The following is a 71171-nucleotide window of genomic DNA, read 5'->3' on the forward strand; positions in this document are numbered from 1 at the left end:
GGTTTAGGCATGTTAAAAATTACGGCAAAACACACGCACGCCGTGCACGTACACAACACACTCATAGATGCATGTGTGCACGCCTAGCCTCATTGCCGCCTTGCTACGCTCTGGTCTTGTTGCCAGCCTCGCCTCTGTGGCCACGCTGCCGATGCCGCTTCTCACCGGGCTGTCCTGCTACCGCTACCGCGTCCTAATCTCATGTTGGTTAGCCACGTCGGGATGTGGGCTACGCGCTAGGTCTTGTCGCCGCTGTGATGTCGCCGTTGGTGATTGTGGCGCATTCCTCACCTCTTGATCCATCTACCCCATCGTACATCTGTGTCGCTTCATAGATGTCGCTTACTGGCCATCGGCCCCAGCTTCTGGGGTGACAAGGCACCTCACTACCGTCCTGACCGCTAGGCAACGTGGTGCGTCCCCCGCTTGGAGTTAGTCATCCATTTTATTTGCGTCGCGTCATGTTGTCGAGTTGTTGTTTGCTCTTTCTTTTCTCTACTTGCCTACCTCTGCTTGTCCCTTCTCTACTGGGTACTGTTGCCGTACTGGACGAGAGCAGTAGGCCATGTGCGCATGCTTTCTCATGGCCTTGCTCAAGAATGGCCTATAGGAAGATTACCGAGTTGCTCCTTGCTGTTCCTCCAACACTGCTTGCCTCCGCCGCTTCCTCTCCCATGCCCCACAGCAATCGCAATGGCCACACCGTCCAGCGCTGGTCCCTCGCGAGCGCGCGCGTGCTCCTATGGCCATGCTGGTCCTATAGTTTCTCCCCCCCCCCCCATGTTGCTGCCGTCCATTGTCTTCTTCGCAACGCCATCGTCGCCACCACTGTGGACGTGTGCACAGGGAGCGGCTGCGCTCTACCGCCCTGGAGACCCCGGCTGTGCGCTATCGCCGCGAGTTCCATGAGGACCTTGCCACTGTGCCATGGCCGCTGGCATATGTGGCCTGGCCATTGCTGGCCACCTCCGGTCGTGGTGCGGGTACAGGAGGGTACGCCCGGCAGCGGGCAAGCCAGGATGCCACTTCCCCACCGCCGTCAGTGACAACCGTCGCCTGCCTGGCTAGCGCCACCGTAGTCGGCGTGTCTGCCACCTTGACTCACTAGGGCAGGCAGCCGGGGGTCGGCTTAGGTCTTGCTGTGGCTAGCCCGAGGTCGTGCGGACTTCCGTGCACCTCACCGACGGGCTTCCCGCCACCGCCATGCTTTCCCTAGCCGAGATTGACCGTCGGCCAGTGCCTCTGCTCCGTGCTCCACTTTTGGGGAGAGAGAGAGCTGGTGAGAAGGGGTGAATAGGAACTAATATAGGGTTCTAGGTGTAAATTACATGACTCATATAAATAGTGCTCTAGATCTCGGGTGGAATAGAGAAAAACGCGGGGTCCTTTCTACAAAATGCGCGCCCTACCTAGGCCACGCCACGTGGGATGGCCTGTTGGGCCGCTCACCCTGCGCCTCTGCGACCGTGGCCTGCTCGGCGCCCTGCCTGGGCCGTTCGCCCCGTGTTGGACCACGCTCGCCCCGCCTGGGCCGTTCGCCCAGCGTTGGGCCGCGCGCGCCGCGCCTAAGCCACTCGTGCCCACACGCGCGCCAACCCCATCTGGGCTGCCTTGGCCGCTGGTCTAGGCCGTGTTGGGCCGTTGGGCCGAGGTCGTTGCCACCGGCCTTTTCGATTTCTAGAGCAATTTCCAATTTAGCTTATAAGGTAAATTTGTAAATTCAAAATAAAATTGTGTGGATGTCCTAAGATAATGAAACTAATTTTGTTAGGCTCCTAAAATCATGATCTATCTATTAGGGTAATTGGTTCATCTAGTTTTAAAATGTTTCCAGGGTTGCTCTAATTATTTTAAAATGTTTAGTGTTGTTAAAACGTGAACTTGTAGGAATTTCCGTGGTAAATCGATGATGGTGTTGACTCTGAAAATTTTACAGTTAATTACTAATATTATTAGCTGCTCACTGTATTTTTATTGCTCCAGAATAATTAGTTTGCTAGATAGATAATGATGCCCTATTTCGAATAAAGATTAAATCAATAGAATGGGATAAACAAACAACTTGGATTTGTATGACTAAAATATTTGTTGGGAAATAATGCCTTATTCGACAATATGGATACGTAGCCTAAATACGGTCGTCGTTAGAACTAGCTTGTTAGCTTGAGTGGCATAAATCATATTTTATGAGTCACGGTTGTAGTTGATTAATTATGTCTCTGCATTACATCCACGCATATCATAATAGGAACGTCGATGGATCATGAAGTCATCTGGATTGTGCAGTCACCGGGAGTTGCTAGAGAAATGGTGCTTTTGGAGATCATGTCGCCATGATGGAAAGCTAACTTCTGATTAAATCTTACCCAGGCAAGCCCCGGTGTATAACCCCTACTTTTCTGCACTTTAAATTATATTTGTGCATTAAGTTTTAAGGAGTTAAATGAAACCCACTTGCGTATATATATATATATATATATATATATATATATATATATATATATCTTTATCCTATGAGTCTTACTAGTATAAAAGGATCATGTAGATTGCTATGCTATAGGACTCTGGTAGAAGTCGAGTGATTGCCTGTCACTCGCGAGAGATAGGGAATATATTACTGTATTATTATCACTTGGAATATATAAATGGTGAAAGGAAAAAATGGAGACTGGGCAGGGATATGGTTTGAGTATTAGTGGGTGTAAGAGGTTGTGTCCTACGGCCAATAGGGCATAGCTTGGTTACACTTTTTTCCTGTCTGTGTTGGTTAAGGACAGGCCATTGCATTGGGTTCTAGGCAGGTCACACACTTATTATCCCGAGCACATACTTGGGTATGGGCGCATGGAAGACTTGTTACTCTCTTGTCATGAGTTCTGGCTCTTTTCGGACCAACTTTCATGGTGGTTTTTGGGTGGAGGTCCTTGCACAGCACTGAGTCCGGGACTCAGGAGCAGGGGCTTGGAGTCTAAGTTTGGACGGGGACCTGGACCCTGTGATAGGAGGGTAGTGGATTGGTCCTGCTTGTGCTTGAGGTACAAGTGGGGTGTGTATTTTGGGGTACCTAGCTAGGCACATTAATTCACGAATCACCGGGCGATCCAGTATGGCTTGTCTACAGTCTAGCAATATAGTAAGAACTGTAAGACGAAAGATGATAAAAATGATTCTGATTGCTTACCACCTGCTTGAAAGTAGCACAGGTGCTTACATAGAATGGCTAGTTAATAAACTAATGTTGACTGCTAATAAAATTGAATATAAGGACGCATGCTTAGTAATGCTTCCTACAGATGCAATAAACCCACAAGCCAGATAGCCTTGCATATCCTTGGAGTCTTTTCTTTTCTCCTATCGGGTAAGTCTTCTTGAGTACAATTGAGTACTCAGGGTTTTATTTTCCTCTGTTGCAGGTGATAGATGGATGCTAGAGCTGACCCTTTTGTGGATTCCTCCTGGTGGGCTCAGAGAGGATTCATTTATGTTGTGATCATAGTTTTTATTTATAACTCTCACTAAATGTTTTTTTTTTTCTAAATGGAGGTTTTATAATCTGTTGTCATATTCTATATATCAATGCTTCATCATGTCATGAATAGATATTTATTTCTGATGTAACTCTGATAACATGATCATATTTCGCTATTATAAACAATAAATATTATACTCTGATGTTGCATGAAAGTGATGTAAGAAATGGTTAAAATGTTATAAGCTTTATTCTCTCATTTGTGATCCTGGTGGAAAAATGTGGATTTTCGGGTTCTCCCTTGGGGTGTGCTCGACGAAACTGCGTAATTTGATGTCCTCCCTTGAGCACTTAGTGTCTAATAGAATACAAGTACTCCTGGGAGGTATTAGACTAGGCGGTTCTGCCACATACTCCGTCTCACCCGACCCTAAGGCCGTGGGCTCCGCCTCGCCCGACCCTTGGGTCTGTACTCTGCCTCGCTCGACCTCTAGGGTAGGACTCCATCTCGCCCAACCCCAAGGCCACGGGCTCCTCCTCGCCCAACCCTTGGGTATGCACTTTGCCTCGCCTTGCCTCTGGGAAAGGACTCTGCCTCGCCCGACCCCAAAGCCATAGGCCCTGCCTCGCCTGACGAAGACCCATACCACCACCAGCCACTCTAGGTCCTAGCGAATGGGCTTTGGTCAAAGCTCTGACACCAGGGAGGTGACCGGCACACCCTGATGTAACCCGTGGCCATGACGGGCCATATCTGGGGATTCACATCAGGAACAGCATTGGGCGTACCGATGCTTTTCTGCCTAACCCTCATACAGGCATTGACAGGCGTGTTAGTTCACCACAAGGTCCGTCAAGATGGAGTGGAGCGCCACGACCGGGAGAGGACGCATGTGCATGGCTCCAGTGATGGACATGGCCATGACGAGGAGCTATCCCTGTTGACGTCTATAGGGTCAGCGGGGCCCACATGAAGGAAAAGGACCCAACGATCCTGAAGGACTTCTTCTCCTTCTCATTCTCCTCTTTTCCCTCGACTGTAACCCATGCCTTCCCTTGGCCTATAAAAGGGAAAGCAGGGCATCCCATGAACGGGACTCGACTCGACTCGACTCGAATCGATCGCATTGAAACACATCACACCAATTCGGACTCGAACCCGAATTGATTAGAACACATAAGCACACAGCCGAGAAGCGACCAAGCTCTCAACACCCATTCGTTCCTCTCATCAGAGACTTGGGACATGTCCCTCTCTTGACAATTTGTAACCCCTACTATGAATTTTTAGTGCTAGTAACATGAGCAACAGCAACAAACTAGATGTAGGGACATTCTGCTCAAACCAGTATAAACCTCATGTCCTCTTAGCACACCATCTGAGCCAGACGCTCAATATTAGAAATTTACTTGTTGGTGGCAACTCGAAACACCAACACTCCTCCTTGCGGGTGAGGTACGGGACAGACAGAGTCATAGCGCGCTCGGTAGTGTCATGGTGGATGAGGATCAAGGATTCAGGGCGAATGGGGCACACGATATCTTATGGTTCTTGGCCATACGCACTACACTAGTGTTTACTAACCATTTCTGTACACTTAGGGGCGGATCCAACATGAGGAGGGGGCTCTAGCCCCCCTACCTCGATGTTACCCATGGAGACCCCCCCAGACCCTAAAGTACACTCTAAATTTTGTAGCTAAGGATAAAGAGGAGGAGAAGATGAGAAAGAGGAGATGGAGGAAGAAGAGGAGGAATATGAGTGGGAAAGGCTCCACTCTCGGAAGATGAGCCCCCTCCCACATGTCCATGACAACTAGTCACATGAGCAGCCACTTGAAAGGGGGCTAAAGATCTTCAAGGCCAACTTCTAATTAGCATGAGGTGCCAATGGTGACAATGGATGGAGCTTAAGGTAATATCGATCACTAGTGTGGCACTCCAAGCCCACACGCTCAGAACGACACTTACGTTTCATTCATTAGTTCGTTGCTGCGCTTGAAGCAGGTGTGTAGGTGAACCAGATCAAGTGATCAACCATAAGACGGTGTAGCCAAGATGAGATAGAAATTGCACAAGCATCAACAGGTTCAATACCAAAACTGTCGTGGTTCATGGCCATATAGGACCTCAAATGGAGACCTGCCAAGTACAGAATGTCGACAGGTGTTGCACCATAACTTTGCCGACAATCAATTCACTCATGCGGCCTCTTCAGTCTCCATCCTCTTCCTTAGAGCACCACAAAGTTCTTATAGATGAGAGGGACCATAGATACGATGCAAAGAATCTATATTGATTAATTAACTAGGAGTATATAGTATATTGAATTACTAATTTGCATCCATGCATATATATATTAACAACAAGTTCTAAGATCAATCGAAACCAAACATACATATATAATTGTTAGATAATCTACTGCTACCTTGTGTGAACACAGCAAGGGAAGGCGGTGCTGAAAGGCCCCCTACTGTGATACTGTAGCGATGCAGGTGCAGGCGTCGCATGGCTCACCTACAGCACTGTAGCCGCATGCAGAGACCAACACAGAGTCAGCACTGTATGTTATCGAGTTACTATTACAGCATATGCGCTGTACTAGGATTAGATGTATAGAGTTGTATAAATAGACTACCATGACAACTCAGTAAAGAGAGTTTAGATTTACCATCTCCCATACAGGGCTTCGGCCAACGCTGGTGTCTTGTATTGTGTGTGTATGCTCTGTTCTCCCTTCTTCTTCTAGCTCTAGCCATAGTGTGTGGGACGGACAATGCTTGTTCGTGGTCGGCATGGCTAGTGGGTGCTCAACAACACTAGCGGGTGCTCGGCAAGACTGGTGAGTGGTTCACTCACCTAAGCCGGTGAACCTATGGGCCAACAAGTGGTATCGGAGCTATACAAGCGTCATCGCCAGACTAACCGCTGGCGATGACGAGCGGTTCAGAGATGGGCAATAGCAGTGGCACTGCTATGGCTGCCCAGCCATGACCAGAGGTCATTGTTCACACGATGCGGGAGGTCAGCAGCACCAGTTGGCCGATGCTGACTCACACCAACTATGGAGAGTGGTCGGTGACCTTGAAGGTCACGCTCAGAGCCCGATGGCTCTAGAATACAGTTGACAAGGGCACCGATAATGAGGAAGATGGCATGTCAGCATTAGAGGCTATCCTCGCTACTATACTAGCAGAGTATAGGGAGCCATTAGGGGCGAAGAGCGTGGCTAAGGAGATGTAGGAGGCTATTGCGGCGATGCACATCGGTTCCGACCATGCAAAGAAGGCGACGGCCCAGCTTCTGAAGCACGAGTACACCAACCTCAAGTTCAAGGATGGTGAAACGTTGGAGGACTTCTCCCTTCATTTATAGACGCTCATCAACAAGCTAAAGAGCCATGGCGTCACCATCGACGAAGAGGAGGCGGTCTCCAAGTACCTCCACTCCGTGCTGGCAAAGTACATACAGATCGCTCTCTCCATATAGATGATGCTAGACTTGTCTACCCTCACCATTGAGGATGTGATAGGCCATCTGCGAGCAGTGGATGAGCGCCTGGAGTCGGTGATAGCAACGAAGGTCAGCGGCAAACTACTGCTGATGGAAGAGGAGTGGGTTGTTCGGAGGAACTCTAGGAAGGCAGCCTCCTTCAGCCGTGGTGGCGATGGCAAGTGCCACGGTAAGGCTTCTTTGGAGAAGAAGAAGCAGGTCGACCCCAACGCCTGCAGGCGCTGTGGGAAGATAGGCCATTGGGCATGGGAGTGCCCAAATCGCAAGCAAGAGAAGAAGACTGAAGCTCATCTGGCGCAAGTTGATGATGAGGATGAGGCCACTATCCTGATGGCGACGTTATGTGCACTGCACGACGTCGAGGCCGAGAAGAAGGAAGAGGCGATGATGTTGGAAGGACCTGGGAAGGCCCTAAAGACTATCAAACTCGACGAACTGCGTGCCCAAGTCCACCTCAGACATGTGGGCGCCGACCAGGAGCAGCGGTGGTATCTAGACTCTAGTGCCAGCAACCACATGATGAGCTCCAAGGCATCCTTCTCCAAGCTCGACGATGATGTTACCGATACGGTGAAGTTTGGTGACGGCTCAAGGGTGGCTATCCAAGGGCGCGGCACCATCATCTTCTAGTGCTAGAATGGGGAGCACCGCACGCTAACAGATGTATATTACATCCCACAGCTGCGTTCCAGCATCATTAACATTGGTCAGCTGGATGAACGTGGTAGCGAGGTACTGATCAAGGACAGGGTCCTTAGGATCAGGGACCGAGAGCAGCGACTTCTTGCCAAGGTGAAGAGATCCCTAAACCAGTTGTACCTGCTTGACCTGAAGGTAGAGTAGCCGGTGTGCCTGGCGGCAAGGAACTCCAAGGAACAGTGGATGTGGCATGCCCGGTTCGGACATCTTAGCTTTGACATGCTTGGTCGGCTAGAGAAGATGGTCCGAGGGCTACCCCACATCAAGCATGGAGGTGAGCTATGTGACAGCTGCCTAGCCAGGAAGTAGAGGAGGCTACCATTCCCAAAGGTAGCCAAGTATCACGTGAAGGACGCTCTCGAGCTCATCCACGATGACCTCTATGGGCCGATCACGCCTGCTACAAATGGTGGTCGGCGATACTTCCTCCTACTCAAGGATGATTGCAGTCGCTACATGTGGCTACAACTCCTAACGAGCAAGGACAAAGCGGTGGTGGCAATCAAGAAGTTCAAGATGCACGCAGAGGCCGAGAGTGGCAAGAAGCTCCGAGTGTTGAGGACTGATCATGGCGGTGAATTCACTTCGGTGGAGTTTGCTGCGTATTGCGTGGATCAGGGTGTGGAGCGACACCACACCGTGCCATACTCGCCACAATAGAATGGCATGGTGGAGCGACGAAACCAGACAGTGGTCGGCATGGCCTAATCCATGATGAAGGCCAAAGGCATGCCGACAAGATTCTGAGGGGAGGCGATGACCATGGCGGTGTTCATCCTCAACCGTGCTCCAACCAAGGCCCTGATGGGCAAGACGCCGTTCGAAGCTTGGTATGGGCATAAGCCGAGCGTGTCCTTCCTTCAGACATTCGGCTGCATCGGCAATGTCAGGAAGATGAAGCCAAACCTCACCAAGCTAGAGGATAGGAGCACACTGATGGTGTTCCTAGGCTACGTAGAGGGTACCAAGGTGTACCAGCTCTACGACCCACGTGGAGACAAGGTTCTTGTCTCACGCGACGTCGTGTTCGACAAGGAGGCAGCTTAGGACAAGAGCAGTCTGAGCACGGGGGAAGCTGGTGGCTTCACCAGCACCTTCGTCGTCGAGCACTTGGTCATCCATGGTGGTGGAGACGCTGGGGAAGAGGTGCCAAGCACTCTAGTGGTAGAGCCGAGCACTCCTAGGGCAGTGCCGAGCACTTCGGGAGGGATGTCGAACACTCCAGGAGGTGTACCACGCACTCCTAGAGGGATGCTGAACACTCCTAGGGCAGTGCTGAGCACTTCGGGAGGGATACCGAACACTCTGGGAGGGATGCCGAGCACGCCAGGAGTGGTGCCGGGAGGTTCTGCAGTGGTGGCGACCACTCCACGATGGGTGTTGAGCACTCCCGTGTGAAAGGTCCTTATGTGGTTTTGGTAATTGAGTGATAACCTAGGTGGACTAATTGTGTTTATGGGAGATACACAGGTGATTAGTCCACAGGTACATATATGTGAGCAACATATGCCATGAAGGTGAAAATGGCTTGGAGATGTTGCAAAGCTCACACATGTGATGATGAAGGAGCTCATTGCACATGAGACATGACATTGAGTCATGTGATCAAGGTAGAGAAGATCAAGACAAGACTTGGCTTGATGGACCAGTTGCAAGTGTGAAGGGCAAGTCGGAGGCTTTGGAGCGATGGACCGCGTGGCGGTGAAGCTTGAGCAAGATTTGGCGCCGATGGACGAAGGCAACGGTGAAAAGCAAGTGAAGTCAAGATTGATGAACCAATATGATCACATGATGATATGAAGTGGATCATATCATTGTTGATCATGTTGGTGCATGTGTTGCATCGACATTGGAGGAGATGGAATGGAATGCGCAAGGCAAAGGTATAACCTAGGGCATTTCATTTCACCAGTCATAGGTGTGTAGAGAAGTTGATGACCGGGTTTAGGATAGATGGTCGTACTATCAAGAGGGGCAAACTTATTTGCATATCGGTCATCTAGTGCCACTCGAGTGATCTAACTTTGCATCGTCACTAGGATCGAGTGGCGTGGCAAGTTGAGTGGCTAATCCTTTGGGAAATGATTGTGAAAATGCTAACACACTTACATATGGTGGTGTACACTTGGTGGTGTTGGCATATTTATAAAGGAGATGAAGTTGGAGTTGATGTGGATCAACTCGGCGATGGAACGGAGGTGAGAAGGGTTTATAACTCCACCGGTGGAGTGTCCGCCCGTAGAGTGCGGACAGTCCAACGGTGCCACCGGCACACTAGATAGAAAAGATAGGGTCTCATAGAGTGCACCGGACGCTGGTCACGTGGTGATCAGACGCTGGGTTCTAGCGTCCGGTCAGTGATGGTAGATAGCGTGCAGGCGTCGGTCATCGACCGAACGTTGGCGCTAGAAGTGACCAAACGCTGACCGCATGCGTCCGGTCAGGGTGACGTATGGTGATGCAGGCAGAGCAGAGAAGCTGGAAGTGACCGGACGCTGGTGATGTGTCCGATCGTGACCAACCGGACGCGTCCGGTCATGTCTGGTACCTTACTGGAAACTACCAGACGCTAGGGTTGCTGCGTCCAGTCAGTTCAAGTTGGAGCATCCGGTCGTCAGATGACCATTGAGATCGGATGAACAACGTTTGAAGAAGGGGACACATGGCATGCATCGCACGACCGGACACTGAGGTCCAGCGTCTGGTCGATCGGACTGGAGCGTCCGATCGTCCCGACTTTTGCCCAGTGAAGGGGAACGGCTCTATTTGTTCGTGGGGTTATAAATAGAAGCCATGGTCGGTCTTGGGCCAGTAGCTAAGCACACTAGAGCCTTGGTGGCTTGTGTAGTAGTGCTTGGGAGCCCTCCATCTCACATATACTTGATAGTGATCATTCGATTGTGTGAGAGAGCGATTCTATTGTGATTGCATCATGAGGTTACATCGAGTGGCACTAGGTGATCGAGTTGCAAGATGATGGTGCTTGTTACTCTTGGAGGTTGCCACCTCCTAGACGGCTTGGTGGTGGTCTCCGTTAAAGCCCGCAAGAAGCTTGTGCGGTGCTCCGGAGAAGAGCTTTGTGAGGGGCATTGTGCTCGTCCCGCGGGAGCCGCGAAGAGCAACTCTAGTTGAGCGTGTCATTGAGCTACCCTTACTTTCGGGGTAGGTTCTTATGGTGCCCGATGTGTGGGCTTGGCGGGTGATGCCAATTAGCCGCCGAACCACCAAGTGAGCGGTCGACACAACGGGGACGTAGCGTGTTGGCAAACACGTGAACCTCAGGAGAAAAATCACCGTGTCAACCTTGTTCTTCCCGTTGGTTTGCATCCTTGTTACATAAGCTTGTAATTATTTTCATATACATTGTGCTTGTGTAGTTGCTCTTGTAATTAGTTAGCTTGTGTAGCTTACTAGTTATCTTCTTGCTTGTGTAGTATAGAAGTAGCTCCCTTGCGTGGCTAATTTAGTTTGTGTAACCTTGTTAGTCACTTTGCTTAGTTTGTGTAGCTAAGTATTTGCGCTCTCTAATTTGGCATTGGTTGCCTTGTTATTGAGCATTGCTAGTGAGCATTAGGTGGCTTTGTGCTTTTGCTTACTAGCATGTGTAGGAGCTCTCTTGTTGCGTAAAGTACTAGTGGCATAGGTTTGTGTGACCTTGCTCCTAGAATTGGTTAGGTGAGCTCTAGCTAGCCCGGCACATTTGTTGCTTAATTAGTATCCTTGGAAGGTGCTAGAGAACATAGATAGAGGGGTGTAGTCTTGGCTAGACCGATAGTTCTAATTCCGCACTTGTTTCGGTTAGCCGACACGATTAATTTTAGAAAGGACTATTCACCCCCCCTCTAGTCCGCCATCTCGACCCTACACTGTGGCAGAGCCAAGACGTCTTGCAGTGGTGCCGACCACTCCAAGACTGAGGTTGGGCACTCCTAGAGTATGGCCAAACACTGCAGGAGTTATGACAAGCTGTCCAGAAGTAGTGCCGAGCACTGCAATCAGGGTGCCAAGTACTCAAGGTGCAATGCCGAGCACTCTGGTGGAACAGGGAACTCCATCAACGCTGATTGAGTTCGCCTCACCTCCAAGTGACATCACTGAGTTCGTGGACGCCTACCATGAAGGTGAGGAGGTGCGATTCCACAGGCTGGACGACATTGTCGATGGCACAGGACCCTCAGGACTGGCTGGTCGGCTACTCAATGACGTAGAGCTGCTACTCGTCAGTGTAGAGGAACCACCCACGTTCGCGCTAGCCGAGCGGGATGAAAACTAGCGACGTGTGATGCTGGAGGAGATGAAGGCGATCAAGAAAAACGAGACATGACTGCTCGTCGATCCACCTCTAGGATGTCGTCCGATCAGCCTGAAGTGAGTGTACAAGGTCAAGCGAGACTAGCTCGGCGCCATTGTCAAGCACAAGGCACGCCTCGTTGCCCGAGGCTTTGCTCAGCATGAGGGCATAGACTTTGAGGAGGTCTTTGCGCCAGTAGCGCGCATGGAGTCGGTTCATTTGCTACTAGCCATGGTAGCAGTAAAGGACTGGCGCGTCCATCACTTGGATGTTAAATCGACCTTCCTCAATGGCAAGCTGGTGGAGACGGTCTTTGTCAGGCAACCTCCAGGCTTTGCCGTCAAGGGAGAGAAGCACAGGGTGCTCCGACTGCGCAAGGCACTCTACGGGCTGTGGCAAGCCCCGCGAGCATGGAATGCCAAGCTTGATGCCACGCTAGGCGACCTTGGGTTTCAACGGTGCGCAACCGAGCACGCGCTCTACACTTGGCGACGGGGGAAGGAGGAGCTCATCATCGGTGTGTATGTGGACGACTTGATTGTCACCGGCGCGCACGGAGGACATCAACGGCTTCAAGCGCGAGATGGCGGCTCGTTTTCGAATGAGCGATCTCGGCGCACTCCCCTACTACCTCGGCATTGAGGTGAGACAGGGGAAGGAGGAACTCATGCTCGGTCAGAGCGCGTATGCCTCCAAGCTGTTGGAGCGGAGCGGCATGGCTGAGTGCAAGCCATGCGTGACTCCGATGGAGGAGCGGCTGAAGCTGACAAAGGCCAGCACCATGGCGAAGGTGGATGCAACACTCTACCAGAGCATCGTCGGTGGTCTGTGCTACCTAGTCCACACGAGGTCGGACATTGCGTTCGCCGTGGGCTACGTCAGTCGCTTCATGGAGGATCACAAAGAGGATCACTAGGCTACGGTAAATAGACTACTGCGCTACGTCAAGGGGACAGTGGATCAAGGGATCATCTTCCCAAAGATCGATGGGAGTAGGCTGCAGCTCACTGTGTTCAGCGATGCAGACATGGCGGGGGACATCGACGGGCGACGGAGCAGCTCTGGCGTGCTCGTCTTCCTCGGATCGGCCCTAATTTCATGGTTGTCGCTGAAACATAAGGTGGTGGCGCTATCTACGTGCGAGGCAGAGTACGTAGCGGCGGCCACAGCGGCGTGCCAAGTTGTGTGGCTGTGCCGGCTGTTGGACGAGCTGACCGGCATGGAAGCTCATCTACCAGCGCTGATGGTGGATAACTAGCCCGTCATCGCCCTCGCGAAGAATCCGGTTCTGCACGATCAGAGCAAACACATCGACGTGAAGTTCCACTTCCTCAGGGACTGTGTCGATGGAGGGCAGATCGTCATCGAGTTCGTCGAAACTGGTCGGTAACTCGCGGACGTCCTCACCAAGCCGCTCGGACGTCTTTGACTCACGGAGCTGAAGGAGATGATCGGCATGGAGGGGGTACAAGGGTTAGCAGTAGGATTAGGAAAAGATTATTAGATAATCTACGACTACCTTGTGTGAACACAGCAAGGGAAGGCGGCGTCGAAAGGCTCCCTGCTGTGATACTGTATCGCTGCAGGTGCAGGCGCCGCACGACTCACCTACAGTACTGTAGCCACATGAAGAGGCCGACGCAGAGTCAGCCCTATATGTTATCTAGTTATTGTTACAGCATGTGCATTGTACTGGGACTAGATGGATAGAGTTGTATAAATAGACTACCATGGAAACTTAGTAAAGAGAGTTCAGATTTACCATCTCCCATACAAGGCTTCGGCCAACGCTGGTGTCTTGTACTGTGTGTGTATGCTCTGTTCTCCCTTCTTCTTCTAGCTCTAGCCGTAGTGTGTGGGACGGACAACGCTTGTTTGTGGTCGGCACGGCTAGTAGCTGCTCGACAACACTAGCGGATGCTCGGCAAGACTGGTGAGTGGTTCACTCACCTGAGCCGGTGATCCTGTGGGCCAACAATAATAATTATGGACCGGACAGTTTGGAAAATGAACTATATATAAAATCTAGAGTTTTACACACAAATACGACATGTCACCAAAACCCTGCTCTCATTGATCATAGCCGCCTAGCACGTAATCGTGCAGACTGCTACCAATGGAGTTTCCCTGCTGGGTCTGGTGGCTGCCGGTCGCGCCATAATCGCAGGCGGACGCGGTCCACGCCGAGAGCTTCTCATCGTCTCCGACGACGGCAGCGCCGTCCGGGCACTGCAGCTCCGGCAACGTTGGAACGTGCCCGTCGTGCGCCAGCCCGCCCACTGATCCGTACTTGCTGTACAGGAAATCGTATAGCTCGTCGTGATGATGATGCGGTCCGAATCCGGCGCCGCCGTAGCCGCCACCAACCATCGGCGCGCCCGAGTTCATCTCTACGCTGGCGGCAGCTTCCTCGGCGGATGGAGAGTAAAACCCTAGCTTGGGCCGCTCGAAAAAGCCTCCTCCTGGCGGCGCCATGTAGGTTTCCCCATCGGCAGAGCTGAGGTGTTGCTTGCCCTCGACAGCTGCGGCGTCACCGGCGCCGGTGGCAAGGCTCTGGTGGTCGACCAGATGCTGATGGTGCTGTTGCACGCTCACGGTTGTGGCCATGGCGTCCGTCGGCAGCGACCCCGGGAGCAGCCTGTTGGCCTGTAGAAGCGCCTCAAGCTTCGGCCACTGCGGCACCGCCGCGACGGCGGCGGCGTTGCTGTTGTCGTTGCCGTCGCCGCTGCAGCCGAACGCGCCGTACATGCCTTGGAGGCGCATGTGGAGCTGGATCCGCTCGAGAGCCGACGCGCTTAGGGCTTGCGTGGACGTCGCGGCGGCGGCGCTGTTGTTATTGACGACGCCGATGGTGCTACACATGTTGCCGCCCCCCGCGGCGAGGTAGGGATCCTGGTTCGCCCTCACGCGCCGCGACGGCGCGCGCTTCCCGAGGAGCTTCTTCTTCAGCTTGGTGTTCCAGTAGTTCTTGATGTCGTTGTCCGTTCGCCCTGGCAACTGCGCTGCAATGATGGACCACCTGAACATGTACTCATATGATCAAATTTTGTTCAGGGAAAAGAGGAAATTAAGTAATAATTGTATGTACAGTAGTATATGGTAGATGTGCCATGTACTTCCTTTTTCTAAAAAAATGTGTGTGCACATGCCGTGCAGTTTGCAACTATTGTGTACTTGATTTTATTAATTACCTGCTTCCAATGCTAATGTAGAGGCTGCAAATGATATGCTCCTCTTCTTCTGTGAAGTCACCATGCTTAATATTTGGCCTCAGATAATTGAGCCATCTCAGCCTGCAGCTTTTCCCGCATCTCTTCAGTCCTGTAACAAATCATATTCATCATACATATATACTTCAGTTAATTAAAATCAGATCAAATTAACAAGTAATCGGTTCATATATATTCAGAAGGCAAAAGGATACAAGGAAAATGACTGGCATATATACCGCAATATGTATTATTAGATGCTACTGATCTAGTACAGGGACAAAACCATAGATGAAAAAGTAGTAGCAATGAAAAACCTAGCTAGATATATACAGAAAACAAATCCTAGCAGGATATAGGAAAGGAGCTGCGCAGATAGACATGATGTAATTATACACAAATAATTGCTGCGCACGTATTAGCTAAGGCCTAGCTTATCGTTTGTTTTGATTTCATGTAATTATCATGTTCACCGTACGTATTTCTTAGTTAAGAAAGGGGAACGAAATGGGCTTGTTCTTTATCACACGTTGATACTCTGTCTAGCTATAGATCTCTCACACCACGACAAACAAATAGATCAGTCGATGATGGAACAAGAGCTAGCAATCAAGCATCTATCCTTTCATTAAATAAAACTTTAAACTGAAAACTGCACAAATATTTTATCGGGAAGACATATCTACACATATATTGGATTGCACTAATCAGACGACATGCATATGATACTAAAGTCTCTTGGGGATTGATTCGGTTTTGAGCTACGGAGAAGGCATGCGCATATAGGATCTCAATCGATACAACAAAGGCAGCAGAGATGTATATATACATCTTTTGAAAAAGTTTGCTTCTCATCTTTCAAACAAAAAGTTTGCTTCGTCTAAATCGGATGAATATGGAGAGGCCATACTATGTAGTATATAGTAGGAATCCTAGGTAGGCATCCATATTCATGCATGGTTGCACCAGCACCACGCCTGACAAATACTAGTCCATAGATAGGCAGTAGCACACGGATCAGAAGGGGAAAAAAACCAAATTAAAGAGGCACCTAACGAATTTCATCAGAAAAACACAAAAGGATCGATGAGATAAGACGCAATAGTACATACCAATCTTCTGCGGCAGCGCGATCCAGTTGCCGCCGGTGCCGTGCTCCTCGATGTAGGCCTTGAGCTTGGCGTCCTCCTCCAGCGACCACGGCCCTTTCTTCACGCTCGCCTTGTCGCAGCACGGCGCCCTCCCCATGTCTGCGGCGGCGGGTTGCGTCGTCAGCTTCTTCTTCAGAGCGAGCGAGGGTAGTAGCTGGATCTCAAGCCAATAACCTCGATCACTAGGTACAGGAGATCGTCGGAGAAAGAAGAGGACTGATGAGTCAGCAGGGAGGCAAGCGAATATGGAGCGAGCCAGGGAGGTGTGTGTAGCTAGGCAGGCAGCAGGTGGTCTAGTGGTATGGCCGATGCCCGATGGAGGCCGGGTGGTGCGAGTCCGGAAGAGGCCAGGAAGGTGGCGCCGAGCTTTATAGCCGCGGGGGAGGGGACGCCGGGCGACCACCGGACACCGCGAGAAAAATACGGGAGTGATCTGATGCCTTTGCCTGGTGATGACTGATGAGACGGTTGGCAGGCTCCACACCACACCACAGTCCAACCATATCATTGTTCCTTCGGTCTGCGCAAGGCAGGATCCATCGCACTAGGCGGCCTAGCTCCCCTCCCATGCACTCGCCAGGATCTTCTGTTCGCCATATCATTGTTACTGAAAGTCAGTTTCAACATTTCTGTCAAAATAGGCTTAATATGAAGATATATTTCATCGTTGATCTAATGCTATTCATTCGGTATTTTATAGATGTTGGTATTCTTTTGGTTGAACTTATAATTTTTTGACTCTTAAAAAAAAAGAGATTAAAATTAGTGTCAGCTGATGCTGATCAGAGTAGTAGCATATTCTCATCTTTACTAGTAGGAGTAATATTCTACTAGTACTATATATGGCTTCGTTTTACTATGCCTCTTAACAACCTCAGCTCACTGATCGACAGCATGTGCACTAGTAGAAATCGATGGATAGATAATTAATCCAATGGCTGATGAATAGTATCCAGCACCGCATCTGATAACTACTGATGGTATGAAAGGAACAAGACGAGCCAAATCATGTACTATACTATACACAGCCTGGATCCGCAGCCGATCCCCGGATTGTTTGGCGTGTGACAAAACCCTTTGAACAGCGCCTGGATGCTGCCTTTTCTTCCCTACTATGGCCTTGTTTAGATCACCTCCAAATTCCAAGTTTTTTCACTCTCTCTCCATCACATCAATTTTTAGCCGCTTGCATGGAGCATTAAATGTAGGTAAAAAAAATAACTAATTGCACAGTTTAGTTGGAAATCACGAGATGAATCTTTTGAACTTAGTTGGTCCACGATTGGACAATATTTACCAAATAAGACGAAAGCGCTACTATTCATCGGGTTGCAATTTTTTGCAAACTAAACAAGGCCTATATCGCTGCCCTGCCTACCTTTTCCACACACACACATACACTAGTAGTTTATCGATCGCCGTGACACCAAATCCGCCATTTACGACGCCGGCCGGTTGAACACTCCATGTTTTTCACTGCGTGCATATATATAATAACTGCATGTGAATGCAGCTCCCCTGAATATGCCGGGATCATATATATTTATTTTTCGAAAGGCGGCAAAAGACTTTGCCGGATTTATATTAGACGAGAAAAAGAGAAAATAAAATTACAAAGAGTTACTTACAGAAAAGACATAAACACATAAACCACAACTTACTTGGCACGTAGGCCACCCACCCAACTGAGAAGAAAGACAAAAAAAAATGAAAACCGGGAAGCACCCAAACCATGTTGGCCCACAGGATTACCGGCTCAGGTGGATCGACCACTCACTAGTCTGGCTGACCACCGGCTCAGGTGAGTCGACCACTCACCAGTCTTGCCGAGCATGACAAATATTGTCCGACCACACACTATAGCTAGAGGTAGAAGAAGTGAGGGAGAACAGAGCATACACACATAGCAGTGACACCAGCGTTGGCCGGAGCCCTGTATAGGAGATGGCAAATCTGAACTATCTGCTATGTGTGTATGCTCTGTTCTCCCTCACTTCTTCTACCTCTAACCATAGTGTGTGGTCGGACAACGTTTGTCGTGTTCGGCAAGACTGGTGAGTGGTCGACTTACCTGAGCCGGTGGTCGGCAAGACTGGTGAGTGGTCGACTCACCTGAGCCGATGATCATGTGGGCCAACAAGTGGTATCAGAGCCGTACAAGCGCCGTTGTCGGACTAACCGCTGGCGATAACGGACGGTTCGGAGATGGGTGACAGCAGTGGCACTGTTGTGGCTGCCCAGCCACGACAGGAGGTCGTTGTTCGCACGGTGCGGGAGGTCAGCGGCACCAGTTGGCCAACACTGACTTGCACCGACTATGGAGAGTGGTCCCCCCACAGCTAGTCCCCGAGCACCATGCATTATGCTGCGACACGCCGTTTGTTCTCCTTCGGCTAATGCGATCCGTCTTCATGTCATCTCCAACTGGTTGAAACATTGACCAATCGAATGTGCCAGTATTCTGATCAGAACAAAGAGCAGTAGACCACGATTATAGCCGAAGATTCTGGTTGTCCGAAGAATGCATGGTGCTCTAAAAAAGAAAAAGATTTCTTTCCTTATCAAGTGTGCCCACTTGTATTTCTGAAAAGAAATGTAAGTGACCCTTGGACAATAGTAATTCTGACCAACAGTTAGAGCGTAGGGGTCGATAAAATAAGCACATTCACCGCAAGGTGAAGTGTGCCCACTTAGTCCCCGAGCCTGGTAGTAGGTGACGTAGGCACGTGGTGCCAGGATCTAAAAAGAATTCCCACTGAAGTTGAGAATCCAATCGTACAAGCAATACGAGATGCACCGGCAGGTGCATCGTACCGATGTAGTCCCCGAGCTTGCTGGAAGGCTAGATATCAGCCTTGTAGCAAGGTCTAAATAAATGCCTCTCAACTGTATGTGAGTACAAATCACATGTAGCCGAGGAGTGCAGTCTCCGAGCAATGTTCGGAAAGTGGTCGGGGCAGTCCTCGAGCATGAGAGTGGTCTGGACAGTCCTCGAGCATGATGGTGGTCTAGACAGTCCCCGAGCACGATGGTGGTCTGGACAGTCCCTGAGCACGATGGTGGTCTGGGCAGTCCCCGAGCACAAGAAGTGCAGCGAAAAACCATATGCCACTTGTACTATTATTTTGTGTATTTATTTATTTATTTTTTCGCTCTGTCAAGTCCAATCTGACACGTCTGGTCAAAAAAGTAGACGGGTATAGCACGTCATACTGCCTTCTTGTCTTTTCAAGCAAACAGTTACGTGGTACCTGTAAGTAGGTGCGTCGGCGTGGGCCCTCTCACACTGACAACGAAGAGGCGCATACACTGGCAACGAAGAGGCGCATATATTGGCATAGATCTCGAGGCTGTGAAAACAACCGTCTGCGGCGCGTGCGCATATCTCCCAAGAATCTCGGGCAGACGAAACGGCATAACTCTTGGGTTAAATATAGTATAGGATAGGCAAGTCACTTTTTACCGCACCCCATTGCCATTCGCAGCCGCAGCCATCTTCTTCCTCTCGCCAACCCTAATACCAATCGATCCTCTGCCAATTCATCGTTCATCAACAAGGCCAGATTCATGGCAAAAAGCGACGCGCAGAAGAAAGCCAGAGTCATGGCGAAGGAGTGGTGGAAATCGAGAAGCAACGAGCAGGCCATTGAAGACCTCGTCACCATGGGGGTACTCCACAACAAGGAGCTCGCAGGATGGCGTGCGTCGGAGGGCGAGGGGTACCCCGATCCATAACCAGGTGAGATCGTGGTGTTCGAGGACTTCTTTAAGCGGGGATTTGGGGTTCCTGTTCATCCTTTTCTTCAGGGGCTCTGTCTTTACTATGAGATTGTGATTTGCAATCTGCATCCCAACTCGATCCTCCTTGTCGCCACTTTCATTCATCTTTGCGAAGCATATGGCGGCTTCCAGCCCCATTTCAATTTTTTCTGTCATCTCTTCTGTCTACGGAAGAAAGGAAGCGGCGGATCGAAGATTACCGGAGGCATGTACCTCAACCTCCGTGATGGCATGAAAGCCCAGTACCTACACTGCCCATGGAACACATCGATTGACGACTGGTACAAGAAATGGTTCTACATCCATGAAGAGCCGAACACGATCATGTTGTGTGACGTGGGGTACATTCCGGAGAAGAGGACAAGCTGGTCAGAGAAGCCCGAGCGCCTAGAACAGATTCTAGAAATATTTGGGATGATCCCATGGAAAAAACTGGACGGTCCGAGCGTGGTCGGGAGCTTCATCAGCCGATGGATCCAACCCTGCTAGAGGAGGGTACACCCTGGCTACGAGTATCAAGGTAGCACGGACCCGACGAGGACGAGGCAAGAGGCGCTTGACAAGAACGAAGTCAGGGCCAGAATTGGAGAGCTATTTAACTTAGCTGATCCAAATTATGTCAGATTGAGCGACATCGAGCACGCTTTCAAGCTCGCCCGACCTCCCCCAAAGGTAACTCATCTTGCATTGTACCCGTAGTCTTATATTGTAGTAGAAACTTACTGTGTTCTCTCCTATTTGTTTCCCAGATTAATGGTTAGGATAGAGCGATAGTGTTTGTGTTGCCACCCCCTGGTGTAGATTGGCCGCAAGGAGCTATGCCAACCACCCAGACCAGCATCGGGATCGAGGACGTCGACTGGGTGGTGCTCGGAGCTAGAGAGGAGGCATCGGCCAAAGCTGCTGGCAAGCGGCCGGCGACCAGCAAGCGTCGTCAGGCGATTTTTACTTTGTCGGACGATGACACAGAGGAGGGAGAGGATGCAGATACCTTTCGACTTGTCCCTCGAAAGAGGAGGAGGTAGCTAGAGTCGATGGAGCAAGGTGGCTCCTCCATACTGGTGGGACCTACATTGCCGACCGCTGCAGCGCGAAGGACAAGCGGCGGAGAGGTGGAGCACCAAGGCCCAGCAACAGTGTTGGCTGTAGAGGGAGACCAGGAGTCACCCGCACAGCACGTGGAGCAAGCACGGTCGAAGAGACGCGCCTTTGCCACATCATTCCACGCCTCCAACATGTAAGTATTTGTAACCTTGATGTAAGCTAGCAATTTGTATTGAATAAGCTTGCCTTCTGAACTTATCTCGGATGTACTAGTTCGGCGTCCACCGAAAGTCTAGACCAGTTAGCCGGAAGTTTTGTGGCTCCACCAATAAGTTCAGAGCAGACTGCCCAGCAGCCGGTCACCGAGGAAGCCACAGCAGGAGATCCGTCGGGACCTCAGCAAGGGAGTAGTCAGACAACAGTCCCCGAGCAGGTGGTCGAGGGACCAACTGAGCCGGATATGAGTGCTCCGAGCACTCGACCTGCTGAGGGCAACACTTCAGCGTCGAGGGTGATGGAGCAGACAAAAGAGCAACAATCGGAGGTGAGAGCACAGCCCACATTCACCGACGCTGAAACCCGCGGGAAGGCTTTGGTGATCGCAGAAGCTGCCGACACCGGACCCGAAGAAGAGCCCGAAGAGGACGAAGTGGAGGAGGTCCTGGGCCACCCGCAGGACAAGCGACAACATGTATATGTGTCGCGTTGGCGAAACGACCAATGGGTTGTTCATGAGGAAATCCCAGAGGTCGGAGAGACCAAAAAAGTTGAACGGGCGGCGAAACGGCTAGTGACAGAGGTCCAGGTAGGCTTTGCTTTACCACCTGATCTTGCTGTCTATTCGAGCTGTCTTACTTAGCTATCTGCACACAGGACTTAATAAAGACCGCAAGGTACCGCAAGAAATGCTTCGACCAGATCAAGGGGATCACTGCAAGCAACAAGGAGCTGACGGCGGAGGTGGAACGCCTGCGCCACCGACTTGAAGCCGCCATCCATGAGAAGGCAGAGCGAGAGTCCCAGAACCAGAACCTGGTCGTCTAGCTCAGTAATAAAGAGCAGGAAAGGACAAGTAAGTAGCCACTTTATCACAACGAATACTGACAAGTGTTGTTGCGTTGTTGGTAGTAATAGCTGTAGTGTAGGCTTAGAAGCCAAAGTGATCCATCTTCGAGAGGAGAACAGTCGTGCTGTCATGGAATGTGATCGCCTGAAAGAGGACAACAGAAAACTGGCGCACGACCAGTCACAGCTCCGGGACCACATGACCAAGATGATAGAGGAACTAAAAAGTAAGTTTTCCAAACCCCTTTGCTCACTTTTGTTGCCCACCTTATTTTGCCGTGGTATGCCGTTTTAATAGCTTTTGCGGTTTGCAGTTTTAAAAGTCAATGCCAAGAAGCATCTGGAGGCCGTGATAAAAGAACGTGACGGCTGGAAGGTGCAGTGCGAAGAGATCACCAAGGATCGGGACACCTGGAAAAACCGGTGCTAGGAGGTGGCAACGGGCATTTTGTCGGTCCTTAACCCCATCGATCCAGCGCTAACAGAGGATGTGCCAAGGACGCCACAGCTGGGATTGATCGATAGATGCCGAAAGGCATGGGGATGGTTCCAGGAGTTTGTGAAGGAGGCGGGTGAGTACACAGGCACACATGTGCTAAGCATGGTACGTGCTCACTACCCCTTGATCGATCTCAAGCGCCTGGAGGCTGGATACCCGAAGGAGGTAGATCCAGACAAGGCTGAGGAGCTATGGATAACCCAACTGGACTTGTCGGCAAAAATAATTGGCGACATTAACCTATGTGGAGGTGGGACAGCACCTGTACAGGGAACACCATCAACAAGTCAGCTGGAAGCGCCATCATTTTTAAGCCAACCGGCGAAGCCTGCGGTCTCGACCAGCCAGGCGTCGGCGGGGCCATCTTCTTCAGCTCGACCAGTGCAGGAGTCCATGAGACTCGAGCACGATGTTAGGCCTAGCGAGCAGCAGGTGCCACGTGCCCCAACCAGCCATTAGTGTAGGCTATAGCTGTAGAAGAAGATGTAGTTGTGTTATTGTAAACTTGGACCTTTTCAGGCAAGCTTGTGTGTTTTGTAGAAAATGTTTTTAAGCTCGAACATCGTACTGATGTAACTAAGTTAGAACATGTTGACGTTCTATTTAGTTGTACCAGTTTAGTTGACATGTCATCCTGAAAGGTTTGTATGGCCCTGGTTTGTCTTGCGGTCGGAGTGTTTGTGCACACATAGAAATGCACAAGTCAAACCAGAGAGCACCTGTCGATCACCCGTAGCGTAGAGAGCGGATCCCATGCATGCATTGAGAGAAACCGGAGACAGGGCCTGCTCCGAAAACCTAAGAAGGAATGGTGGTCGGTTTTAACTGGTTGAGTTAGAATAACAATAGACTTCAAAGTGACACATTAGAGTGGTCGGAGAAATCATAATAGCTTTATTGAATTAAATCGAAAGTACAAGAGGAGTACATATCTTAGTAGTTAAGCATAGAAACGCCTAAGCTTGTCGATGTGCCATGAGTTGGGTATGTCTGTACCATCCAGGTGAGCTAACCTGTAAGACGTTGGTCGTGTAACCTCCTTGATCATGAAGGGCCCTTTCCATGGAGTTGCGAGTTTGTGGACACCAGCCTGATTCGTCTTCCACTTTAGGACCAGGTCCCCAACCACGAAGAACCACTCCTTGACATTCTTGTTGTAGTACCTACGCAAAATAGCAAGGTATTTTGCTATACGTACACAAGAATCGAGCCGCTTCTCTTCTGCACTATTCACTTCTAGCTCCCATACTTCATTGGCCTTGTCTTCATCAAAGTTCTCTACCCGTGCTGATCTGAAGGCTATATCTGCTGGGAGCACTGCCTTAGCACCATAAACCATAAAGTATGGTGATACGCCGGTATTACGACTAGGCTGGGTTCTGAGACCCCAGACCACGGCTGGTAACTCTTTGAGCCATCTTTCGGGAGCTTTATCATTTTCCCTGTATATCCTCTTTTTAAGTGCATCCAAGATCATACCATTTGCCTGCTCGACCTGTCCATTAGCTCTAGGGTGCGCCACCGAGATGTATTTTACTACTATGCTCCTTTCATTGCAGAAGTCCCAAAAGGCGTTCCCGGTGAACTGAGTACCCAGATCAGTGATAATGTTGTTGGGTATGCCAAAGCGGTGGATGACCTGGTCAATGAACGTGACAGCCTTTTCTGAAGATGCCTGTACCAAAGGCATGTACTCTATCCACTTGGAAAATTTATCGATCAGCACAAAGACACATGTAAATTTCCCAGGAGCCGGTTTGAAGGGCCCGATCATATCCAATCCCCAGCATGCGAAGGGCCAAGAGGCTGGTATTGTCTGAATCTCATGTGCTGGTACGTGGATTCTCTTGGCAAAGAACTGATAACCTTCACAATGGCGGACTAGCTTCTCTGCATCGGCTACGGCTGACGGCCAATAGAACCCTGCTCGGAAAGTCTTGCCAACCAGCGTTCTCGAAGCTGTGTGGTTGCCATAGGAGCTAGAGTGGATTTGGTCTAGGAGATGTTCACCATCCTCCTGGGTGATGCACTTCATCAAGATTTCCTCCTTTGCGTTCTTGCGCCACAATTTGCCATCGACGAGCAGATACTGCTTACTGCGACGCATCAGGCGTTCGTTTTCTGTCTGATCGGTATAACCACTACCATCTATCAGATACTTGAAGAAAGGTACTCTCTAGTCAGGCTCCTTAGTGGTCGGAGGTGGTTCGGTGGTGTTTGACGCCAGAACCGTAGCCACCAATAGCTGGTCAGGAGGCTTGTCGACCGCGGGATCTTCCTCTTCGATGGAAGGCGTGAGCAGGTCTTGAACAAATACGCCATGTGGGACTTTGGCTCGGGATGATCCTAACTTTGACAGCGCATCTGCTGCTTGATTTTTGTCCCGGACCACATGTATGTACTTGATGCCATAGAACTTGCCTTCCAGCTTTCTGATCAATTTACAGTATGCATCCATCTTTTTGCTGGTCATATCCTAGTCCTTGTTGAGTTGGTTGATGACCAGAGCCGAGTCTCTGTAGACATAGAGACGTTTGACACTGAGCTCAACCACAATGCGCAGGCCATGTAGACATGCTTCGTACTCGGCGGCGTTATTGGACGCCGGGAAATAAATCCTGAGGACGTACCGGAGCTGCTCCTTGGATGGTGACACAAAAAGGACTCCTGCTCCTGCGCCATTGATATTGAGAGAGCCATCGAAGTACATCTTCCAATACTCGTTGGGCCCCTAAGAGGCATGTGTGCTTAAGTCTATCCACTCGACGATGAAATCGACAAGTGCCTGAGACTTGATTGTAGTATGGCTTGCAAATTCCAAGGAGAAAGGGCATAGCTCCAATGCCCATTTGACGATGCACCCGTTCGCATCCTTGTTGCGAATGATGTCTCCTAGAGGGTACTCAGTCATGACCACCACATGATATCCGTCGAAGTAATGTTTCAACTTTTGGGATGTTATCAGTATGGCGTAGATCAGTTTCTGAATCTATGGGTACCTGGTCTTGGATTCATTGAGTACCTCACTGATGAAATAGATTGGTCGCTATACCTTGTAGACGTGGTTGGGCTTGTCGCGCTCGACCACCATGGCAGTGGAGACCACTCGATTAGTTGCCGCAATGTAAAGCAGGAGGGTTTTGTCTTCTCTAGGAGCAGTGAGGACCGGAGGTGATGTAAGGAATTGTTTCAGCTGTGTGAAGGCAGCGTCTGCTTCCTCCGACCACTCAAACTTCTCGGATGCTTTGAGCAGCTTGAAAAACGGTAGTCCTTTTTCACCAAATCTTGATATGAAATGACTGAGGGCAGCCATGGATCCGGTAAGCTTCTGAACATCCTTCACCTTTTTGGGCAGCTTCATGTCCAAGACAGCTTTGACTTTCTCCAGGTTAGGGCGTATGCCGTCGTGACTAACGATGTTGCCAAGCAGTATACCAGAAGGAACACCAAAGATGCACTTCTTTGGGTTTAATTTCCATTGGAATGTATTAAGAGTTGCAAAGGTGCATTCTAGGTTGTCAACAAGGGTATGTGCTTCCTTGGTTTTGACAACTACATCATCAACATAAGCCTCGATGAGGTCATCTTTTATCTCGTCTTGGAGGCAGGCCTGTATGGCGCGTTGGTAGATAGCCCCAGCGTTCTTAAGCCTGAACGACATGGTCGTGTAGCAGTAGGCACCGAAAGGTGTGATGAAGGATGTCTTGATCTGGTCGTCCTTTTTGAGAGCGATCTGGTGATAACCAAAGTAGCAATCGAGAAAGGAAAGCAGCTCGCAACCGGCAGTTGAATCTATGACCTCGTCTATGCGAGGTAAGCCGAAGGGGTCTTTAGGGCAGTGTTTGTTGAGATTAGTGTAATCAACACATATTCTTCATTCGTTATTCTTTTGTGTACAAGAACCGGGTTGGCTAACCACTCTGGATGATACAGTTCTTTGATAAATCCAGCTGCCAAAAGCCGTGTAACTTCTACCATAATCACCTCCTTTTTGTCATGAGCAAACCGTCGTAGCTTCTGCTTGATAGGTTTGGCCTTGCCGTCGACATTTAAGGAGTGCTCGATCAAGTTCCGAGGTATACCAGGCATGTCAGCAGGTTTCCATGCGAACACACTCATGTTGCTCCTCAAGAACCTGACGAGCGCGTCTTCCTATTTAGGTTCTAGGTTGGCCCCTATAAGGGCCGTTTTGCTGGGATCACCATCGACCAGCTGGATCGCCTTGTGCTCTTTGGACTTGATGTTCTTATGTGGGGCCTCGAGCTCTGGGATCTCCAGGTGGTTGGCTGAGGTCTTCTTGGCGTCGAGTGTGGTCTCCGCCATACGAATAGAGAGGTCGTGAGCCTCTGCTATTTTGAAGTTGTCGTCCTCGTAGGTATAAGCTACGTATACGTTGCCCCTAAGAGTTAATACCCCTTTCTCGGTAGGCATCTTGAGCACCAAATACCTGTAGTGAGGTATGGCCATGAATTTGGTGAGCGATGGTCGACCAAGGATAGCATGGTAGGTGCCGTCGAAGTTAGCAACCACAAAGTTGACGTAGTCAGTGCAGAAGTGGTCCGGGGTATCGAATTGCACAGGTAGCGTGATCTGCCCGAGAGGTGTAGAGCTCTGTCCGGGGAGGACACCCCAGAACTGGGCCTCATATGGCTTGAGATCCGCCTGGGTTATCTTCAGGGCTGGCAAACTGTTCTTGAACAGTATATCGATGGAACTGCCGCCGTCAATCTGTACTCTGTCGAACTAAACCTTGTTGACACAAGGATCGAGGACCAGAGGAAAACGTCCTAGCTCAGGTATTGCAGCCCATTGGTCCTTTCTGCTGAAGGAGTTCTCACGGTGAGACCAAGGAGGGAGCCACGGATTGGCGATGAGGTTGTCGGTGTTGGCCACATTCAAGCAGGCGCGGGCGAGCAACTTGCGTTCTCGTTTGGTCTCAATGGACACTTTGCCTCCAATGATGGTGTGGACGCGATCGGTTGGCTTGACATACTTGTGACGGGGGTCTGCGTCTTCATTGTCGTTGTCCTCGTTATGCTGCTCCCCGGCGTCGTTAGGCTTGTCGGATGTATCCAGAGCCTGTTGGTGCGTGTAGATAGATTTGAGAACACGACAATTCTCCATGGTATGATTTGACTTGGGGTGGAGCTGGCAGGGTCCTTTCAATGCTTTGGCGTAGTCTTCTTCGTAGTTGCGACGTCCGCCACCTTTTTTAACGGTGTTGACCTCGCCGTCGTCTTCCCGAGCACGCTTGCCCCTGTAATCGTCACGGCGATTACGCCGCTAATTACGCTAGTCACGGTGGTCGCGGGGGTCGTTGCGTTGGTTCCGGCGATCAAAATTGTCGTTTCGACCACGGTTGCTGCGGTAGTCGTCGCGGTGTGGAGGGTGGTTGGAGCGTGGAACACTTGCTGCTTCTTCGATGATTATCTTTTTAGCATCATCGGCATCCGCATTTTTAGCAGTGCTTAGTAGTGGCTAGGAGCGCTATGACTGATTTAGTTCTTTTATGGAGGAGCTTGTCCCGTAGGGCATCGTGGAAGCGGAGACCAGTGATGAAAGCCTCAATTGCCTCGTTGTTAGAGATTGACGGGACCTTGATGCGCATCTCTGAGAAACGCCGGACGTACTCGTGTAGTGGCTCATCTTTCCGATCTCGAATCCGTTGCAGATCATATGTGTTGCCAGGTTGCTCGCAAGTAGCAATGAAGTTATCGATGAATGCTTCCTTGAGCTCTTGCCAAGAATCAAAGTAGTTCGCCGGCAAGCTGACCAGCCATTGGTGGCCTACATGGCCAACAGCGACTGGGAAGTAGTTAGACATGACGTGCTCGTTAGCCATGGCTGATCTGCATGCGGTTTAGTAGAGCATGACCCATAATTCGGGGTTCTCCTTGCCGTCGTACTTCTAAAGTTTTTCAAGCTTGAAGTTCTTGGGCCATATGACTTGGCGAAGGTGTGGAGTAAACTGCTTCAAACCCAGAGGGCCATGGGCAGTATCGTATTCCATACGGCGATAGCTTTCGTGGGATGCACGATCGCTGGCTCTTTGGTTAATGCGATCGCGTTCTCCGAGGTAATGGCGGAGATCGTTATTGCCATCACGGCGATCCCGGTTGCCACCCTGGTTAACCCTGCGACCGTGGTTATCATGGCGATTATCGCAGTTGTCTCGGTGGTTGTCATCCCGGTAGTCGCGGCGGTTGTCATCCCGGTGGCGGTTGTCGTCCCGACCACCATCATGGCCACCGTTTCCGCCTTGACGGTTGTCTGATGGGTCGTTGTTACGTGAGCCACGTTGGTTGGGTGGCTGTGAGCGACTTGAGTACTGGCGGCTATGGCTTGATTCGACTGAAATGGATGGAGCCCGGGCTTGATTTACAATCTCTACGGTCTAGGCCATAGCAGCCGTCAGGTAAGCTTGTATATCATCACGAACTACCTGAGTTTTCGGGGTATTGGGTAGTCATTGCATTGTCGCCATAGCAACAGCTACGTTGGCGCTTGGAGTCCTGAAGACCTGCTTGTCCCCCACCCTGTCAAAGGCATTGTTAAGGTCGCGTGGTTGGACCCTTATGCGTTGGGCCTCCTCTTCTGCCTCGGCTTCGATTTGTCAGCGATTAAACCGGTCAATATTGTGTGCTTCGCGTGCTAGCCTTTCTTGTTCTGTTTCGCCGACAGCCGGTGGTTCGTCATTACTAACAACATTGATCAAGTCTCCTCGCCTTGGTGGGAAGTATGGGAATCATGGGAATCCCGGGGCGTGGTCTGGGATATCCAGATCATATTCAACACCTTCATCGTCATGATGCTGGAGCTCGGTGTGGATGGAGGCATTAGATGCGATGCCGGACGAGGAGCTTGAGCCACCCTCTTGAACTGTGTGGACCGATCCTTCTTGATAATCCTCAATCCGGACCATATTGACGAAGTTGCGCAGGTCGTAGGGCTGGGCCGGGTGGTTCTCCATCGAGGCTTCATACTCGGAGAGCCGGAGACCCGTCGTGGGGGCTGGCCAGCGACGAACGGAGCGCCCTTCAGGAGTAGATGTGACCACGAGATCCGTACCGAGTCGTGCAGGACGACCGGCCTGAGCTGGTCGGGTAGATCTGTTGTGGGTAGTGGTTACCTGCTCATTAGGTTGATTTTGAATCAAACTTACCAGAGCTAGGGTTTCAGCAAGTTTGGTGCCAACCCGATCGATGGAGTCGAGCAGGTCGGTGTTGTCGATTTGCCTTCCTTTGTAGCGAGGAAGCGGACGACGGGTTGTTGGCGTGGCTAAAGATGATGCTGGCGTGGCCGGAGCCAGATCCACCGTGGTCGGAGCCGTAGCCGATGCAGGTGAAGCAGTGGTCGACGTAGATTGAATCCGCGCCTCCTCCGGGGTCATGGCGATGAAGTCGTTGGAGCCAGTGGTCCAGGTGATCTGGCCGATGGTGAACGTGAGGCCGTTCGGCATAGCCATGGAACCGGGGATGATGACCATCTTGTTCGCCTAGAGAGCAGTACGCATACCCCCTACCTAGCGCGCCACTGTCGACGAAATATGGTCGGCAGTCTACCTAGGGGTATGCCCAAGGTAGTAGATTGTCGGCAGACAGATGCGCAAGCTACAAACAAGATGGTAACGCAAGACATACACGAGGTTTTATCCAGGTTCGGCCGTCGTGATGGCGTAATACCTACGTCCTACGTCTGATTGTATTGATGTATGTTAATGAGAGATGTCTTTTAGAGGGGTCCCCTGCCCGCCTTATATAGTCCGGGGGGCAGGGTTACAGATCTGGAGACTAATCCTAACCCGTTATAATTGCCATAGGTGGCCGGATAAAGATTCCTATTCTAACCGACCAGGATCTTGCTTGATCTCCAAATCCGTCTTGATTCCTTGCGCGGAACTCCGAACAGATTGGCCGAACCGTGCGTCGTCTTCTAGTGGGCCAGACCCCATGGTCCGGGCCAGCCCAAGCCCAGCCATAAGGGTATAGGGGTTAATACCCCCACAGCGTCACCATCAACGAAGAGGAGGCAGTTTCCAAATACCTCCACTTCGTGCCGATAAAGTACATCCAGATTGCTCTCTCCATAGAGACGATGCTAGAATTGTCCACCCTCACCATTGAGGATATGATAGGTCGTCTGCGGGTGGTGGACGAGCGCCTGGAGTAGGCGACAGCAACGAAGGACAGCAGCAAACTACTACTGACAGAGGAGGAGTGGGCTGCTCGGAGGAACTTTGGGGTAGCCTCCTTCAGCCATGGTGGAGATGGAAGGCTTCTTCGGAGAAGAAGAAGCAGGTCGACCCTAACGCCTGCCGGCGCTGCGGGAAGACGGGCCATTAGGTACGGGAGTGCCTAAATCGCAAGCAGGAGAAGAAAGCTGAGGCTCATCTGACGCAAGCTGATGATGATGATGATGATGAGGCCACTATCCTGATGGCGACGTTCTATGCACTGCACGACGTCGAGGCCGAGGAGAAGGGAGAGGTGACGACGGTGGAAGGACCTGGGAAGGCCCTGAAAGCTGTCAACCTCGATGAATCACGCGCCCAAGTCCACCTCGGACGTGTGGGCGGCGAGCTGGAGCAGCGGTGGTATTTGGACTCTGGCGCCAGCAACCACATGACAAGCTCCAAGGCAGCCTTCTGCGAGCTCAACGACGACGTGACCGGTACGGTGAAGTTCGGTGATGGCTCAAGGGTGGAAATCCGAGGGCACGACACCATCATCTTCAGGTGTCAGAACAGCGAGCACCGCGCGCTAACGGATGTATATTACATCCCGCAGCTGTGTTCAAGCATCATCAACATTGGCCAGCTGGATGAGCGCGGTAGCGAGGTACTGATCAAGGACGGAGTCCTCAAGATCAGGGACCGGAAACAACGACTTCTTGCCAAGGTGAAAAGGTCCCGAACCGGTTGTACCTGCTCGACCTAAAGGTAGAGCAATCGGTGTGCCTAGCGGCAAGGCACACCGAGGAACTGTGGCTGTGGCATGCCCGGTTCGGACATCTCAGCTTCGACGCGCTTGGTCGGCTGAAGAAGATTGTCTGAGGGCTACCCCACATCGAGCACGGAGGCAAGCTGTGTGACAGCTGCCTGGCCGGGAAGCAGAGAAGGTTGTCGTTCCCAAAGGCGGCCAAGTATCGCACGATGGATGCTCTCGAGCTCGTCCACGGCGACCTCTGCGGGCCAATCACGCCAGCCACAAACGGTGGTCGGCGGTAGTTCCTCCTGTTTGTGGATGATTGCAGTCGCTACATGTGGCTGCAACTCCTGACGAGCAAGGACGAAGCGGCGGCGGCGATCAAGAAGTTCAAGGTGCGCGTGGAGGCCGAGAGCGACAAGAAGCTCCGCGTGCTGAGGACTGATGCGGCGGCGAATTCACTTTGGTGGAGTTCGCTGCGTACTGCACGGATTAGGGTGTGGTGCGATACCACACCGCGCCGTACTCACCACAACAGAATGGCGTGGTGGAGCGATAGAACCAGTCGGTGGTCGATAAGACTAGTGAATGGTCGACTCACCTGAGTCGGTGATCCTGTGGGGCCAACAAACCACACAAAACACAAAAGCCGAGCAGACTCCACTCGAATTAGACAGCCTGCGCATTTTGCCTGGTTGTCAACAGGTATTGCTCTATTTCTTCCTCGAAGGTTCTTCTATTCCGCCCGGGATCATATATATGTGCCTTCAGAGGCTTTCAATTCAGTCCTAACCTAACATCCATGACAATGGATCGATTCTGCAGGCTCTGTGCAGCGAACAGCTTCCCTTTTTGGTTATTATAAGTGCGGTGCAGATGTCGTATGCGCTGGAGCTGGACGACTGCTGCCCATGAAGCTAGACTTTGAGGGCACCAGGTTTGAAATTGCGTTGGCTCACCACTTCCTGTTTCAAACAGCTAACAGCGTATTGACCATAGCATAGTCAAGTAGCCGGACTAAAGCTAGCTATTGAATGTTTTATTATTGTTTACAGAGTAAAGTACACCAGCGATCTCTAAATTTATACCGCTGTGTTATTCTGGTCCCTAAATTCATAAATCAACCGTTTAGGTCCTCAAACTTGTTCTTTTGTGTCATCTCGGTCCCTAAACTTGTTTGGTTGTGTCATCCCGGTCCCTAAACTTACAAATCACCCGTTTAGGTCTCAAACTTGTTCATTTGTGTCATTCTGGTCCCTAAACTTGATTTTGAGTCTCATCTGAATCAAAACAGGGTGATCTAAAAACTTTATATTAAAAAATAATTCATAACTTTTTCATATGAACTCGAATGAAGACAAACTTTATATCAAAATTATAGGCCTCGACGCGATATACGACTTTGTAGTTGAAAAGTTTTTGAATTAAAACTGTTTAGGATCCTAAAATATTATTGTATGTTTATAGATTTTGAAATTTAAAATTTAAAATTAAATTTTGGGACACTAAATGACTTCAAACAAAAAACTTTTCAACTACAAAGTTATAGATCGTATTGAGAACTATAACTTTCATATAGACCATATGATATCAAGATTGTTTGATAATTTTAAATTTTAAATTTTAAAATCTATAAACATACAATAATATTTTGGGACCCTAAACAGTTTTAATTCAAAAACTTTTCAACTACAAAGTCGTAGATCACGTCGAGGGCTACAATTTTGATATAAAATTTGCCTTCATTCGAGTTTATATAAAAAGTTATGAATTATTTTTTGATATAAAATTTTTAGATCACTCTGTTTTGACCCAGATGAGACTCAACACTAAATTTAGGGACCGGGATGACACAACTGAACAAGTTTGAGAATCTAAACGGGTGATTTGCAAGTTTAGGGACCGGGATGACACAGCCGAACAAGTTTAGGGACCGAGATGACACAGATGAACAAGTTTGAGGACCTAAACGGTCGATTTACGAGTTTAGGGACCGGGATGACACAGCGGTACAAGTTTAGGGACCGCTGGTGCACTTTACTCTTGTTTTTATATATATATATATATATGTCATGATGTGTACTAGAGGTAAACCAAACACGTATGCAATCGATGCAATGAGCTCATCGTCGACCATCAGCTGATAGTATATATTCTCCTTCTGTATATGCAATGTCAGAAACCGTGTATGCGTGTTGCTACAGAGAAATACTTCGATGCGATGCATATATCTAACCAAGATTTACTGTAAATTAAGCAATTGATCTGGTCACAAAAGCCTGATGGATACACATCTCTATCGCGTCACTGTGTGCGTGTGGATCGTTAGGAAAAACACAGCTAGCTAGTCCCACCCGTACGTCATGGGCGTACAACAGTCTTCGCTTCGATCATATATAGTTCGTACATCCATAGACTGAATGAAGTGAATGAAGTAAAGGTTCATAGAATGCACCAGAAAAAGTAAACAAGAAAAATAATGGTGGTGAACAATAAGAACATATACCAGTTCAAAGGAAGAGATGGAGTCACATATTGAAAGTGTGGCAAACGTAACTGAAAGACCAAAAGAAACGTGGATGACTGGGTCACCTGATGAGGCTACCGGCCTAGCTACACACTTGTGTAACTGTTGAAACCAAAGGCATGGCCATCACCAGATATTCAGATGTATATATAATACATACTTCCAACATCTTCAGTTTTCAGCTACAGTTTGATCGGTTCATGCGTGCATGCGTTCTCCTTTTGTTTTGACCATCTTCTCCCAGTCCTCCATGCATGCTAGCTTCCAGTTCCAGAGCTGCTTGTTTTCTTCCTGTACCACCTAACCTGGCTTGGAAAATTTGTTCAGCTATTAAATGCTATACATATATATTTACGAGTAATATGCATCATGGGTCCTTGAATTTGTCTTGGGGTGTCACTTAGGTCCACGAACTCTTAAATCATACTTTTGGCACCCTAATGTTGTTTAAGTATACCACTTATAACTCACCGGAACAAGATTTTGGCCGGCATGGCGTGGACAGCGTGGCGCAAGCGCACGTGAGCCGCGCGTGAGCCTGCGTCGTCCGCCGGAACTCGCCGACGTCGTGAGACGGGCCGCCCGTGTCGTCGTCCTCGATGAAGATCTTGCAGCTGCCGTAGCACCTCTCGCACGGCACGAACCGGACGTCGCCGCAGGCGGCGCACGCCTCCATGTACCCGAGCTTCCGCGAGGGCGCGGCCTCACACCCCTCCAGGGCGCGCCCGAGCTCGCCCGTCTCGTGCAGGAAGTGCACGTCCTCGGCGCCGCCGAGGTACTGGCCGTCGACGAACACGCGCGGGAGCGCAGCGCCTGCGAAGCCGGGCCCGAGGAGCTCCGCGAGCTCGACCTTGAAGACGACGTGCATGGAGACGTCGCGCTCGTCTAGGCGCACGCCGTAGCTGCGCAGGATGCGGGCACGGAGACCAGCCCTGCCCTCCTCGCGCGGCCGCTCACCGGCGAGCCCGTGCCCCGGCAACTCCTCGTCCCCGCCCCAGCGCTCCCCGGCTCTGCTGCGGCCTGCACCGCGCCGTCGCCAGCCACCCCAGCCCTGCTCTGCTGGCTGCTGCGGCCTGCTCTGCTGCCGTGCTGTGCCCGGAGCCTGACTCAGCCCCTGACCGTCGCGGCGCGGTGTCCGTCGAGCTCGCATGCTGTCGTGCTGTGCCCGGACTAGGATGAACACAGTCCGGCTCCGGCACGGCGTCTGTCGAGCTCACATGCGCGCGACGGGGTGGCCATGCTCCTGACCGCATTTGCCGGCGGCGACGTCGTAGCGGGACACCCAGTCCAGCAGAGCGCGCTTCTCTGTCATGTGTGCCAGCGTGTGTGTTTGGCCCGTGTTGCTGTTGCTGCGGCGGCGGCGGCTAACCTGCGCATCGGCGCTCGTCGGCGGCGGCGCTCGCCCGCGCGACCGCGGCAGCTGCTTGCTCGCGCACACCTTTGTGCTGCCGCCGGCGGCTTCTCGCCTGCACGCCTGCTGCTCGCTTGCGCGGTCGCGGCTCGCGAATGTGTCTATGCGCGCCGGCGGCATCTCGCCCGCGCACACGTGCGCGTGCCTGTCCGGCTGCCCGCAACACACATTCGCATCGGGAGCCGACGACGCAGAACGGCGGAAGGAAGAGGAAGGAACCGGCGGCAGCGGCACCCTCCCCCTCGGCGAGCCTCGCAGGCACGGCGGCTCGCCTACTCGGCCCTGCGACGTTGCGCGAGCACGACCTTTGTGCGGCTGCGCCCAGCTCCAGCGGCCGGCACCCGGCGGCGGCGGGGACGCCGCGAGCGCGGCACCCCGACAACCCGTGACAGGCACGGTTTGGGAGCCGGCTCGCCCGCGCGCTTGTGTGCGGCCACGGCTGGTGCTAGCCTGCACGACGGCGGCTTGGGCGTGTGCCTGTGCGCAGCCGCGGGCTCGCCTACGCGGCGGCGGCTCGTGCATGTTCCTGTGCGGCTGCTCGTGCATGCAGCTTGCGCCGTGCCCCTGTGCATGATGCTTGCCCGTGCCCTGTGTGGCTGCTCGTGCTTGCTGCTCGCCCGTGCCCCTGTGCGGTGGCGATGGCAGCGGCTCGCCTGGGGAAGACGATGATTATTTTCAAAACAGTCCCCCAAAGCAGGCTCACGCGCGGCTCAACTGCGCTTGCGTCACGCTGTCCACGCCACGTCGGCCAAAACCTTGTTCCGATGAGTTATGGACCTAAGTGGCATACTTAACAACATTAGGATGACAAAAGTACGATCTAAGAGTTTGTGGACGCACCCCAAGACAAGTTCAAGTGCGTACGATGCATATTACTCTATATTTATCTATATGGAATTTTAGGATACTACGTACTAGCTTTTAAAAAAACAAAGAATAAAAAATTTCAATGCCTTGTAACGTATTCCAAGGTTGGCTGCAGGTAACTATCCGGATTTACAGTGATATCCAACAACTCTAACTACCTATGATGATCATTGGACAGTGATACATACAAAACCATCACCAACAGCAACAACCTTCCAAGTGAAAGGAATTTGAGGGAACACCAAGGATTAATTACACCAATTTACAATGCCATGCTAGCTAGCCACAAGCAGCTGTTGATTAGTCTTCCATCTCTAGCTACCTGTCTTTGAATTAGCAGCTCTGATATGGTCACTCACTACTGCATGCCACACGCAAACAAGTGGCCATTGTGCCCCTACTAATTTATGCACCAGGGGATACCTCCAAACAGGAAGAGGTTAAGCTGGAGAATTAATGCATGGCAAAGCCACTTTACATTGAAGATAACCACATTGGCGCCAAAACCCTGATAATCCATTGACCTTATAATTTGCCGGGCTAAACAACCAACCATCCAGAAGTAACCATGAAGTGTTAGTTGGTCACCCGCCGACAGTGGGGCACACAAGTAGTCAATCAGAGGCCACTGGCCCCACTGTCAATAGCTCAGAAGTAGTAGATGGAAGCAAGTGAGCCATCACCTTTTCTCAAAAGTCAAATCCAAGTTAATCCTCCTCAAGTCCACAGGATAGACTTGATTAGCCGGCCCAAAGTAGGATGGCTTAAATTAAATAAGCACACCCCGTAGCAGCAGGGTCGTAGCAAAGGAGAAATGGTTGGGAGGAGTCATTTTGGTACGTTCCTGATTGTCATTTCCTGCAGAGTCATATTCCCATGGCCCCTTTATTTCCATTGGATTGTCTGGCGCATCATCAGCAACATGATTACATGAAACGGATTATATTATAGCAGTCGGAAATCTTGGAGGGGAAATGGAAAGGGATCAAAGGAGATGAGCACAAAGAGAGAGGGAAAAAAGTTGCAGAAGGCAGTGGGAATAACTGGATATCCTTTGGTGAGCCTCATTGGAGCCTAGCATTTGAATGCATATGCATAGTAGTACTTTGGCCTGCTAAGAGGCTCTGCAGTCTGCACCCCAAAGCAAAGTACATGAGCCATGCCTTCATGCTGCGTGTGTTCTTATCATCATATCTGCACAATAACTTAATAAGGTAGGTAAAATCAATCAAAGAGTCGGCCTTTTTTTTCTCTTCTAATTTCTCTCACATATATATTGACACATGATACATGATTTTCTACACGGTGACGCAACTAAAGCTATGGAGGGATTCAGTGAAATCTAAACTCCACAATCCCATAATAATCGCGCCCTTGCCGTTCTTCAGACGGCATCACTAGCATAGCACAACGTACAAACCACAAAAACAAAACTAGCAATCTAGCATTAGAGCGTTCCGTTTAGGCGATGAACAGTAGTAATACACTAGACGGCCATGATAAAAAAGGCTATATATGGTAGCCGTTGATGATCGGACAGCTCCATCTTGCATTCATGCAGCCGATCGACCATGCAAGATCCATTCATCCGATCAGATCAACAAGGGCCTCCTCACACCTTTAATTTCTTGCCATCCATCCATCACCTGTCAATTATCTGTTTCCCCAACCGATTGATCGATCGATCTCAAGTTTTTTTTGCCCCGACAAACAGCAGGGCGACTGGACTGGACGAGCCCCTATGCCGTTGGGTGGTTCTGCCATTCATGTGATATACCTGTGTCACGCTAGCAGGCAAACATATGGCCGGTCTGTCATATGGCGACGGCGACAAAGATAAGCTCCCATTTCACTGTCTGAGCACAGTGCCGGATTTAACCGGCAGGATATTTCTTAACGCTAGCTGGGAATGGGAAAGCAAAAGTTAGTTATTAGTGGTGACGCTAATTGCTTCAGCCTGAAGGTCGTCGTTACTGATTTGACCAGACCAGTTGCTATCACGGCAAGAACAGATCAAAATTCAAAAAGCAGCCGGCCCTGTTAGGCTGTTACCGTTCCTGCTCTCTCTGAAGACATCTGAATTCCCAGAATCCCAGTGCACTTGCGGTTGCTGCGGACACCTGTTGGTGCTGGGAGTGGTAGTGTAAGCTGCTTGACGTCAGGGGTTGCAAGAAACTGAATAATTCCACTGCTTCTCCAGAGGCTGCTTCCTTTTGCACCGTGACGCGAGTGGCAAAGGACGACAGGGAGATCAGATCAGCAGATGCATGGCGAGGTGGCCGCCGCGCGCTGCCACCCTAGAATCAAAAGGGTGGTTGGTGGTGGCTTGTGTCGCGACGGCCAGGACCGTGCTGGCCGGACGGAGAAATCAGAAATCTCACTTGCATTGCATTGCATTGGGGCTGGAGATTCCTCTAGGCTCTGGTTGTTGCATGCATCACCATAGCTAGGTAACACAGACACAGAGAGGAGAAAGAAAAGCCTGGCAGGGCTCTCTAGCTAGCTCGCCACCCTGTCGAATTCTGTCTTTTCAGAAGCGACCAAGGGAACGGATCCAACCTATGCCTCACTATTCAATTCCGAGTTTTCTGAATCTCATCAAACCTCCCTGGACCAGGAGCCTTTATACCTTCCAATGCAGGCGTACGTGCAAAACATCACCGCAACGATCATCAATCAATCGAACACAAATTACAGACCAAATAGTCACTAAATTCAGTCAATCAAAATTAAAAAAAAAATCAGTCAATCAAATGGCCAATCAACTATATATATACTCCTGCACGAACCCTAACTAACCTAGCTGGTGTGTCCTTGAGCTCTGAAGAAGAGGCCAAACCGTGCCGCACCTACTGTGACTACTGTCCATCCATCGGACCTGCAATGATTCGCCATATATACAAATACAACGACACACAAACTCCGATCCTCTTCCCTGTCCTGGGGGGAGCTTTTGACTTGTCACCTACGCACACAAACCATGGCAGGCAACAAACAACAGGCATATCATCAAGCAACAAAGCATTCAGTTCATCAATAATCCTGTTAGTTCATCGATTCAGCAGCTCGCGCAACGCAACACGGGGAAGAGAACGAAGGAGGAAGGCGAATGGCGGCCCGTGTCATTTGTTAACGTGTTGACTTTTGAGTTGCAATTTGGTGCTGGGATAGTTTAGTGTTAGTAGTGGCAGCTAATTGTGCGGTTTGGTGAGCAAGTTGGAGTCCTTTTGTTCTTTGTTAGACAGGTCCTGCGAGGCTAGAGCTTAGGCTAATCAGTGAGTGATGATCAGACAGGAGAAAGGCACGTCTACCCTAAAGTTCCCCATATGAACCATGCATGGCCTATCATAGCTCAGATACTGGTGTACAATAGTGTTGGTAAAGATCGCAAGGAACAGCAGGTTACAAAATCCAAATAGATGTCAACGACAACGAGTCCCTGCAAGGTCAAGTTAAGCAGTCTGATTGGGTGCAAGGAGCTCTGAACAATAATGCAGATCAAAACAGCTTACCTACTACTAGGCTACACTGTAATTTTGGCCCGGCCAGGCCACAATTATATATAGGGTGGCGAAACTATCCTTGTTAATCAAACTGTAATCAGATATTCCTATATAAAAGAGGAGAACAAAACTGGCAGGTAAGTGACACCAACAAATGAGAATCTCAGAAAGTCAGAATGTTGGACGCGACAGGCATCACGCTGCCCATACATTCATGGAGCAGAGCTACCTAAACATCCTTCTCCATTATGTCTGCAAAATCATATGCTTGCCACAGCTCTTTAAAATTACCAGTCAAATTGCATACAGAATGGACAACAATGGAGCACAACAATGGCATGCAAGTGATACCGTGGCTCCATGGCCTCCTTGGATAGACAGTAGCTTTACCTGATCGATTAGGACTGAACAGTAAAACTACTCTACTTTCCCTCCAAATAAATGGGGGTTGGGCATAACCACAAGATAAAAGTTTCAACAAAACAGGAGAATACATTGTAACCAGACATGCAGAGGTGAAACAAGGACGATGCAAACATATGGGCATTCAAATATAGGAAGTGATGATATATACAGGGGAAACAGTATACTATTATTTTTAGACTATGTACAATCTGAACAAGGATAGCTCTAGTCGTGTTCGATCCTTCTCTCCTAGGACACAATTTGTATGGGGAAAAAGGATCTCTGTGTCCAGCTTTGATCGTGCCCTATTACTTTGCACATCTAATACGTGCCAGCAACACGAAGCAGGTCAAAACTTATTTACATTACAGTCCAACAGTTCCCATCAAGACAATACGCTATATAGCATACTTGTTTTCGACGGAAGGCAAATGATAGCCGGTTTACTCCAGGATTAAAAAAAAATCCTGAAACAGGTAACAGAAACATCAGTTTTTACTAGTGGGTCATACAAGGAATAAACAAACCCAATAGCTGACTCACATTAAACATGCTTTGGAATCTCCATGACATAAATTTTCTTCCATGAAGTAAGCACTTGATACATAATCACTCGGAGTAGGGTAAACTGAGATGCTGCCAAGACATTTGAAACATATTTACTCAAAATAATCCAGTTTGAACTCTGCCTTCCTCTTGTAATCACTATATTGGATCTGGGAACACTTACATGACCCCTTTATGGCTTCCGAACCTTTACTTCACATTCATTGCAGCGGCCATTTTCCTCAACCTTTGAGATATATCAGTGAAGGACGGTCTCTCAGCTGGATCACTGGACCAACAGCTTTCCATCAACCCCTTCCACTCAGGATCACACCACGAAGGGATTTGAGGACGTAGGGAATCGTTTACAATGCCCCCTAGAAAAATGCATTGCAATGAAATCACTTCTCTGACATAATAACAAGCCTCGGCGATATATTTATGACAAAGATTCAAAAAACTCAACATAAATCCCCTATCTGTATTATATCTGTACTGAACATGACGCAGCACAATGTAGGGCAAATCCACAGCTACCAAATTGTCATTGGCTTGTCCAATGTTACTATGCAAAGGGAGAAAAAGTCATGCTATCACAGGAAAATCCAAAAAAGAAAACAAATTCTGCAAGTGCAACTACATAACTACACCATACACATTGTCAAATCCTTGAACCTTCATCATCATTGCAGTTGCAATAACCCGATTCAAGGTACAGCGCCAACTACATTAATCTGGCTTTGTATTGAAGTCCACTATTTAATTATATGTCCCACCTTCACTACTCTAGACATCTGGGGACTTACAACTGACCCATTTATATGTCCACTATACATCCCACCTTCTTTTTTATTAGCTTGGCCTTATTTATTCTTTCAAAGCTGCATCCAAATCCAAACGCAAGTAAATTCTAGAAGATAACTTTCACTGAACATCTGTTCACAGTTCTGAAGTCCACAAATTATTATAACTAAGATATACCAAAACATAATGTCGAAACGTGGTGGAAAGTGTCATAACAGATCAAGGCATAGCATTCTACATTACTATAGGGAACTTGACATTACCAATAATTCCAGCAGCACGCATATCAGAGTATGGCTCTTCCCCAGTAAGCAGCTCCCACATGACAATTCCAAACGAATAGACGTCGATCTACAAGATACATAAAAATAGTTTTTTTCAGAATACAAAAAAGTGGGGCATTGTTTAATATGGTCTAATTAATGTACTTACAAGACAAAGCAGTCTTACCTTCTCTGACACCATATTACTTTTCCCACTCAGAAGCTCTGGTGCCATCCATGGTAAGGTTCCTCTAACACCACCAGATACCAAAGTATGTTGTTTAACCTTAGATAGTCCGAGATCACCGATCTGATCAGAAAGTATTTGAGTTGGGGAAAAGTCAGGAGAAGATATCCACCATTGCCACAAGAATTCCCCAGAAAGATAAAGCAGTAAAGGAAAAGGCTGGGGAAGGGATCAAACCTTGCAGATTGGTCGCTGCGGATCCCTCATGTTCACCAGTAGATTCTCACACTTCAGGTCAAAATGGACTATATTCTTCCCATGCAAATACTCCATGCCAAATGCAGCATCCATGGCTAATATTACTCTCTTCCGACGATCTATTGTCCTGCACAAGTGCTTTATTTTAGAGTTTGATAAAGGAGAAATAAAAGATAAAATATATTCTTATTTCTTGAATTAAGAAATCTAGTACCTGTCTTTTTTCCTCAGGAACTGTTTGAGAGACCCATTGACCATAAACTCAGTAACAGTTGCTAAACTTCCATCTGGACCATCACGAACTACACCATAAAATGAAACCACATTTGGATGATGAAGTGAGCTTAGGATCAGAGCTTCTTTCCAGAAATCCGCAATCTGCAAAAATTAGATAAAGCTGAACTATAATCATTTTGCACAGAAGCATAAGTTCAAATTTACTTTCTCCTCAGCCTAGTTGAATAACTCAAAATATTGTTCAGAATACTGTCAAGGACTTTGATGAACCAGTAATGTAAGGTCAGTGCAAACATTTGAAAGCACAAAATCTAAATTTGAGGGACCTATCAACAAAGCAAATTAAACGTACCAAACGCTCTCTCTCAGATGGTCTTCCAGCAAAGCAACTTGCTTTTATTCTTTTAATAGCAACATCACATCCCCTCCATTTACCATGATAGACCGCCCCATAAGTACCTGAACCCAGCTCTCTAATTTCCTCCAAATCATCATTTTGTATAGTCTGCATGATCCATACAGATTATAAATGCAACATAAGGTAAAATTCAAACAGTACTACACAAAAAGAGATCACCAAACATACCTGTAGTCCTTTTGACAAAGCTTCAGTTTCAGCAGTTGTGGACTCAATCTTGGAGCTCTTCTGCCGATCAAGGCTTCCTTGCAAATCAGAGTCCTCATTTGCATCGGTATTCTGCAAAACAAAATGATTTGAGTGGAGACCATTTGTAGTTTAGTAGTTATAATACTCAACCTTGAAGCATTACTTACACCAGCAGTTGCCTCATCCAACTTCTTTCCATTATCGTCATCATCAGGAACAGGTGAAACAGCAGCATTAGCATCTGATTGGGCTATTTGTGTCTCAGCAGCATCTTCCAGTGCTGCCTTTTTAACAGAGGCAATTAATTCAGGAAGGAAATTCAATCTATCCTCTGAAATATCCCCACATTCCTGCAGTGCTGTAGCCCCAGCTTCATGTTGCTTTTGCCTGCTTTCATGTTTGGTTGGCTTCTCCTGCTTAGGATCGACTTCATGTACAGCTCCAACATGGTGGGGTAAGGTACTTGGTTCATTCACAGCATGCAAAGGAGTTGTTTCATTCACATTTCGAGTAGAGTTAACATCATCCGGACCTTCAAGTTTCTTCACTGTGTTTGCATCCAACCTGGATAATTGATCAGTGAGGGGCAATGCAGAAACAGCTACTTTGCTATCAGCCGGCATGGGTTCAGGGTATGCTCTTTCAGGATGAACCTCCCTCAATGGAGCTCCAGGTTGATGCTGGATTGATCCAGGAGCAATAAAAGGCTGAATATACTGAGCAGCAGTTGGATTAGACCTAGGACCTAAAGCACTAGTATTTTCCATGGCAGCAGGAACATCATGCCCAACAACTCTATATGGTATGTTGCCATTGGGAGGAGTCCATGGGTTTGGCATTCGATCATATCCAGGTAGACCTGGTATCCTGGGACTGACATCACCTGTATTTCTAACAAAGTTCATGTTAATGCTCCCATTTGGTATTGGCAGGTGTGGGGAATCATATGGTGAGGCAGTGTGAACAGGGCTGTTCGCTCTCCTCCTCAGAGACTGAATGGGTGGCAAATTCTGCTGCATTTGGTAAAAGGAATCTGCACCATAGGCCGAAGAGTGGTTGTAATGCTGACCAGGGGATTCTTCAAACCCTGCTGGCTGCACATACGACCCACTGCCTCCAACTTGTTGGTTGTGATACGTGTCATTTATGAGCTCACTGCTACCATGAAAATAGTGAGGACTTTCATGGCTAGAACGACCAAGAGATGCTGAATGCATTTCATATACTTTGTTTGGTGCAAATGCTGAATTTACAGAGTTGGCATCGACAATGTATGGCTCGATCACTCTACCATTAGCAGGATGATGCAGCCTTGGATCCTCATACCGCTGATGACTTTGGTTGGTATGCGCATGCCAGACTCTATCGTGAGGATGTGACTCATTATAAAACACGGAAGGATGACCATCATTTTGCTCTTTAACATAAACACCATTTTCCAATCTAACATCTTGACCTCCCACATAATGCTCACCAGGGCGGCAGTAATCTGAACAAGAACTAGCATGGTGACTTGGATAATCATTAATCATGCTTGCTTGGTCAAAATGTTGTTGGACTGGCCGAGTCCAACGAGGATTCATATAGATAGGATCACTCACTGAACCTTGACCCTTCTGGAATGGTGAACGGCAGTGATCACATCCACTGTTCCCATCCAAAAAATTGTTGGACCGGCTCAAATTACCAGGAAAGCCTGCATTTTGCTGAATTACAGCACCAGGTGGAAGCCAGACTAAATTATCCATATGTGATGGTGACTGGGCCTCATAATGCCGATATTTTGGTGACTGCCTTACAAAGTCGTCAGGAATCCTCTCATCAAAATCCTCCGCTCCTACTTGGAACCTTGCAGATGATGGTGAAATTGGAAAATCCCTTGGATCATGCACTCCGTACTGGCCTGGTGAGACATATGCAGGGCTCCAAGGGGAATCCATCTCTCCATACCTCTGACTATGTGATGGACGAGGGACATTCAAATGTCTCAAGCCAGCAAAATCTGGAATTCCTGAATCATTGCCTCCAATGCCAAAAAGCTGCTCCACAGATACAGGGGAGGAAGGTGACCTAACATCACCAAGGCTGTTGAGCGCATCTACATACCTCCTCTCTGTTTCCCTCTCGTCTACATTGTAATGCACGGCCACTGATGCAGCATCATCATCCAAATGCTGAGAAAATAAGAAGATCCTGAGCCGAGTGAACGCCTCCCCTGTGGCAATGACCTTGTCATACTCCTCCATCATGTTCACCACATCGTCGTCGTTCACAACCGAGACCAGCGCATCCAGATCCTCATCAGGTTGCTGGTATTTGATGATGTCAGCATCCTTGTAGAGCTCTCTCATCCGTGCAGCTAGGTCAGCATATGATATGTCACGCGGCAACATGACAATCCTTGTCTCACCGCCAACATATCGAAGACAGCCATCGAGTGGTCGGGGAAGGATACTGCCTCCAAAGCTGCAGAGGAACTTGGCCATGCGTGGTGCCCCCTCAGCCTCAGAGCCGACCGGGGCTGCGGCAGAGGGCGCCATACTTGTGTGAGACTGAAACCAAGTTGAAGTGAATAGGTTCACTTGATCAGCACTGAGTCCTGAGTATATCAGACAACTGAAATCCAGCAAGTCCTATGCGCACCACCAATTAGTCACTTCCTGTTGAAAGGGGGCAAAGAAACAGTTATTAATGCATTAAAGGAAGGCAGGAAAAAAGTGAAGTGTGCATCTCCATCACACAGGTAAGTGATCTACACGAAGCTCCGTTACCAAATCACACAGTTATTACCACATATATAGGAGTACTTTATTTTGCACACGAAGTCCATCCAATAGCACCTCAGAAAAATCCTACCGCTACCGGAGACCCAGTTCTCCAACGATTTTCCAAAAAAACAAGGACCACCAAAAATAAAGGATTCAAAAAAAACAAATGCAGAGGTCATCTGCTGTCGAGAAGGGAAAGCCCACACCTTTGATCCCACACAGGTTGGGCCTTCACTGATCACAAATAATGACCTAAGTTCCAACAACAATCCAGATACGTAAGAAACGAAGCTGATGCATGATGAACAAAACAACTTTCCATGACAAGGGCCAAGCAAGGCTAACGCACGAGTGCTGAAATCAAAGGCTTGCGATCCGACTCCCAAAATAATCATGGAATGAGCTTCAGCAATCTTCGCTGGAGCACCTCGAGCGGAGCTGCGGAACCGCATGCCACGACTCCCACGAATCTCGACCCACCCCCTCCCGCAAAATCTCGAACCGCCACCCGGTACCAAAAGCAACCCCTCCTGAATTCCCCCGGAGTAAGGGGAAGGGCCAAAACGAACGAACGAACAGACGCGGAAGAAGAACAAAACAAAAGGACTGATGAGCATGAAACAATTCAGAGAATCCACGCGAGAGAGATAGAGCACCTGGCGGCGATCCGGGGCCACGCGAGCACGAGCAGCCAATTGCGGCCGCCGGGTGGCGGACGAGGCGGCGGCGGAGGAGAGAGAGAGACGGAGGAGGAGTCGAGAAGGATTTGAGGTGGGGAAGGCGAGGATTGGGGGGGTGTGGGCGGGCTCTGGCTGGGGTGTGGTGCGGGGGTGCGCGCGCGCGCCCGGATATTCCCCTCCTCGGGGGGGCCAGGGATCATGTCACGCGGGGCTCCAGGTCCAGGGCGAGGAAGGCCGCCGCCATTGGGCGCTGGGGCTCGTCGGCGCCGGTTTGGGGGCGGGAGGCGGTGCGCGCGGTGTCGGGTGGGGTCGACAGAGGTGGGGGAGGGTGGCAGTGGCTGGGAGGACACGCGGCTTTCCTTTCTGTTAGGCTGCTCCCGATTTATCTCCCGACGCCGGGGGGTTCGTGCGGCTCGGCTCGGCTGGTCGCTTGCCTGGGCGGCTGGGTACTACGGCGGCACACGCACGCGTATGGAACCAGTCACGTACGCCGATGCCCATGCGTCGTCACGACTGAGTCAAGTGTCTCACTGTGTTTATACTCTCTAGTAGTTAGCCATATGACTCACAGCGCCTATCTAGTGTTCTAGAGTGTGATTGTGCATCCACATATTAATAGATAATGTATAATGCGTCGTGTTAACTGGATATCTTATATGAATAGGTGCTACAAATCGCTAGCGAGCTGTTGATGCTGATAGCTTATATGTATAGATAAAGTTCTAATGGAGTGTAAGATCATATATAAGAAATATATATAGATATAGATAGGTAGATATAAATCCATTATCCATGGTTCATTACTCTATTTGCTTAAGCTTAATTAATAGGCATGATGGGTTTCATTAGGACATGATTCTTTAACCAACAATTGTTCTAGCCATATGTTGTTTGTTATTTACTCTTTCTCCGTCCTACAAGGTATCCAATTGATTTTTAGATAAAACAAGGAGTCTGACAAAAGACCATCTCACCCCTTACTATTAGGATAGTGAGAGTAGTCTTTTTTTCTTTTCTTTTTTTTTTTTGCTTAAATACTGGCTTGCTGTTTTGGGTGACCTAATGTACCTTGTATTTTTAGTTCAAATTTTGAAATATGGATCCCTTATATCTTAGGGCGGAGTGAGTATGTGATACAAAATTGTAATCATAGGTAAGTTGACACTAACAATAAAATCATGCATTAATAAAAGAAATATTAATGGTCGTCAAATGCTTGTTCTCACAAAAATGGAGGCCTATCTCAGTCCGGCCAAAAACAAATTTGTGACATGAAAATAGATTGGAAGATTCCTTTCCATGTTTCATGGAATGCTATTGATACTTTTGATTATAATTAAAGATATATAATATCTAACAGAAGGTGACATAAGTCCCTATAGGATGGCGCACTCAAAGTCAAGGATACCATAAGATGTGCTTGAAATATACCCCTATGACTACTCATCACAAAGAAAAAGGCAAATATGATACCAAATATGCCCAGCGATGCTAAAGAGAGCGTACAAACGTCAGTAATATGCTCTTAGTGAAGAATCAAAACCATATGTGATAGTGTTATATATGGAACCCGTAGTAACGTACCACGATGCTCGTTGGACTTGCTCACATCGTCTATCTAATCCTCGTACGCTATCCAGCTAATAGATTTAAAATATATGACTCGGAAATGAGACCGGGAGGTGTAGCATCAACGTTTTCAGCTACCTATCTCTTTTTCCATATCTCTTTGAATACTTGGAAATCAGACCGGGAGTACTGCTTAATATCATTGGATCAATTTTTAAGATACACACTTTCTTCATTCCAAATTGTAAGGACGTACTTGTTTGATGTGGCTCTAGCTTCGACAACAGTTTCAGCAGAGGAGCCATACCATACACACGAAGAGAACGCCAGGTTTCTTTTTTTTGTGTAATTAAGAGAAGCCCGAGCCATTTATATGTAGTGTGCAGAGGAGGAACTAATTTTTGAGACTTCTCCGGTGAAAGCATCTAGGCCCCTAGTTGGATTTCGGTGATTAATGTCAATACAAGATTACTATGACTAACGTGTGTTTTGCAGACGCAATTAAGTTAGGTCATGGTAATGGAGATCGATTGGGCAATCGAGGTTGTCATGCCCCTACGATGAAAATCGTTTCGGTTATTCAAGGATGGACGACAAGGTTAAGGATAACTAGTTCTAAGTGTCGATTGTAGTTGGAGAGACACTTAGAGTAGTTTAGGACTTTGTTTTTCCTTTGGTCGTACTATTAAGGGGGGTATGAACGGGTAGCTTGACCTAGTTGAGTCTAGTGAGTTAGGTGTGGTGCACACTTGTTAAAACTAGCTCTAGGTAGCTCCTATGAATGCCTAAGATCCTTTGGAGCAAACTTCATTCACATATGTTTGAAAGTTGGAAGTGAATGGAGGGTCAAACACTGATCGGACGCTGGCTCTGGTGCGACCGGACGCTGGCCGCAGGGTCCGGTCAGTTCATTTGACCGTGAAGAACAAGTCTGGTGTGACCGGACGCTGGAAGGTCGTGTGACCGGACGCTGAGGGCTAGCGTCCGGTCGACTCCAGTAAGGGTCCAGACTTGGGAAAAGAGTGACCGGACGCGTCCGGTCAGTGGTGACCGGACCCTGAGTATCCAGCGTCCGGTCGTTTACAGTAAGCATCCAAGAGCGACCGGACGCGTCCGGTCGGTACTGACCGGACCCTGACAGCGTCCGGTCATCACTTGAAAACTGTTCGCGGGTTGAACTGACCGGAGCGTCCGGTCAAAACGATCGGAGCGTCCGGTCATCCCGCAGAAGCTCATAACGGTTCGTTTTTCAGGCTGCCTTATAAATAGAAGCTCCACTCGTGAGTGGAGCAACTTTTGCTCATTCCAACAGCTGAGAAACACGTTTGTGAGTGCCAAGAAGAGCAAGGTCCTAGTGAGGTATTTGTGATTTGAGAATCCAAGAGAGTAGCCTCACTAGCAAATCAAGAGTAGCAAAGTGTGCATCCATCTTCTCATTAGGCTTCGCGTGGTCAAGTGAGAGTTCATGCTTGTTACTCTTGGTGATCGCCATCACCTAGACGGCTTGGTGGTGATTGAGAGTTTGGTGTTCACCCGGCGGAGCTTGTTGGTGACCCAACTCAAGTTGTGAGCGGTTTTGGGTGATTCGCTGTGATGGAGTGTCGAAGAATCAACCCGTAGAGAGCACTTGATCCTTGCGCGGATCAAGGAGGAGCTACACCCTTGCGCGGGTGCTCCAACGAGGACTAGTGGGGAGTGGCGACTCTCCGATACCTCGGCAAAACATCGCCGCGTTCCTTTCTCTCTCTATTTACTTTGAGCACTTACTTTGAGTATTTACGTTGAGCAATTCAATACTTGTTTTACATCCATAGAATTGCTTGCTAGAGTAAGTTTGGAACATAGGTTGCAAGGTTGTTGTGCATTAGTTTGATTTAAACACTTTTCTAGGCACAAGGGGTTAATTGGGCTATCCGTAGGATTTGATTATTGCAAGAGAATTTAGAATTAGCCTAATTCACCCCCCCTCTTGGGCATCTTGATCCTTTCAATTGGTATCAGAGCCTCGTGCTCACGTTTTTAAGCTTAATCGCTTAGAGCAAGATGTCTCACGGGGATGGACCTCCTCCTATCTTTGAGGGAGATGATTTTCCATATTGGAAAATCCGCATGGAAGCGTACTTAGAAGCTCTAGACGTTGGAATACTTAGAGCCGCCTCTCAAGGGTTCCCAACACCTAAGAATGCCGCACAACTTCAAGGCGATGAAGTGAACTATGAAAAATGGAATGCAAAGGCTCGAAACACAATCTTTAGAGGCCTTTGCAAAGATGTGTTCAATCGTGTAATGAACCACAAAGACGCCCATGCACTATGGTTGGACGTTTGTGCGCTCCATGAGGGAACCAAGAGTGAGCGTGAGGAACGCTATCATCTTGTAATTAAAAAGCTAAATTCTTTTGAGATGTTTCCCAAAGAAAGTGCTAATGAGATGTATTCTTGATTAAATGTTCTTGTAGAGGAAGTCAATGGGCTTGGACTTACTCAAATGTCACCATCCGACGTTGTGAGAAAAATCTTAAGTGTCCTCCCCATTGACAAATATGGGCACATTGTGACCGTGCTACATCAAGGTGATCTTTTCGCCGCTACACCGACACAAATCTTGGGAAAGATCAATGCTCATGAGATGTATATGCACATCACACCACAAGATGGCTCATCTTCTACAAAAAAGAAAGAGAAGGACTTAGCATTCAAAGCTAGCCAAGACAAGGGCAAAGCAAGACTTCAGTATGAGAGCTCAAGTGATGAAGATGATGAAGAAAGCCTTGCCCTCATGGTGAAGAAGACCACCAAGATGCTAAAAAGGCTAAACAAGAGTGGCATCAAGTTTGATGGCAAGAAGAAGAAGTTCTTCACTAGCTCAAGAAGAAAGCCAATCTCCGAGATGGATTGCTACAATTGTGGCGAACTTGGCCACCTAGCTCATCAATGCACAAAGCCCAAGAAAGACAAGTTCAAGAACAAGGGCAAGAAAGATGATTCAAGCGATGAAGATGAAAAGAAAAAGAACAAGCCATACAAAAAGAGAGATGGCAAAAAAAGGGAGTTCTACAAGAAGAAGAAGAGTGGCAAGGCCTATATTGTCGGTGATTGGCTCACGGACATTGATTCATCAAGTGGATCATCCGATGATGATAGTGACGATGAAAAGGTGGCCACCATTGCTATTGATCTTGCATCTTCACCGCCATCATCACCATCATCCTCTACACACCTATGCCTTATGGCCAAAGGTGAACGCAAGGTAACTAAGAGTGATGATAGTAGTGATGATGAACATGCTAGTGATGATGATAGCGATAGTGATGATGATGACTCACCTACATATGATGATCTTGTCAAAATACTAAGAAAATATACTAAGATCATTAGAAAGAGTAGAGCTACAAATGAAAAACTTGATGCTAAAAATGATTCACTCTTAGCTAAGTGTGATACATTAGAAAAGGCTAATGATAAGCTCAAAGAAACAAATGATTCTCTATCATCCAAACTCAAGGAGCTCAAGTCTTCTAAGAAAGAGCTTAAAGATAAAAATGATAAACTTGAGTGGGTGCACAATGAGCTTATCACTAGTCACAACAAGCTAAAAGATGAATATACAACTCTAAAGATTAATTATGATACCCTTACTATTGCACAAGAATTCTTACCAAATGAGCCACATGATGCTACTAACCATGTTGTTAAGATTGATATAGCTACCTCATATGATGATTTAATTGATGAAAGCATTGAGCATAGATCTAGTAGCAAAGGCAAGCAAGTGGTTGAGTGCAATGACTATGATGAGTATGTCAAGCTCAAGAGTGACAATGAGAAGCTCATGAAAGATCTTGAAGAGATGAAAAGTCACAACACCATTGTGCTAGAAACTCTTGATCATGACAAAGAGTTGATCCTTGAGAATGAGAAGCTCAAAGAAGAAAACAAGAAACTCAAGGAAGAGAAGAACAATGATATTCTCAAGAAAGAGAACAAGAAGCTCAAAATGGAGAAAGAGCATCTCAAGGTGGGATTGAGCAAGTTTGCTAGGGGCAAGCATCTCCAAAGTGAGCTACTCATGAATACCGTCATGAAGATGGATAGAAGTGGCATTGGATATATGGCAAGTGTAGAGAAGAAGAAGGCTCAAGCTCAACACCAACAATCAAAGCCAAAGCCAAAGCCAAAGATATGTTTTGAGTATGGACAAGAAGGCCACTTTGCTCATGAGTGTCAAACTCCACCACCACAACCCTTACCCAAGCATGCTAGACCCTTTGCTTTCAATGCTCACTACATGCTTAGAAAAGATTCTAGTGGAAAGATGAAAGTCATGTTCTTAGGACCCCCTAACAAGAGTAGGCCTAAGAAGATTTGGGTGGCTAAGTCACTTGTTGAGAAGGTGAAGGGCCCTCAACAAGTTTGGATCCCTAAAGCTTGAATCTCTTGTGTGTAGGTGAACTACAAGACTGGTGGAAGTCATTGGGTTATTGATAGTGGTTGCACTCAACATATGACCGGTGATCTTTGTATGTTCACCTCACTAGATGAAGAGGTAGATGGACAAGAGAAAATAACATTTGGAGATAATTCAAAGGGCAAGGTCAAAGGATTGGGCAAAGTGGCAATATCAAATGATCATTCCATCTCCAATGTGCTCTATGTTGCTTCATTGAGTTTCAACTTGCTATCCGTTGGACAATTGTGTGATCTTGGCTTCCAATGCTTGTTCACCGAGAAGGAGGTGGTTGTATCTAAGGTAGATGACAATCAAGTGATATTCAATGGATTTAGATACAACAACTTATATCTAGTTGACTTCACCTCTGAAGATGCAAACTTGAAGACTTGCCTATTCACCAAAACAACACTTGGGTGGCTATGGCATAGAAGACTTGCTCATGTTGGGATGAGCTCACTCAAGAAGCTTATGAAGAATAATTTGGTGAGAGGGTTGAAGGATGTGAAGTTTGAGAAGTACAAGCTTTGTAGTGCATGTCAAGCCGGCAAGCAAGTTGCAAACACGCATCCAACCAAAACTTTCATGTCAACCACAAGAGTGCTAGAACTCCTACACATGGATTTATTTGGACCAACAACATATAAGAGTTTGGGAGGAAATCTCTATTGTCTTGTGATTGTGGATGACTATTCAAGGTATACATGGGTGTTCTTTTTTCATGACAAATCCGAAGTTGCATCTTGTTTCAAGAAGTTTGCCAAGAGAGCTCAAAATGAATTTGAAGTAAAGCTCAAGAAGATAAGAAGTGACAATGGCAAAGAGTTTGACAACACAAACATTGAATCATATTATGATGAAGTTGGAATTAAACATGAAGTCTCTGCAACCTATACTCCTCAACAAAATGGTGTAGTTGAGAGGAAGAACCAGACTTTGATCACTCTTGTAAGGACAATGCTAGATGAGTACAACACCCCTAAAGCTCTATGGGCAGAAGCAATCAACACCGCATGTTATGCATCTAACCGCCTATTTCTTTAAAAGTTCCTTGTTAAGATACCGTATGAGTTACTCAATGGGAAGAAGCCAGACGTCTCCTTTAGGGTGTTTGGTTGCAAGTGCTACATCTACAAGAAGCGGCAACACCTAGGGAAGTTTCAAAGACATTGTGATATAGGCTTTCTTGTTGGTTACTCATTGAAGTCCAAAGCATATAGAGTATTTAATCATGCCACCGGCTTGGTTGAAGAAACATATGATATGGAATTTGATGAATCTAACAGCTCCCAAGGAGCACATGAGAATCTTGATGATATAGGTGATGAACCATTGAGGGAGGCTATGAAGAATATTCTGGTGGGAGACATCAAGCCAAAAGATGATGAAGATGATGTACAAATCATTAACCAACCTTCTTCATCAAGTGTACCACAAGATGGTGAAAAAGATAGGAGAGTAGAAAATGAAGATACTCATATCTCCCATGAGCAAATGGTGGTACAAGCACAAGATGTTGATGCTCCACAACCTCCTCCTCAAGAGGTCAATAGAAGAAATACACCTCTCCTACAAGATCATCCATAAGATCTCATCATAGGGAGTCCATCAAAGGGTGTAATGACTCGATCTCAAAAACTTACTTCATTTATTGCTCATCACTCTTTTGTCTCTTGCTATGAGCCTACCAAGGTAGAAGAAGCTCTTAAAGATCCGGATTGGATCAATGCCATGCATGAAGAGTTGAACAACTTCACTCGCAATGAAGTTTAGAATCTTGAAGAGCGACCAAAAGGTGCAAGAGTCATTGGAACAAAGTGGGTGTTCCGCAACAAGCAAGATGATCAAGGTGTTGTTGTGAGGAACAAGGCAAGACTAGTTGCAAAGGGGTTCTCTCAAGTTGAAGGTTTAGATTTTGGAGAAACCTTTGCACCGGTTGCAAGATTAGAAGCCATCCGTATCCTTCTTGCATATGCATCACATCATGAAATGAAACTATATCAAATGGATGTGAAAAGTGCATTCTTAAATAGCTTTATTAATGAACTAGTCTATGTTGATCAACCTCCCAGGTTTGAAGACCCTAGATATCCTAATCATGTTTATAGGTTGTCCAAGGCACTATATGGGCTTAAGCAAGCCCCAAGAGCTTGGTATGAGCGCCTTCGGGACTTCCTTATTGAGAAGGGCTTCACCATTGGGAAGGTCGATACCACACTATTCACCAAGAAGCTTGATGGGCATATCTTCATTTGTCAAGTATATGTTGATGATATCATCTTTGGATCATCAAATGAAGACTCATACAAAGAATTTGGTGAATTGGTGTCTAAGGAGTTCGAGATGTCAATGATTGGTGAGCTTACATTCTTTCTTGGTTTTCAAGTCAAGCAAATGAAAGAAGGCATCTTCATCTCTCAAGAGAAATACACAAAAGATCTTCTCAAGAGATTCAAGATGGATGAATGTAAGCCAATCAAGACCCCAATGCCTACCAATGGACATCTCAACCTAGATGAGGGAGGTAACTCGGTTGATCAAACTCTCTACCGTTCTATGATTGGTAGCTTACTATATTTAACCGCATCTAGGCCCGACATCATGTTTAGTGTGTGTATGTGTGCTAGATTTCAATCTAGTCCTAAGGAAACACATTTAATTGCCGTAAAAAGAATTCTTAGGTATCTTAAGCACACACCAAGCATTGGCCTTTGGTATCCCAAAGGAGCTTTATTTAAATTAATTGGCTATTCCGATTCGGACTACGCCGGATGCAAAGTTGATAGAAAGAGCACATCCGGAGGGTGCCATTTACTTGGTAGATCACTTGTGTCTTGGTCCTCCAAGAAACAAAATAGTGTGGCTTTATCCACCGCCGAAGCGGAATACATTGCCGCGGGTGCTTGTTGTGCACAAATATTATACATGAAACAAACTTTACTAGACTATGGAGTAGTTCTAGAGAAAGTACCTCTTTTGTGCGACAATGAAAGTGCGGTAAAACTTGCAAATAATCCGGTTCAACACTCTCGCACCAAGCATATAGATATCCGCCATCACTTTCTAAGAGATCATGTGGCTAAAAATGATATATCACTAGAAGGTGTAAGATCCGAAGATCAATTAGCGGATATCTTCACTAAACCGCTAGATGAGGCTATATTTTGTAGATTGCGGAATGAGCTCAATGTACTTGATTTTAGTAACTTCACTAAAAATTGAGCTTGTGTTGTCCCTTGCATTCATTGTAATATACAACATATTTAATTTGTGGCAATGCATATAGGGCTCGTCTAACATGGTTAAGATAACCGCCGTAAAGCGTGTGAAGAAGCTTAACCTTGGATCAAACTTGACAAGCAACTAGATTTACTTACAAGTATTACATATGCATGAATGTTGTTTTGTCGTTTTGTTCCATTTGTTCTCTTGTTGCCTATTTTCTTAAAAAGAATTATAGCCTAAGGCAAAATATTTTGAAAAATATGAGGGTTTGAGAGAGGTCACTCACATTAGTCCCAATTGGTGTTTATTTGGATCTTATTCAAGTTGGGACTTGATTGGGAATAGGCAGCGCGAAGGAAGGTTGAAGGTTTGCTGGAAAAGGTGCGCCGGACGCTGCACCGAACACTGCTGTCCAGCATCCGGTCAGTTCACAGGAGGTGAACTGCTACTGAAGGAGTGACCGGACGCTGCGTCTGTGCGTCTGGTCAGGAAGGGTTCAGCGTCCGGTCGATTGAAGGAATACCAAGTTGTACTGACCAGACCCTGCCTGCGTCCGGTCATGGACCACTGGACGCGTCTGGTCCCGATTCCAGAGGATTTGGACCTCTCTGGAATCGACCGAACGCTGGGTGGTAGCATCCGGTCGCTACCATCGGAGCGTCTGGTCAGTGGATCTCGCGCGACTTCAGGACTCTTTTCGGTTTCCTTTTTTGTCGCGTTTGGGGGATTATTTAACCGCGCCTTCGTGTTCCTCTTCCTTGACCTAACCAGCGCCGTCAAATGCCCTAGCCCAAGCCGCCGCCGCCGCAACGCCACCGTAGCCTTGCCCGCGCCAGTGCTCTGCACCAGCCACCTCGCGCCCATGCCGCCAAGCCCGCAGCCGAGCTACGTGCCCTGGCCTCGCACACCACCGCGCTCGGCCCCCTCGCCAGCCACGCGCCGCCGTACCTCGCCGCGCCGCCGAGCCGAAGCACCACGCTCTCTCCCCTGTCTGCGCCGCCAGCGGCTGTGCCCAGTCTCGTTGCCTCTTGCGCTGGCCTGCTGGTCATCACTTCATGTGCCCTAGCCCTATTATCTCCTTGATTGGTAAGGAATTTTTTTTTCTTTCAATCTTGATCTATACAATGGTGACCTAGATCGATTTGCAGTCTCTGATTCACCATTACATTCAGGACATTTACCCTAACCCTAGCCCGGTTCCAAGGATCCCCCGCGTGACATCTTATCTATTCTCGGATCGCTGATTGTCAGGTAGAAAGCCACTCGATTCAAGTTCGCATCTACATTGCTTTCTCTATTAGGATTTCGCATCTATTAGACATATGGTATTTATTTGTATATCCATCTATTCTATCGTGCAGCGAGTCGGTTCCGTTGTGTTTTGTCTGGCAGTTGGCAGTCAACTCAGAGCCAAGCTCGCGAGTAAGGATCGAGGCCAAGCCTCGAAAGCGGCAGTTTGACAGTTGATCTTCATCAGCGACAGTTCACCATCTTGTCAGTTCAGATGGCTCGCACCAAGAACGTTGGTGGTGGCCCAGGTGATGATGATCGGAGGCCCCCGCCTCGCCAGCCAGCCAGATCTAAGGGCAAGTCAACCAAGCAGGTGACATCCAAGAAGCGAAAGTACCCCGATGCAGAGATAGCGAGAGCAGCAGCTGTTGTAGAGGCTGCAGAGTGTGCCGAGAGAGGTGGTGCCCGCAGTGGAGTTGTCATTGCAGATCAGCCAGTTTCACCAGCACTAAGAGCTGCTATTGAGGATGTTGAGCGTCGTCACGGTAGTCCAGCTGGGACTGCCACGTTTGTAGGACGATGGGTTGCCATTGAGGAGGGTCTGTCAGCACAGCAGCAGCTCCCACCAGCAGAGCCTCAGCCAGCTCAGGAGACTCAGGAGGGTTAGGAGACCGAGCCAGCACCTCAGCTACGCCGCTCGAGTCGTACTAGTGCTGTAGTTCCACCGAGGCCAGTTACACAGCGCAGGGGTTCACGCCCTCCGCCTAGACCACAGGGTCTGCCTCTAGTGGTACACCTCGACTTGAGGGCCGCTATAGCCAGGCAGGTTCAACAGCTGCGTTTTGTTGAGTTTGAGGTTTGGTTTCCTCCGAGGAGGGATGAGAGAGCAGCTGAGGGGTTCTACACGCCACTGCAGGAGGATTTCTACAATGCATATCTTAACAGTGGGGCAGTGTTCAGATCTCAGAGGGTCTGTCAGATAGAGTCCATTGTGGCAGCAGCCGGAGAGAGCATTCGGCCATACTTGTCATATTTGCTAGGACTAACAGATTTGATTGGACGGACGGGCATATATGTACCATCTTGGGTCCGTCAGTTTTATGCCTCACTCTACATCGATCCTCATCACAGATTCATTCACTTTGCTTTCAAAGGCAAAGACTACAGAGTGACGAGTGGTAGAGCCAGAGAGATACTAAGGCTACAGGAGCAGCCTGTTAAGATGCATGAGGTTTGCTATGGACAGCAGGAGCCTCCTAGGCGTCCTCATGGAGGGCAGGTGCCCCCTACAGATTTAGTGCGGCATTGCTTTAAGGAGCCTTTTGGTGAGGGGTCGAGCAGGAACCCCAGTGACTTGACTCCTACAGTGAGGGTACTAGAGGCCATCATCAGGAGGACACTGCTTCCTAGGTTGGGATACAGGGAGGGCCTGACTCGCTTACAGCTCTGGCTTCTCAATGCCATCATGCAGAGGACAGTATTTGACATCTGGGACCTCCTTCTTTCAGAGATGGAGGATACTATTGCTGAGGGATTCAAGGGTCGCAGGTGAAAGGTCCTTGTTTGGTTTTGGTAATTGAGTGACAACCTAGGTGGACTAATTGTGTTTATATGAGATACACAGGTGATTAGTCCACAGGTACATGTGTGTGAGCAACATATGCCATGAAGGTGAAAATGGCTTGGAGATGTTGCAAAGCTCACACATGTGATGATGAAGGAGCTTAAATGCACATGAGACATGACATTGAGTCATGTGATCAAGGTGGAGAAGATCAAGACAAGACTTGGCTTGATGGACCAGTTGCAAGCGTGAAGGGCAAGTCGAAGGCTTTGGAGTGATGGACCACGTGGCGGTGAAGCTTGAGCAAGACTTGGCGCCGATGGACGATGGCAACGGTGAAGAGCAAGTAAAGTCAAGATCGATGAACCAATATGATCATGTGATGATATGAAGTGGATCATATCATTGTTGATCGTGTTGGTGCATGTGTTGCATCGACATTAGAGGAGATGGAATGGAATGCGCAAGGCAAAGGTATAACCTAGGGCATTTCATTTCACCGGTCATAGGTGTGTAGAGAAGTTTATGACCAGGTTTAGGATAGATGGCCGTACTATCAAGAGGGGCAAACTTGTTTGCATATCGGTCATCTAGTGCCACTCGAGTGATCTAACTTTGTATTATCGCTAGGATCGAGTGGCGTGGCAAGTTGAGTGGCTAACATCCTTTGGGAAATGATTGTGAAAATGCTAACACATATACACATGGTGGTGTACACTTGGTGGTGTTGGCACATTTACAAAGGCGGTGGTGTTTGCAGGGTTGAGATGGGTTTGGGTCCCTCTCGGTGGGATTTGGCGCTTTCGGAAAAATGGAATGCCTATTTTCTATTGCGCCAGATGCAAATTCTTGTGGTTAGCACACTTGAGCAAGGGTGAAGAGAATGGAGAAGATGCTGGCGTCAGTCAACTGACTGGATGCTGGATCTGTATGCACCGGACGCTGGCAGGCTGCGTCCGATCAGGCTGACGTACGGTGATGCAGAAGCTAGAGTGTGACCGGACGCTGGCTGCGTCCGATCGCGTTCGACCGGACGCGTCCGGTCATGCTCGAGAGCTTACTGGAAATGACCGGACGCTGGGGGTTCAGCGTCCGGTCAGTTGAAGCTGGAGCGTCCGGTCAGGTCAAGTGACCGTTGGAACCGGGACACGTGGTCGTCTGTGGGCGACCGGACGCTGAGGTCCAGCGTCCGGTCAAAACGACCGGAGCGTCCGGTCGACCCGACCATTGCCCAGTGAAGGGGTAACAGCTAGTTTAGCCCTTGGGGCTATAAATAGAAGTGGCCTTCGGCCATGGCTGGTGTGGAGCACCTCAAGGGACTTAGTGTCCATGCTTGTGAGTGCTTGGGAGCCCTCCATCACACATATACTTGATAGTGATCATTCGTTTGTGTGAGTGAGCGATTCTAGTGCGATTGCATCGTGAGGTTGCATCGAGTGGCACTAGGTGATCGAGTTGCAAGCAGGTGGTGCTTGTTACTCTTGGAGGTTGCCACCTCCTAGACGGCTTGGTGGTGGTCTCTGTCGAAGCGCGCAAGAAGCTTGTGCGGCGCTCCGAAGAAGTGCTTGTGAGGGGCATTGTGCTCGCCCCGCGGGAGCCATGAAGAGCAACTTTAGTAAAAGCGTGTCATTGAGCTACCCTTACTCAAGGGGTAGGTTCTTGCGGCGCTCGACGTGCGGGCTTAGCGGGTGATGCTAATTAGCCACCGAACCACCAAGTGAGCGGTCGACACAACGGGGACTAGCGTGTTGACAAACACGTGAACCTCGGGAGAAAAATCATCGTGTCAACCTTTGTTCTTCCCGTTGGTTTGCATCCCCGTTACACAAGCTTGCAATTACTTTTATACATACTAAGCTTGTGTAGTTGCTCTTGTAATTAGATAGCTTGTGTAGCTTGCTAATTACCTTCTTGCTTGTGTAGCATAGAAGTAGCTCCCTTGCGTGGCTAATTTGGTTTTAGTAACCTTGTTAGTCATATTGCTTAGTTTGTGTAGCTAAGTATTTGCGCTCTCTAATTAGGCATTGGTTGCCTTGTTATTGAGCATTGCTAGTGAGCATCATTAGCTTTGTGCTTTTGCTTACTAGCATGTGTAGGAGCTCCCTTGTTGCTTAAAGTACTAGTGGCATAGGTTTGTGTGACCTTGCTCCTAGAATTGTTTAGGAGAGCTCTAGCTAGCCTGGCACCTTAGTTGCATAATTAGTATCTTTGCAAGGTGCTAGTGAACATATATAGAGGGGTATAGTCTTGGCTAGACCAATTGTTTTAATTCCGCATTTATATCGGTTAGCCGACGCGATTAAGTTTTAGAAAAGACTATTCACCCCCCCTCTAGTCGCCATCTCGACCCTTCAGCAAGCAGCTTCCCTATGCTCACTGGATCACGTTCCTCATTTGCAGAATAGTGCTTGATAAGCCCCCTGGTATGATGGATGAGTATACAGGTGCCACCACAGAGTTCCCAGCCTACAACCTATCACAGAGGATCAGACACACCACTCCTCAGGCACCCAGACAGCCTAGCCGTCGTCCAAACATGCCAGAGTCTGCAGCTCAGCAGGATGAGATCATCAGAGGGATTACAACCACTGAGGAGGAGGAGCTAGAGGCACAGCAGGAGGTGAGCGAGTATAGTGACAGCTCCGACGACGACTATCAGCCTGTACCTCAGATGCCTCCACGCAGACATGATGTAGAGGCCGGTAGCTCCAGTTCTGCTTCACCTGCTCCACAGACAGACCCCGCTCTCATAGCTATTCTTGAGCGGATGCAGCAGGATCAGACACGACAGGCACAGGAGACAGCTGCCAACTTCGCACAGTTTTAGGCTCGTCAGGACGAGTTCCAGCGGCAGCAGCAGCTCCTTCAGCACCAGCAGTTACTTATGCAGCAGCAGCTCATGGGATTCATGCAGCATGTAGTGACAGCCATTGGGGTCCCACTGCCACAACCTTCGCCCTAGCTTGCATAGCCTCCCACCACTTCGACGACTCCAGCAGTACAGCCTAGTGGGCTCCAGAGTCAGGGACAGCCTCCAGCTCAGTTTACTTCACCTCCTATACAGGTGTCCCAGTGGTTAGCCTCACCTGGTGTAGCCCCGCAGTTTACTCCTTATCACATGGGTTTCTCACCAGAGCAGTCTCCCTCGCTATTCGTGCCTGAAACGTCAGTCTCTAGGAGTCTTGGAGCATCTTTCAGCGAGTTGACCGGCATGCCTACACCGCCTCATATGTATTCTGTCGGTCCGTCTACAGCCGCTCCAGCTATCATGACTACTCAGAGGCTCCCCTCGTCTGTCGCCTCGTCAGATCCTACGATAGACATACTAGCAGCTTCACAGGCAGCACCTGCCCCAGCTCAGACCCAGACCGCTTCAGTGACACTTCCTGCCATAGAGGGTCAGTCAGTTCAGAGCTCAGGGTCAGATGATGACGGCGCTCAGTTTCATATTGCTCCACGTACTTCAGCACCCGACTCGTCCGCTGCTGCCCCGCCATCCGACCCTTAGGTTTTGGTGTTTGATGCCAAAGGGGGAGAGGGTTTGAGTATGTAGACCTAGGGGGAGCGAGTTTTAGGGGGAGTTAGTTATCTAGTATTAGCCTATTATATACATTTGGAGTTTTATTTGTGTGATACACTATTAATTATGCATTCGTGAGTTTACTTTCATGCATACTATTATATATATGTGATAGTGCTATCTTTGTGATTGTGATATTTGACATGTGTGATTTCTACTTTGCATTATCTATATGTCATATCACTTGTGTAATGCTCATTTGCTTTTGCTTCCGCGTTTACACTTCGAAGCAAATGAGCTTTGTTACTTGTACTCATGATTTATTCATATCCTTTGAGTACATTGTGATGGCTTGGGTCATACAAGCTTGCCTAACTCTTGTGTTCTTATTGACAAAAGCTTATATGAATCAAGCCCGTCTAAAAACCTCACTCCATAACATACTCGAGGTGGTATTGTCATCAATCACCAAAAAGGGGGAGATTGAAAGCATCTAGGCCCCTAGTTGGATTTCGGTGATTAATGTCAATACAAGATTACTATGACTAACGTGTGTTTTATAGACGCAATTAAGTTAGGTCATGGTAATGGAGATCGATTGGGCAATCGAGGTTGTCATGCCCCTACGATGGAAATCGTTTCGGTTTTTAAAGGATGGACGACAAGGTTAAGGATAACTAGTTCTAAGTGTCGATTGGAGTTGGAGAGACACTTAGAGTAGTTTAGGACTTTGTTTTTCCTTTGGCCGTACTATTAAGGGGGGTATGAACGGGTAGCTTGACCTAGTTGAGTCTAGTGAGTTAGGTGTGGTGCACACTTGTTAAAACTAGCTCTAGGTAGCTCCTATGAATGCCTAAGATCCTTTGGAGCAAACTTCATTCACATATGTTCGAAAGTTGAAAGTGAATGGAGGGTCAAACACTGACCGGACGCTGGCTCCGGTGCGACCGGACGCTGGCCGCAGGGTCCGGTCAGTTCATTTGACCGTGAAGAACAAGTCTGGTGTGACCGGACGCTGGAAGGTCGTGTGACCGGACGCTGAGGGCTAGCGTCCGGTCGACTCCAGTAAGGGTCCAGACTTGGGAAAGAGTGACCGGACGCGTCCGGTCAGTGGTGACCGGACCCTGAGTATCCAGCGTCCGGTCGTTTACAGTAAGCATCCAAGAGCGACCGGACGCGTCCGGTCGGTACTGACTGGACCCTGACAGCGTCCGGTCATCACTTGAAAACTGTTCGCGGGTTGAACTGACCGGAGCGTCTGGTCAAAATGATCGGAGCGTCCGGTCATCCCGCAGAAGCTCATAACGGTTCGTTTTTCAGGCTGCCTTATAAATAGAAGCTCCACTCGTGAGTGGAGCAACTTTTGCTCATTCCAACAGCTGAGAAACACGTTTGTGAGTGCCAAGAAGAGCAAGGTCCTAGTGAGGTGTTTGTGATTTGAGAATCCAAGAGAGTAGCCTCACTAGCAAATCAAGAGTAGCAAAGTGTGCATCCATCTTCTCATTAGGCTTCGCGTGGTCAAGTGAGAGTTCGTGCTTGTTACTCTTGGTGATCGCCATCACCTAGACGGCTTGGTGGTGATTGGGAGTTTGGTGTTCACCCGGCGGAGCTTGTTGGTGACCCAACTCAAGTTGTGAGCGGTTTTGGGTGATTCGCCGTGACGGAGTGTCGAAGAATCAACCTGTAGAGAGCACTTGATCCTTGCGTGGATCAAGGGGGAGCTACACCCTTGCGCGGGTGCTCCAACGAGGACTAGTGGGGAGTAGCGACTCTCCGATACCTCGGCAAAACATCGCCGCGTTCCTTTCTCTCTCTATTTACTTTGAGCACTTACTTTGAGTATTTACGTTGAGCAATTCAATACTTGTTTTACATCCATAGAATTGCTTGCTAGAGTAAGTTTGGAACATAGGTTGCGAGGTTGTTGTGCATTAGTTTGATTTAAACACTTTTCTAGGCACAAGGGGTTAATTGGGCTATCCGTAGGATTTGATTCTTGCAAGAGAATTTAGAATTAGCCCAATTCACCCCCCCTCTTGGGCATCTTGATCCTTTCATCCGGCTTCGGCACCGGCTCTAGCGGAGAAGCGCTAAGTAGTTTAGACATAATGTGTATTTAGATGCATACGAAAAGTTATGCATCTAGAAAAGTTAAAACGACTTATAATGATGAGATGTGCATAAAGCACTAAGTCATTTAGGCATAATGTGCATCTAAATACATAGCAAAAGTTATATATCCAGAAAAGGTTTAAACCAATTATAATTCAAACAGATGAAGTGTACTTGATTCAATACCTAAAATATAAGTTCTACCAAATGCATCGGCAATAAATTTATGATATACGTTCAATATACAACTTCTTAATTCATTCTTAATGCAACACACTTTGCACCTATATTGGAGCAGTCCCTACATCGACTCTAGTTAAGATGGATGGACAACACAGTCCTTTTACCCTCTTGCACCCAGATCCAACTAAACTTTGTATTTGACTAGGATTGAATAGCACTTCTAAAAAATGCTTTTCACAAGTCATTGTAGTTCAGCGCTAGCTCAACGTTATCGCAGATATGCTCCACATATTCTGCACGAAAAACTGGCACGCAAAGGCCAAAGGTGACGCCAATAGGTACATGCAATAATGCAAAAGAGCAGACAAACGTCAGTGCTGTGCTCTAAAGGAGAAGAATCAAAACCATATATATGTACCAGAATTCTGGAAAACCAAACATAGCCAAGAATATATTCCTGATCGAGGATCGGCGTTAAGAGACGTGAGCAGGCTATTCTCGCAAACAAGAAAAAGAGAAGGGGATGTGAGCAGGCTAGCTCTGGCTAGTAGCGCTACCACTTAATTAGTTAGGTTTGTGCCGAAAAGGGTAGGAAATTAAAATAAAATTCTAGGCCATGCATGATATAAAAGGCGGTCGAGCCTGTTGCCATTTTGTCGTACATTGCGTGGCGCCAGGGGCAGATGACGTTGAATAAAACTCCGTCCTTTAACGACAGAACGATAGGGAATGAAGTTAACAAGGTCTAATCTAGTGGACTAGTGGAGCTTGCATGTATCTGCATGAGTCGCCCAGCGAGGCAGTGACGTGCTGCTTGTGCAGGCCGGATAAGATGGATGAGCTATTTTTGTAATTGGCACTTTGCGATAGCATGTTTATATACATCACGGCTCAGGGTGCCCTGTCATATACATGACACATAGACGCACTAGAAGATCAGGATGCTCCGCCACACTCCCCTAAAACTGCACTGTTCACATTATCGTCAGTAGGGACTAGTGGGGATAATCGTCGCCCGGATTTATATTAATAAAGAACACTACTCTAAAAGCCCATTACGTACGTTTTTGCCTTTGCTGCCTTGGTCTACCTTGGTACCGTAAAACGTGAAGAGTCCTAAACTCAGCAAGCAAAGCAGCTAGGTCGCTAGCACATTCCACCTTGTACGCCTTCCGTCGACTCCACCCCGCCGACCGATCGTCGACACGTACTCCCTGCACCCCCAATCATTCCGTGTATGTTTTCTCGCAAAAGGAAAAAAAAAATCATTCCGTGTATGTTCACCGGTCTACGTCACACGGTACAAGGATTAATGGCACGTACATCAAGGTGGCCATCAGGATTGCTATATGCATGCCTGTATCAGCATCAGACGCCCCCGCCCCTCATCAAGGAAAGAAGAAAAAAAAACCGACGCCACGCAGCCGTTGCCGCCGGCGGTTGCTTTGTCGCCGCGGCTCTCGCGTCCCGCGCACAAAAACAGGGCAGCACGCGACAAAAACAAAAACAAAACGCCGTCCCCGGGGATCGGATTGCATCTCCGGATCCAATCCAATCACTCCTCCCCCAACGGCCGGTCCGCGGGCGCGTCCCGCCATACCCCTTGCGCGTTCGGGCGCCAGCCGAACCAAGCCAACCGTGGCCGTGCGTGTGGTGTGGTGTGGCTCTCCCCGCGCGGCGCAGCATCCGCGTGTGGCCCCTAGTTGCCTTCGCGGAGCCGCAAGCTGATGCTAGGCGGGGAAGGCAGGCGCCGTTGGCGCCGCACGCGCACGCCCGACCGAGGTCACGGAAATCGTGCGGGGCGGGGAGCCGGGGACTATTCGCACAGGCAGGGCCGCAGGGCCAGCAGTGCAGCACGGGACGACGGCCGGGCACCGCACCACCACCACATGGTGACATGGGCACATGCGGCCTGCGCGGCCTCCGGGCGCTCGGCTCGTTCCAGTTCTGGCTTCCTTGCTGTGCCTGTGCTGGTGCCGGGAGGTCGCGTCGGGGCCTCGCTGTCCGAGAATAGCCAGCGGGGCGTATCGTGTCGCGTCGCAGTCGCAGATTGGGCGGCCAGCGTGGACGCTTCCGCGATGGGGCTGTTGCCATCAACTGTCACACGTCTCCCTTGGCCGCCGCCCCCTGGCCGGTGGCCGGGGGGGACCTCACTCCTCAGCCAGGTCTCTGGGGCTCGCGACAGGCGCCACTCGCTCGGGCTCGTCCAACTTTGGCGGGCTCCGCTCCATAGAGATGGAGCGCGCTCGCTCACTCAGTCACTCCAGTCTCCAGGTCCAGCCGTCCAGGAGGATGACAGCGACGGCTTCGACGTCCGGTGGCTGCAGCGAAAGATGCTCCAATGGACGGCTGACGGGCTCGCAAGTCACGATTCCTTCCAATTGACTCTTACTACTGCACGAGAACAGCTAGCTGCGTCTTCGCTGCTGCTTGCCCTGCCAGTACCGCCGCTTTAGGCTTTACATACAGATCGGTTCTTCCCTTCCCTTCCCTTCCCTTCCCTTCCCTTCCCCGTGTGACACGCACCTACCAGTAAATGTTAGCACGGCGCCGCCCGTTCGCCACCACTGCTGCCGCCTCTCGCCATCGAATTGCCTATCCCAAGGGAATTCTCCGGTTTCTGGCAGTACCAGGAAAAGAACCGAAAACGGCACCATGCCTTCTGCCCTCACGACTTCACGAGTCCACGACAGGAAAAGTGGGCAAGTGGCGAGCCCCAACTGCAAGTCCGCGAGCGTGCAAATTGCGCAACCGACGCGGCGATGATTCGGAGTCCTGGCGGCATGGTCACCATGACAAGGAAAAGAAAACCACCAAACTACTTGTTGCACTCCTAATTAACTCCTTCGGGCATCAGCGGGGACCTACATGGCTACATCACTACGTGCTACCCATGTTGGCGATTATTCATTCATACAGCGAAGGGTGCATCTGGCCATGACGCACATAAGTAAACAGTCTACTACAAATTGCGACAGCAGTAAATATGACAGTGATGGACAGCAATGTATACCCTTTTTCAGACTTTGTACCAAACCTTTCAAGGTCGATACAGATACACTCTGGTGCATGTGCATGCATTGTGTAGATTTATATATAGATATATTTGTACGCCCTTGCAATGGAGAGGCTAGACATGTGCAACACGTTGTGGATGAACTAGTATGCTGTCAAAAATAAATATACATGGTTGCCGATGTACCTACAGTAGAAGTAAAATACATTTCCTATAGCTGTAGAAAACACTTCAAATGTTAACTTGCCTCCAGGGTACACTTTACTAACCTGCCAAAGGGCAGGGGAAGGCAACCCCATCCACTGTATAAAATTCCTCCTGCAGGTTAGGGTATTTCCATTAATTGCCAAAAGTAAAAACATCAGTATGGCATGTCAAAATGCAATTAAAAGAACCTCATAGTGTCATTTTTAATAATATCTGAAGAGTCTACAAACATCAGGTGAGGACTATCTACATGCTACTTCTAGCTTTAAACACGATTCTATGGAACAGAGAAAACAACTTGCTGCTCAAAATTGGTATATGCTTTACAATTTTAAGAGTGCAGCGCACATACTTACAGTAAGGCTAAGAATGCACACTCAACTCCGCTGCAATAAACTAATGATACAACAAAAGGTGCTTAGCTGATCACTGCACAAAAAGCTGCAATAGCGCCTCGGGGGTGTTGCTCGAAGGGAAAAAAAGCCCTGAATAATCTATTTACATCAGATTCCCGGTCCCACCGCTGTTCTCATCTAACTGTATGTGTTAATTAACTCATGGCCAAAACGCCGCATTCAGCTGGTTTTTCAATCAGTGTCGTCATCCAGCATTCATGACAATGGTCCATTTTGCAATGTAAGATCAGAAACAGACGAAAGCTGCTCCTCCAAGATATTAAGAAGGTCAAGATATTCTCTGAATACATCATGTGACTGCATCAAGGATGATTGTAACCATGTTAGAGAGACCTAAAAAGTTCATAAATCCAAAAAAAACCTTGGCCACTAACCTGTAGAGTAATGCTATATGCTTTCCACAATCGCAAATCATGCCGAAAGAGATCCACCAAAACCTAAGGAAGCAAAAATACATCACAGCAGCAAGGATGAGTGTTTTGCTCAACTAAATAATTCACATCAAAAGAAACCCCTCTAAATAGTTGTACCTTCAAAACTAAATTAAAAAAGATGATATTCTCATAGGTCAGAATAGCATCCAGACTTATACAATGTCAAATAGTACATCAACTGGGATAAACTAGCTTCACTGTCTTAGGATCATATATACCTACTTAAAATAGGGAATAATGTCATCTTATTTTCCATTTTGGTAAAAACATAAGAAGCTAGGATGTTATTTGCAGAAATTGATATTTGCCATCTAGAAGTTTGTAGTGGATTCTATCACATGTCAGTATCCTGCTATGAGTTCCTTTTTTAAGTCACATGTACATAGTCTGTCTGGATATTCTAATTGTGTCATACTGTCATGGAAGTTCTAGTTGAATTAGATGAACTCTGCAGGGGGTGCTTGGATTGGGGTATTTCTTTGGGAAGTTCCACTCAAATTAATGTCTTCAAACCCCTAATCCAAGCAGGACCTTGAAGATATAGCAACACTGGCATCACTAAAGATTTTGCACAGATAACACATGATTGGATCAAGTTCAAACGATTGGCAACACCACATGCCACAGCAATGCCTGCTTCTGCAGTTCTGCCACTACCAACCTCCACCTTGTCATCCATAGCTCCCACCCTGCAGGGTGCAGGTACCCCTGAGGCCCTGATACCTCACCATTCCACCTCAAAATCCATTGCCTCCACTGCGCCTCCCCATTTATCTACTTATCTACTAGTGCCACATGTAGTAGAAGGGGTGGAAAAGTGAACTCTGATGTCAGATGGATAAAATACTGATAGTACCTATTGAAATTTTTGGTTTTCAGTGTGTGTTGTGGGGGAGGGTAGTCCAGATAGAAAAGATAGCAGCAAGTTTATCAATGAATTATTAAGAAAAGTTAGCATATGTATTGTGTAATTTTAAACCAAAAACTCTAAAATTTTACCTCTGCACGCTGCAATAAAGTAGCTAGCACCACGATCCATTCCTTAAACTTGACTGAACACATATGAGCTAGAAGGAACTCTGCATCAAGTCGGCTTTGCAGTGTATCCATTTGGAGCTGTCATCAGAATACCAACATGTACATGGTAAATAAGTTTCAAGAAGCAAATGAAAACAAAAAAATACTTTATTCATATGGATGGACCAAAGGGGCATGAGAAACAACCAAAATACAATAAATTTACAATGATAAGCATAATCATAAAAACTGTGATTAATTGACCAGAACCTTTTGTCCAATCAGTTCAAGTGCAGAAGCAAAATTCTCCAGACGAGCAGACCCTTGCCTTTCTCGTTGTAGATATTCCTGCATGATGTTACGACATAGATCAATTACAAACAGCTTTGGACAATAAGATTTGTTAAAAGCGATGAATGACGAGAGTCTCACCACAAGATCAAACTGAGTCCCCTTGACAAAAGCGACGAGTTTAGAAAGCTCCTTGCCAGACATCAAATAGCTAGCATGGCGTTCTAGAATGTTCATAACAGAGGCAATATGTGGACTAAGTTCTTTCATTGAGTTACTGCCGAACAAAAGAAATAACATATGAGAGATTTTCCAACAGAAGCATTTTTTAAGTGTAAAGAACAGGGTGTACCTTTTCAAATCAGAAGATTGCCGCTTATATGGTGAACGGAACAGAAAATAGCCTAGAAATCTTGGAGAGAGCTTCTCGGAGTCTGAAGTGGCATTCTCAAAATCTCTTCCGGATCTTAGCAAGAAGCGAACCTAAGTATGAAGGTACTCCCTTATTCATCTGAAGTATACTAATATAGGAAAACAAACAACATATAGCATAAGAAGCATACCAACTCCCCAGCAAGCTCATACAAAGACTCATCAAGTGTAGCCTGGAAAGCAACAATCATATGGAAGTGAGACTGAGAGATGGAACATCTGAGGCAACTAATGTCCTGGCTAAAACCACCACATGGTGGAGGTAAGAGAATTACTTGTAGCAAACGGAGTGCACAATACTGGCTGACTGCAGGGCCCTCCAGCTTGGCAATGACCTATAATTGCAAAACATTGGCAATGCTACTTATAGCAGACATTCATGATAAAAAAATTAACAATGACCATAAATAAATTCATAATAAAAAACTAACAATAATGTTATCTTCATGCATAAACTACAAAAATAAATAAACAAACTCCATACAGGATTGGACCAATTAATGCAAGCAATAAAAACAAGAGGTCGAAAGTGCAGTATCAAAAATATAACAACATTATTATATGCATTGGATAGCCATCAAAACATCCTATAAAGGTTTACTGTAACACCTCGCAGCAGTTACATACCAGTATGTAGCAAGCAGCAGTCCTGTACCACCTCTGTTGGAAGCATTCCTCAAACATCCTATCATGAAAGTTTGGTCATACTAAAAGCATAAATATTTTATTTGAAATCTTTGTCAAATTTAAATACTGCCGGTTAGTAAAGATATTTGTCTGAACAAATTCAAGTTCACCC

General features: G+C 48.2%; 3 protein-coding genes across 7 annotated transcripts in view; all 3 read right to left on the reverse strand.

Annotated features, from left to right (window-relative positions):
* Window positions 1-13996: 13996 nt before the first annotated feature.
* On the reverse strand, window positions 13997-16628 carry LOC136475055 (transcription factor MYB36-like). The gene is made up of 3 exons (XM_066472608.1): window positions 16294-16628; window positions 15164-15293; window positions 13997-14991 (listed from the first exon to the last, which is right to left on the reverse strand). Exons 1-3 carry the CDS (start codon window positions 16427-16429, stop codon window positions 14043-14045), a joined length of 1215 nt encoding a protein of 404 aa, XP_066328705.1. The 5' UTR covers window positions 16430-16628; the 3' UTR covers window positions 13997-14042.
* Window positions 16629-40468: 23840 nt separating this feature from the next.
* On the reverse strand, window positions 40469-47056 carry LOC136478243 (uncharacterized). Of its 4 annotated transcripts, XR_010764222.1 has the most exons (11): window positions 46684-47052; window positions 43427-45919; window positions 43239-43349; window positions 43005-43157; window positions 42630-42793; window positions 42395-42542; window positions 42158-42280; window positions 41971-42058; window positions 41088-41280; window positions 40901-40993; window positions 40469-40824 (listed from the first exon to the last, which is right to left on the reverse strand). XR_010764222.1 is itself a non-coding variant. In XM_066476598.1 (10 exons), the coding sequence occupies exons 2-9, from the start codon at window positions 45797-45799 to the stop codon at window positions 41114-41116; spliced, it is 3327 nt and encodes a 1108-aa protein (XP_066332695.1). In that variant the 5' UTR covers window positions 45800-45919; window positions 46684-47052; the 3' UTR covers window positions 40469-40824; window positions 41088-41113. The 4 variants fall into 4 exon arrangements, 1 of the variants encoding a protein (XP_066332695.1); XR_010764221.1 differs by having other exon boundaries at window positions 40901-41280; XM_066476598.1 differs by lacking the exon at window positions 40901-40993.
* Window positions 47057-67932: 20876 nt separating this feature from the next.
* LOC136478244 (uncharacterized) overlaps window positions 67933-71171 on the reverse strand; it is a 9088-nt gene continuing 5849 nt past the window's right edge. The window contains exons 14-22 of one of the 2 annotated variants that reach the window (XM_066476599.1): window positions 71000-71057; window positions 70648-70707; window positions 70504-70545; window positions 70293-70423; window positions 70082-70217; window positions 69920-69997; window positions 69632-69748; window positions 68573-68635; window positions 67933-68495 (exon numbers count right to left, since the gene is read on the reverse strand). In XM_066476599.1, coding sequence (XP_066332696.1) covers window positions 68394-68495; window positions 68573-68635; window positions 69632-69748; window positions 69920-69997; window positions 70082-70217; window positions 70293-70423; window positions 70504-70545; window positions 70648-70707; window positions 71000-71057 — 787 coding nt within the window. In that variant the 3' untranslated portion in view covers window positions 67933-68393. The remainder of the gene's footprint in view (window positions 68496-68572; window positions 68636-69631; window positions 69749-69919; window positions 69998-70081; window positions 70218-70292; window positions 70424-70503; window positions 70546-70647; window positions 70708-70999; window positions 71058-71171) is intronic. The other variant, XM_066476600.1, reaches the window with a different exon arrangement.

Source organism: Miscanthus floridulus, chromosome 8, assembly GCF_019320115.1.
Source record: "Miscanthus floridulus cultivar M001 chromosome 8, ASM1932011v1, whole genome shotgun sequence".
NCBI classification, from domain to species: Eukaryota; Viridiplantae; Streptophyta; class Magnoliopsida; order Poales; family Poaceae; genus Miscanthus; species Miscanthus floridulus.

Coding starts and splice junctions, on each gene's coding strand:
- LOC136475055 (XM_066472608.1), bottom strand. CDS start 16,429: ATGGGGAGGGCGCCGTGCTGCGACAAGGCGAGCGTGAAGAAAGGGCCG. Junction 15,294..16,293: donor CGCGCTGCCGCAGAAGATTG/GTATGTACTATT, acceptor GATTTGTTACAG/GACTGAAGAGATGCGGGAAA. Junction 14,992..15,163: donor TACATTAGCATTGGAAGCAG/GTAATTAATAAA, acceptor GTACATGTTCAG/GTGGTCCATCATTGCAGCGC.
- LOC136478243 (XM_066476598.1), bottom strand. CDS start 45,799: ATGGCGCCCTCTGCCGCAGCCCCGGTCGGCTCTGAGGCTGAGGGGGCA. Junction 42,794..43,004: donor CATCTGAGAGAGAGCGTTTG/GTACGTTTAATT, acceptor TAATTTTTGCAG/ATTGCGGATTTCTGGAAAGA. Junction 41,281..41,970: donor GCGTGCTGCTGGAATTATTG/GTAATGTCAAGT, acceptor GCATTTTTCTAG/GGGGCATTGTAAACGATTCC.